Here is a 72,089-nt window from a genome sequence, read left to right on the forward strand (position 1 = left end):
AGTGGCCACAACTTCTCTTTGGAAGAGAAGACTCAGTCATAGTACGACTATGATTTATGTTCATTAGAGATCAGTGATACTTAAAGAGACAGATGTAACTGCAGGGGCATAATGGTTATTGGCCCATATGTACTTACGAGCGATATGTGAAGGGTTGTCGCACTGCTGATTGGTTAAGATGGACATATAATATATATGTAGTAAGGAGAGTTCAGCTGTCGGTCTTTAGTAGAGTGCCTAACAGTTAACGGATGGTAGATCCCGTGACTAAAAAGTTTAGTCAGTTATTCACGTACCGTTGGAGCTTTGGAGCTACAGGTCTATGAGATCCCCTTGGTAGCTTGGATTCTGTTGAGGATCAGTTCTTGGTGTTGATTTGAAATGTTCAAATTGACAATAGGTATTTTGATTATATATGATATAATCGGTATGATGTATGAGATACATCTAATGGAGAATTGATGTAAATGAGATTTACATTAAATACCATGGAATAGAAAAAGAACTATGGTTTATAAGTTTCATGAGATGAAATATTAAAACTATAGGTTATAAATATAGTATGATAAGTTAGTTATCATTTATGTTTATAATGATATTAATTATTGAATAATTAATTATTTTTCTTTTAAATAACCAAAGTAGTGGCCGGTTATTGGATCATGGTAACCGTGAGTTTAAAAGAAAAGTGGTTTCCTATTTTGAAAAGAAATTTTTATAAAAGTTTGAAAAAGTATTTTGAGTTTTCTCTCCGCGCAAAGAAACTCATAAAAGTCGTCAAGTAAATACGAATTTACTGAACGACGACTGGACGAGCTAAACGATCGTGCAGGTGCAAGCTAAACGATCGTGTAGTGTTTACTAAATGATCGCATAGCTTTGCTAGATGATTGCTGGCCCAAGGTAAACGATCGTGTAGAGTCTGTATGCGACAGACCGAGATAAACAATAGAGTTAAACGATCGCATAGCTTTTGCTAGACGATTGCATAGCTTTATCTAAACGATTGGGCATCAACCTATACGATAGGTCTCCGCCATCTCCCATTTGCCCAGTCGTGTACGCGATCGTTGTTTCCTCCATTCGTCTGCCTTATACCAAGTCCGAACAGCGCCCACCCTCTGGATTCTCACACTGAGAATACCAAGGTCGCCTTGTTGGTGGTGTCAGTCTCAACTTGACACCGTCGAGGTTTTCTGGAGGCCGTTCGTGGTGCTGTGGAGGCCGTTCGTGTTGTGGAGGAGTTCATGACTGAGGAGATCGTTGAGGACGAGCGCAAAGTGTTCGCGCGGTGTTCATGTAGATTGAGCACTCGTGGTTGTTGTTGCTCGATCAGCGATCGTGCAACAGAGCGTGGAGACGTTTTTGCCTATGTGTGTAGAGTTTGACTCTCTGTTCCTTTGTATGTTACATGCTGTAATTTCTATATGAATTGCATAACTGTTTGTTTTGAAGTCGACTGTAAGTATATGTTCATTCATGATTGTAATTTGGAATAGTCTTGTTCCGCTGCTCATGAAAATCATCGCTTCCGATTTCCTTCAATAGTGTGTTGGTGTTGAAACTTATAAAAAGGTATGTCGTTGTTGGTTACTCCTTAGTTCAATTTGTTTTATTTTATTTCTAATATAACTATCATTATTTTGTGTTTCTTGTAGGGTCCAAATTAATTGTACAAATCATTTCTAATTAGTTTGAGGAGGTTTGTTATTTTGACGTTTAGAGTATCTCCCTTTTTTTTTTACTAAAGTTGGGGACTTTTTTTATTTTTTTTATTTTTTTATGGAAATATGTTATTTGTTAATTGTTGGTCACGTTTTTTTTGGAATACTAGTTCACAAATTTTTTATTAATTGTTGACGACATTATATTTTTTAATTTGATACTTCTCAAATTTTTGATGAATTATTGGTGAAATAGTACTGTTATATAATTTTTTTTATCTAATAATACATTCATTTTCTTTTTTTTTTTTTTCCAGCTTCAATAAGAACATATTCTATACATTTTTGTGTGTTATTATCAAGCTAGTTTCAGGATTAATTTTAGTACGTCTTACTATCGTTTCACAATCAAAATTGATTTTTTTTTTAAATTATGTAATTGTAATGAAACGATGGTATTAATATTATAACCAATGTTTAATTTTTGAAAAATATAGTTTTTAATCGGTGACACAAGAATTAAAGAAATATTGCACACCAATATTCATACAATCGGTTCACCAATTTTTGAAAGTATGGAAAAATGCAGATTTTTTTCTATATACATCGTTTTAACACATCTTTCGGTGAAAATTTGACATCGTTTGCTATTCTTTCTTAATTATGAAACATAATCTGCCAAATACCTTACCCTTTCAGTAACAACTTGTATATCCCTTTCTCTATAAAGATGGATACGGTTGAAGACCTCTTTTCAATCGTGAGAATTATTTTGCACTCTCAAATATAGTTGTTCATAACACTAACCACACTATTAAACAACTACCGAAGGATAGAGAGACAACCGGCATATGTTAGACACTACATTAGGCAGTTGACCTTCTTTCGCCTCATTTACGAGAGTGACTTGGCATGTCGTGAAAGCACCCGAATGGATAAACGTACCTTTAAGATTCTATGTAATATGCTATGCTCGACTGGTTGTTTGGAACCAATAAGATGTATGGACGTCGAAGAGATGGTTGTGATATTCCTACATATTCTTGCACACAATGTCAAGAATTGAGTGGTACGCAGAAACTTTTCGAGGTCTTGTGAGACAGTTTCGAGATATTTCAACGCAGTTCTTAGGGTAGTCTTACAACTTCACACTGTTTTGTTAAGAAAACCAGAACCGATCACAAATACATGCACCGATAGAAGATGGAAGTGGTTTCAGGTACAAAAAGTACTCAGTTTTTTATATGAATACGTCATAAATATGCATGCAACGATAGATTTTTTTTTTAAATTCATTCTGATCACTTGAGAGAAATAGAATTGTCTAGGTGTGCTAGAAGGCACATACATTAAAGTGAATGTTAGTGTCGTTGATCGACCTCAATATAGAACGAGAAAGGGAGAGATTTCTACAAACGTTATTGCGGTGTGTGATCAAAATGGGGAGTTCATCTTCGTTTTGCCAGGGTAGGAAGGGTCTGCAACCGATTCAAGGGTTCTTAGGGATGCGGTTTTGTGACCATACGGATTGAGGGTTCCAAAGGGTATTATAATAATCGTATACGTTATTTAAACATGCGTACATGCCACAACACATGTACATGACATTTCGAAACGTGTACAGGATACTATTACCTATGTGATGCTGGATACCCCAACGCTGAAGGATTTTTGGCGCTGTACAGAGGGGAACGATACCATATCTTCGATTGGCGTGGAGCAGGAAACGCACCGACAACTGCAAGAGAATTTTTTCAACATGAAACATTCTTTAGCAAGGAACGTTATCGAGCGAACGTTTGGGTTGCTAAAGGGGTGGTGGACTATTCTTAGGGGAAAATCATTCTACCCAATACAAGTCCAATGTCAAACAATAACTGCATGTTGCCTTATTCACAACTTGATCACAAGGGAGATGGGAATCAGTGCAATGCTTGACGTGCCCGATGAGGAGAATTTTGCATCAGTTGGTCTTGATGAGGATCATATTGAATTTGTTGAATTATCAGAGGAATGGACCAAGTTCAGGGATGACTTAGCGGTCGAAATGTTTACTCAATGACAAAGAACCTGATTATTCAATGTTCATTGCTTACTTTTCTTTTACTAATGAATGAAATTTAATTATGGAACATTCCAAGTATGTTGTGAAAATATTTTGTGCCAAGACTCTGTGTGAACAAGTTAAATTGGAACATATAATTTCAGCAGCTGTGCATATGTTTAATTTATAGCATATTTTCATTCAACAAACGTATGCATGCAGCATAATGATAGGTAATGGTAAGAAACGTATGCATGCAGCATAATGGCAGGTAATGGTAAGAGGTCTAAACACGTATGGTCGAAGGTGGAGGACGCTAAGTTGGTGGAAGCCTTATTATATTTGGTGGAGACCGGTTGGAGGTCCGACAATGGGATGTTTCGACCAGGATACCTACAACATTTGGAGCGAATTCTGCATGAGAAAATACATGGGTGCGCACTGAATCAGAACACCATTGAGTGCAAGGTGAGAAGTCTGAAGAAACAATACAACGCAGTATCATAGATGTTAAGTCTGTCGGGATTCGGCTAGAACGAGGAGTTCAAATGTGTCCAGATCGAGAGGGAGATTTTCGATCTTTGGGTTCGGGTAATATTCTAGAAAAAAAAAATGTACGGGTACGTGTTATAATATAAATATTAATAATGTGTATGTGTATCAATGCAGAGTCATCCCAATGCGAAAGGGATGTGGAACAAGCCATTCCCACATTACAATGACCTCTCCCATATTTGGGAAAGACAGAGTAGTAGGACAATCAAGTGAGGACCCATACGTGATGGCGACAAATGCATTCCGAGAGTTTGAAGATGAGATTCGACTTGGATCACAGGACTGTCACACACATGGGGTTCGCCAGACAGAATCACCATTAAATAAAGATGGAATAGATGAAGAGCCAGCAGAGCAATCTACAGGTAGGGTGAGTGTACCTGCTGAGTCATCTCGAGGCAGTAAGAGGAAGAGGCCATCATTCCAAGTTGAAATGATTGACATCATGAGATCAATTGTTGAAATGCTTGCATCGTGGCAAAAGGAGAAGTATGAGCTGGAGTTCAGGCATCGGAAGGAAGTAGTAAATGCCATATACAACATTGATGGCCTGGATAAGGATGATCAAGTCACCCTTATTGACCTCCTTATCACAGGCATTCAGAAGACTGATTGCTTCCTTGTAGTACCAGAACACGCACAGAAGAGGTACTGTCTCTATCTACTAGGAAGAAACATGTAGACTGACCACATCCCTGTATTTTGTTTATAGTTCTCTTGGATAACAACAAATGGACAATGGACTGTCATGTCGAAAAGAATGATAACTTTTGCATACGTCACGACATGTAATTTTTGTGTTTGTATTATGACACATATATTATAAGTATCGAAAAAAACATATATTTTGTGAATTTTTTTTGGAAACGGCCACATGTTCGGTCGGTTCATATTATTTTTGTGATCTTATGAAAAATGTTACTGTACTACATCACATTCTCACCATCATAATCAAATGAAAGACAATTATTCTATGTACAATTCTAAATATACTATCCATATTATATAAAAATAATATGATATGTGAAATAATAATGTTAAATTAGCAAGATTCAATATATATACATACAATATACCAATTAGTAATTGAGATAATTACCTTCAATATATATACATACAATATACCAATTAATTGAGCAAATATATTTTGTTGGTATATTTTACCGATTGAAGAGAATTAAAATCATTACAGTTTTTGAAAAGAATATATGAAAAATAATCTATTATGTTCTACAAATTGAGAAAAAAAATTGAGATTGTCCAGTTTATGTCATAAATGATTTGAGAAAATACGTGTATATTTGAAAATTAATCAACAATAGCAAGACATAAAACTAAAAAAAAATAAAAGAATGAAATAAAAACAAACAGAAAAAAATAGAACTAATCTCATTCACAAATAAACTGCATCAGATCCCAACTCAACTCTGCACACAATAATTATCAACTCAACTCAGCAAACAAACACAAACAATTTAACTCTCCAGATAATAATAATTATCAACTCAACTCAACTCTCTAATTTTATCACACACCAAACACATCCTAATTTTCAAAATTAAAGACTTAAAATCAATAACTCGATTCAACCAAGAATGCCTGTAAATGGAAATCATGGTGACAAAACCCAAGTCGATTCAACAAAATCCTCTTAGAATTCGGATTCATCGCTTGAATTGCTAAATCAAAACGCGAAAAAGGAGAAAACTTGGCGCTCAATCGAAGGGTTTTGGCGCCGACGACTGTTCTTTCCTTGCCGCTTGCCCTTCTTCTCTCCGTTCTTCCACTTCGCTCTTCGAATCCTCCCTCACTTCACTTCCCCAGAAGCCAGTTCAGTTCTGGTTCCCTCAGCTCCATGAATGCGCCAATAATTGGTGAGATCCTGCTTTTTCTCCCCTATTTTTCAAACCCAAATCCCCCCATTGCACTGTTTTTCTGTTATTTATTTCCTATTTTTCCTTTGCGAAGATCCGCTGCAGGGAGATTTCCCGGAGGTTATAGAAGAATTTTTGGAACATGGAGTGATGAAATGCATCGCCTTTAACCGTCGTGGTACTCTTCTAGCAGGTACGTAGAAGACTTTGCTTTTGATTTTGTTGTTCTTTTTTTTTTTTTTTTGGCGGGGGGGGGGGGGGGGGGGTGGGGGTGGGGGGGGAGGAGTTTGCTGCGATTGATCGTCATGTGTGATTAGGGTTCATGTTTTACTTGTTAATAACCGAAGTTGTTGCTCTTGATGGCTTCATATCATAGAATGGAGCTTTTGTTGTTTCTTCTTCTTCTTCTTCTTCTTCTTCTTCTATTTTCCCACAATCACTGCCATTTTTTGAAGCTAGTGACGAAAATGTTAATTTGTTATTTTATTTTATTTTTGTATGATTGCGAGCAAAAATGAGTTCATGTGGGGGTGTGGTTGCGAGCAAGATTCAATTTTTCCTTCTAATCTTCTTAATTTAGTTAGATTTTCATGTTCTTACTTGCGTTTCTTCTCCTTTTAAATGGACAACTAATTTTGTTGAGACCATTAAATGGAACAAAACCAGGGAAAGGAGCCAAAACTACAAAAAGAGGTTTCGATAGTTAAGATTGAAGATTGAAGGACAAATTTCATTTTGTATCGGCGAAAAACTTGTAGAGATGTTTATCTTATTTTATTGTTTTTCCCAAATTCGTTCTGTTAATGGTTTGATATTTTGCACCTCTTTAATGCCAAAACCGCGAAAGCCACAAGACGTAAACAAACCCCTTTAAGAAATATCACTTTCCCTTCTTGAGGTAACATAACCCATCACTCCCATTGAGCGAGTTATTGCTTGTCTCATTGATGGAAACTGCAGTTATGATGGGTGGAGGAAAAACAGGGTGTGAAGTTCTTTTAGAGGCAGTTTGAATATGCTAGATTATGAGGGGTACACTGTATATGTATAGATCCTGTAGTTTTTTCTTCATATCTCAAAGAAAAAAGTCGAATTATATGTTGTTTCTTGGTTAAGCTCAGATAAACATGTGCAGTTTCACTTTGCGTTTCATGTCACATTGACTGACATGGGTGTTGATTACACGTGTTTCTTGCTTTATGGAAGAAGCCATTTAGGTAATACCGGTAAATTAATATTAATGCTTTGATGATATTGTTGACAGCTGGATGCTCTGATGGAAACTGTGTTATATGGGACTTTGAGACCAGAGGCATCGCTAAAGAGCTCAAAGATAAAGATTGTGTTTCTGCCATAACTAGCGTCTGTTGGTCAAAATATGGCCATCAAATTCTCGTATCTGCTGCTGATAGGTCATTAACACTGTGGGATGTTCTCAAGGGAGAGAAGATAAACCGCATAACTCTGCAACAGACCCCTTTACAAGCTCGTCTGCATCCTGGATCATCTAATCCATCTCTCTGCCTGGCATGCCCTCTCTCATCTGCTCCTATGATTGTTGACCTAAAGACGGGAAGCACAACTCTACTTCCAGTTTGTATCTCTGATGCAGATACGGCTTCTGCTCGAGGCAAAGTTTCGGATGGAACTCCTCCTTTTACGCCTACAGCAGCTTGCTTTAACAAGTATGGAAATCTAGTTTATGTAGGAAATTCAAAGGGTGAAATACTTATAATAGATTACGAAAGAGTTCAGATAGAGGCTATGGTTCCAATTTCTGGAGGTGCTGTTGTCAAGAACATAGTATTTAGTAGACATGGTCAATATCTGCTCACTAATTCTAATGACAGAACAATTAGAATCTACGAAAATCTCCTACCCAATAAAGATGGATTGAAAGTCATTGATGAAATCACGAAAGAGTTCGATGGGCTTGATGGTGCCGAGAAGCTGAAGGCTGTTGGAACAAAGTGTTTAACTCTTTTTCGGGAGTTTCAAGATTCGATCACTAGAATGCACTGGAAAGCACCTTGTTTTAGTGGTGATGGTGAGTGGGTTGTTGGTGGTTCTGCAAGCAAAGGCGAACACAAGATTTACATTTGGGATCGGGCTGGTTATCTTGTAAAAATCCTTGAAGGTCCAAAGGAAGCATTGATTGATTTAGGCTGGCACCCCGTTCATCCCATTGTGGTCTCTGTTTCACTTACTGGCTTGATTTATATTTGGGCTAAAGATTATACCGAGAATTGGAGTGCTTTTGCACCTGATTTTAAAGAGCTTGAGGAAAACGAAGAATATGTAGAAAGAGAAGATGAATTTGATCTAAATCCTGAAACTGAAAAGGTGAGATTATAATTGTTATTTTTCCTGAGTTTTTGGTTCCTTGCCTTGTTATGTGACAGATTTGTGGTTTCAGGTGAAGGAACCTGATGTCAATGAAGATGAAGAAGTTGATATCATAAACGTGGAGAAGGATTCAGCTTTCAGTGATTCAGATGCTTCACAAGATGAACTATGCTTCTTGCCAGCTATCCCATGTCCCGATATTATTGAGCAGCAGGATAAGTGCGTAGAGATTTCTTCAAAAATGATCGATAATAACAATTCCGGATCCCCACTTTCAGAGGAGGCTGGTGTAAATGGTCGCACAACCAATCATGCATCAAGTCCAATGGAAGGTAAAATGCTAATATTTCACTTGCTTAGTTGCTGTGTGTTTCCTTGTATGGATGTTGGTGGGTACATACCATTTACTTATCTTCTTTTCTTTGCTACCACCCTACAAAATGAACCCTTCGATACCCTATGAGTTTCCTTAACACCCAAATATTGTAGGGTCAAGCGGGTCGTCCCGTTAGATTAGTGGAGGTGGCGAAAGTTGGACGGAACATTCACGGATATTTAAAGGAAAAAAAAAAACCATCAACTCAGTTCAGTTACTCTAGGAAGCACAAACATATCACAGCTATATTGCATGCCTGTTGCTATTCTTGTAAATGGTATACGTATATTGGATTCTAGAAGCGAACAAAGATGTCATAACATGGGTAAGGGTATATTAGAGAGAGGGGACAGGGAATGGAAGTATCCGAGCGAACTAGATCTTCTTTTTCCTTGGAATATTGTGTTCTGACTTATATGTAAGGAAAAATTGGAGTTGTATCCTAACGACCATCTCTTTGTCACCTGCTCAATTCTATGAACTCATTCTTTTGCTCTTTTGGCTGGCAAAGGGCCCTTTCTACCAAACGTACCTTCGTGAGTTGTTTTGAAAACTTCTGGAGTATTCAACTTTCATCACGTATTGTAAACTTTTCTGTAGCCTTATCGTAATTTATATTGGTTCCAATCAAACTAATTCTTCTCTTTAACCTTACATAAAATGCATAACTTCGAACAAACTGAACCAACAGTTTCACGATATTTTTCAGTGACTGCTTGGTTCAATCGATCTCGCTTCATTATTCAACAAGTGTTTGGTTTAATTTGCAGTGTTGGACAACACCGATGATGCAGGAGGAGCACGGATGAAAAGGAAACGGAAACCGTCGGAGAAAGGACTTGAGTTGCAAGCAGAGAAGGTGAAGAAACCCTCTAAACCTTCAAGTAGATTGTCTAAATTTAAAACTAAGTCCATGGGTCATCAGGATAATAGTAATGGTACGTACGGTGATGACAATTCTGATGAATAATAGTAGAAAAAATCTGGCTTTATTTTTTAAAGTTTCATTGCATTAAGTCAATTGGCATATTGATCTTGATTCCAATTTCCAGCTGCCTTTATTTATTTTTCAGAGTAAACAGTTTTTGACATTTAAAAGAAAAACCCAAAAATCCGACGAATCAAATTGTTCACTGGTAGGTTTTTCGTGTAGGATTGAACCTTAAAACATAGGTTATGGTGGTTTATGGTTCAACCAACCATTAATGTAATCAAGCCTAACAAATAATTGGGTGAGTAGTCTGTATTAAAATTGAAGAGTTTTGGGTTAACCTAACTTGTCGACTGGTTTAGACATTGAATGTTCGATTCAAAGGGGAAGGATTTGTGTTTGATTCTTAAGTCATACATGAATTTAACTTCATATGACGTCTAAAATTGATTGAACCAAATTTATTTCAATGGTTGAAAATTGCTGCTTGTTGATTTTTTTTAGAATAATTTTTGTTGAGATGTTTTTAATTTTTGTCTTAATTATTCAAATATACCATGGTTTGAATCATTATGTATTGTAGTTAATAAGTGCAGAAAAGGAAAGTTATCCCAACTCAGATCGATGAATATTTCTATATAAACAGCAGAAATTTGGCAATGCAAATAATTATTTGGGGATGTTTAAGAACAGAAAAATAAGGGGAACAATTTATACAATATAAATAACAAAATTTTTAATATTTTTTTTATAGAGATTGATAGAAGTCTATTAGTGTTTATAAGTAATAGAAATTATATCATTGGTAGACGACGATAAAAGTCTATCGGTGTTTATTAATATTTTTTTACCATCTTTGTAAATCGTTTGACATTCATTCTATCTGTAAAAAATTTTCTAATTATTTTTAACTTTTAAATATATTGAAATTTTATAATTGATTTTATGTTTACATTAATATTATTTTGTATTTTCTATTCAGTATTCACTTCGAATCCATGAATGTATAGAAATTTTAACTAATTAACTTATTTATAAACTAATTTAATTATTTTAATAAGAAGTTTAAATTAATTTTGCCGGTTAAATTTGAGTTTAAAACATGAGAACTAAATATAATTGGTGGATAGCCTTTTGCGTCATTTTATTCATCCGGTATTTAATATAAGTCTTAATCATTTCCTTATCATCTTAAGATTTAATAAAAAAATTTACATTCTTTTTTTACATATATTGATCGATAATATGATTGGGTACTAAATAAAGGTCTGAAGGCTTAGTCTTATACGATAATATTAGTGATAATAATGACAAAGCAAACACTTAATTATCTCCCATAATTCTAGATGGAAAGAGCAACATGTTCATTAATTAATACCAAGTATTTTTTTTAAAAGTTCAAGAACCATTCACTTTTGCGATGATAATTAACTGATTAACTCATACCAATATATTATTTCATATTCTTTTTAGTTTTATTAATATAAAGTTCATTAATCTTACTTATTTATCATGGACTTTAATTGATATTTCTAAATTAATTCTTCATTGGCGACAATTTAGGCTTCATTTAGTAACTATTTTTGTTTTTCGTTTTTTATTTTTGTAAATTAAGTCTATTTTCTTCCTATTTCTTACTATGATTTTCAATTTTTTAAAGTATAATGGATGAATTCTTAACCAAATTCTAAAAATAAAAATAATTATATAAAAGCTACCTTTTTAGTTTTTATATTTTGGCTTGATTTTTTAAACAATTGGTAAAAAGTTAGATAATAAAAGAAGAAATTTAGAGGTGGAAGTATATCTATAAACTTAATTTTTAAAAATAAAAATAAGAAACCAAATAATTATCAAACGGAACTTTAGTAATAAAATTCAGAAAGTATAAAATTCTCTCAAATCTCCCTATTCGATGTACTAAATTAAGATAGTCTTGCTTATCTTTTGAACAAGAAAAGAAAAGAAAAAGAAAGAAAAGAGTAGGCTTGCATAATGTAAACTTTACTTGTTATTTAATTTCATAACTTTTCTTAAAGATAAATATCAAATCTTCAATTAATTAAACCAAAATTCATTATCGTTGACTAATAAATTTGATAATTAATGATTACTTATTCTAAGTATGGAACTTAGTTATTTTGATTTTTTTTTAGTATAATTTAAAGTAGAGAGTTTGAACTACAAATCTTATAGTTACCAACACATTTATATGTCAATTGAGCAACGTTTGGTTTAGCTACTTTTTTTTTTTTTTCTTTTTTTTTTTTTTAGAAAGAGCTATTTTGATTCTAATAGCTTAGCCAATTAAAGACATACTTATAAATTAATTAATATTAAATATGTTATTTGGTATATATACTTGTGAACTGCTGTACTATTTTAATGAGAACTGCTGTACTATTTTAATGAAAACTGCTATATATATATATTGAAGAAACGATACTAAAATTTGACGATAGTGATTTTCTTAAGAAATAAAATATATGTGATGATCACGTTGTTTCTAAATAAATTATAATAACGTTTAATTGTCGGATATTCTAATTAATTAATCTCAAAAGTTAATTTTTCGGAAGTGATATTCTAATTAAAAGGCTTGCCGTTAAAAACTTAAAATATTAATGAAAAATAACTTATCAGTTAATAATAAAAGTTTTTTTTTTTTTAAATTTATTTATTTAAAGTAAATAAATGACAAGCACCAGCGTTTAATTCTCCTATATTTAATTCACATGTCCAACCACTCACAAATCACATTTAATTCAACTCTCCTTCTTTGACTCTCAAATTTTATTACAATACCCATGCCCATTCATAAATTTTATAGGTTAGAATATCATTTTCATCTTAAAAAAATTTGTTGAATTTTAATTTATGTAACTTCAAATGATGAATTTTAGTTTATGGAACGGAAAAATATATTTTTATTCGCTAAAGTTCCATTTAGTAACCATTTCGTTTTTTTTCTTATTTTTTTTAAAATGAAGTCTATATCCTTCCCATTTCTTACTCTGATTTGCAACTTTCTTATGTACAATAGTTGAATTCTTAGCCAAATTTTCAAAAGTTATTTTTGTTAGTTTTCAAATTTTGGGTTGGTTTTTTAAACTATTGGTAAAAGATAGATAGCAAATGAAGAAATTTGAAGGTGTGAGTAATGTCTATAGGCTTAATTTTAAAAAACAAAAACAAAAAATAAAATAATTATCAAACGGACCTAAGATTTTTTAATCTAGTTTTCATTTGTTATTTAGATTTCAAAGAAATAAGGGGAAAAATTGAGTTAATAAATCACGTTTAAATATGTATACTAGTTTCTCATTGCAAAAATTATGGATTATTGGATAAATTAATTATATTTAAGATTCTTCTTATTTATTATTTTTAACAATATTATGAATAAACTAGTTGTGATTAGACATATATCTCATTGTAAATAAATTAGAGGTTCGAATTCACCAACACTATATTTGAAATGAGACATCTGAACCTCTTACCTCTTAAACGAGGATATACATTATTTAACTAGACATATCTTAGTCGTCTGATAATAATTAAATATGAGTATTAACCGTTCAACAATAGGTTATATGACATTTTGTTGTTAACTCATGGCTATGGCTTGAAAAACGTGTTTTGGTTTTTGGTCATGATATTGATGACAAAAGTCCTTGTCTAGATATAATGATCAATGAGCAATTTCTTCGACTCTATATGCATAACATTACACTTGTCCATTGTAAATAGTCCCCACAAACTCATATAAAAATATTTACTCCAACTTTGGTCATTATTCTATGAACTCATTTTGATTCTATATGTACAAGATTCGATGTCTTTTAAAAGGTTTCAAAACTATCGAGAAATCTTTTAGATTTTCAAATGGAAATTCAGATAAAAAATAGTTATGGTGGTGACTTAGTACAAAAATATAGATTCCCAACACTATTCTACATTTACTAAATATTGATTCATACCCATTATTTTTTCAAATATTCTAAAGATTTTTTACTTCAAAGGTAATTTTGAAACATTTACAACAGTTCAAGGGTGATATTGGTGCAACTCTTCAAACAATAAAGATATTTTTCAAACAAAGGGCAAATTTCAACCCACCAGCTTAAGCACATTTCAACTGATGTGTATATACCCACAAATAAAAGTTCAGAGGATTGAGTTGTCCAAATATATATATGTGTATATATATATATATATTAACCATAAACTAATAATAGAAAATAATGTATATTTTTTCTTAAAAAAAAAAATTAAGGAATATTAAGGTATGTTGAAAAAACATTGAGTAAAAACTATGATCATTTCAAAAAGTTTAATATTTTGATACCATAATATAATAATTTTAACAACAATGAATGATATTTACTTAATTATTATTATTTTATGGGTATGTAGCTATGTCATTCAATAGCATTACTCAAGTATAATTCAACTAACACAAACTTGTATGTTAAAAAATCAATTGTAAATTTGTTTTAAAAAAATTCATTTAAAATCTTATATATATATATATAAAATGAAAAAAATCATCAATAAACAAGTTACTTTACAAAGTTTCAATTTATTATTATTATTTTTTAATATTTTTCTATTTTTCATGAATGACGGTTAGAATCTCTCAATTATAAACTTATATGACATAACAATTACTAAAATGACGTAAATTTATAAAACAAATAAGATGACCTAAAACACAAAAATGTTTGTAATTGATATTCCTCCAAAATTTTTAAAATTTGGTAGAAATTTCAACTTTTCTTCTCATAACTAACCTAATTCCTCAATCACTCACCGATTATATATCATGCTATATAAGCTCACCACAAAAAATATATACAAATTTACCATAAAAAAATAATTAAAAGTTTTTAACAACCAAATTAATATATTAGAAAAAACATTCATGATTCCATGACCAAAAGACATATTTGGGCATCATTTTATTACAACAAAACGCTAAAAAATTATTGTTGTTTTTCATTTATTTATTTTATTTTTAATAAAGGTTTTAAAAAAAAAAAGAAATGATACTCAAAATCAAAATAGGAAAGGCAGCAAAGAGAAGGAATGTGATTGGTAGCATGGCTGCACCTACAGCCAAGTGTTGGGCAGTTTCATAACTCGCCTGGTTAATTTTAACCCTCTTTCTTAACCCTAGTTAACTTCCTTTTTCTCTCTCTCTTCTTCTTCTTTCTTTTAACTCTCTACTTGTTGGTAAACAACTTTAGGTTACCAAAATGCTTCTCCAAAATTCCCCCTCTGTATATTCCAATCCAATTCAAACCCCATTTTATTACTGCATTTCACTTCCACTTCCTTAATTTCCACTTCTGATCTTCCTCATTCCAAATCCGAAATCCCAATCCTCTCCGCCGCGCCGTCCGCCATGAGAATAATCTCTCCGCCTTCTGCTTCTTATTCTTCTTCTTCCTCTTCCTCTTCCTCCTGCGTCGGCTCCGATTCCGGCATTCACAACAACAATCTCGCCGCCGCTCTTCACCGTCCGCAATCCGAGAAAACCAGAGCCAAACGGCGGAGGAGGAATCAAGACGAAACTAAATGCCAGATTCATAATCATAACGCCAATGGAATCAACAACGCTGCCGCCTCTTCCGCTCGCCGGAGCTCCATTTACAGAGGAGTCACTAGGTTTTTCTTTTTTCTTTTTAATTTATTTTTTTGATTTGCATGTTGAATTGAGATTGTGAAATTATTTATTCCGAATCGAAAATCAGGCACCGATGGACCGGCCGGTTCGAAGCTCATCTTTGGGACAAGAGTTCATGGAATAACATTCAGAACAAAAAAGGAAGGCAAGGTTAGGAAATTAAATTAAAGCATCCTCTTAATTACTTAATTACTTAATTAATTAATTGAGGAAGAGATCTAAAAAATTCTTTGTTTATTCGGCTAAACTTTTTATTTTATTATATTATATTATTATATTATAAAATAAAGCTCTGATTTTGTAATGCTGACTGTGTCTTTGGGTTCCCCTGTCATCGCCAACGTTCATTTTCCACCTTTGCCGCTGGCTCAGTTTATTTGGGTAAGCTTTCTATATTTTTATTTTTCCCTAAAAATTAAAAAAAAAAAAAAAATCTCCAGGACACGTGGCGAGATCATGGTTATCTTCTCTCAAATTTTAGTAAATTCATAAATTCTGCAGGAGCTTACGATAACGAGGAAGCCGCTGCCCGAACATATGACCTTGCTGCCCTCAAATACTGGGGACCCGGAACCACTCTCAATTTCCCGGTACTTTTCACCTTTAAGGCTAAAACAGACATTTCACTTTTTATAACGCTTTTCCCCCTTAATTTATTTCATTAAATCTCCATAAAGTGAATTTCATTTTTTTTCTCAATCACAAAGAAAAAAATCCTATATTTCGCCGCTAAATCGACACTTTTCGGCATTTTATTCTGAGGAATATTATTGGTAAAATAAAATTATGGACGGTATATAATATTGAATTAATAATGTGAATCAATAAACAGGTAGAGTCGTACACGAATGAAATGGAAGAAATGCGGAAAGTTTCAAAGGAGGAATATTTGGCGTCGTTAAGGCGGCGGAGCAGTGGCTTTTCAAGAGGCGTTTCTAAGTACCGCGGCGTGGCCCGCCACCACCATAATGGCCGGTGGGAGGCTCGGATTGGCCGTGTTTTTGGAAGCAAATATCTTTATTTGGGAACTTACAGTACGTTTTCTCTTTCTCTATCTCTCTCTATCTTTACTTTACTTTTCTTTTTTAAGATCCACGTGGCACTGCCACGTGGGTTTTCAATGGTAACCGGCGCAAACTTATAACTACGTGGATCAGTCCGTCAGATCTTTTCCCAGTCTGTCAGCTAACGTGGCACCATAGTTCTTACTTGTCTCAGACAGACCAATTCTTTACTATTTTTTATATAAAAATTTATTTTCTTGAAAAATAAATATTTAAAATTATTAGGTTTTGTTTGTTAATTGGTTTAACTACTGGGTCATGACTCATGTCAAATCCCAAGTCATCAACTGTTCCATAGAAAAATGAGGTGCTTAGGTTCACCTTCCCCAATTTTGAGTGGGTAATGTATTCTTTTAAATCTTAATGAAATATTTTTAATTAAATAATGCTTCTTCTTAGATTAAATTACAACTTTAGTTCTAAACTAAAAAGCATGTGATTTAAAATTTTCAAATAGTCTCGATAGTTTCTAAAATTTTATATTTTCAATGAAAATTTGTCATGCGACAGTTTTGTAATTAAAAAAAAAATATTTTTTTGTTACTATGTGTATGAAGATTAAGTTGCACCCAACTATTGTCCTTCTTAGAATTAATTGATCAACTACATAAAAAATTAAATTTTATGTTTGATAAACACTAAATTTTCAATAAAGTAGATTTATGTTCTTTAATTAAAAAAAATTGAAAGGTGGGAGATGAAAGCTCATATACTAAATTAGTAATTAAACCATTTTTTAGTTGAATAATATATGAATAGAGATTAGGACTTCTGACATTTTGGATTTGAGAATATATATGTTAATTAGAAAAATTAGTTTATGTTTGAGAATAGGAGAGGTGTTTGCATCTAGGTTCGGACATTCACATATGTAATTTTATTGTTATTTTTTTTAATAACTAAAAGGGATTTTAATACAAAATTTGAAATTTGAACATGTAAATTTTAAGAACCACGAGTGGTCCTGGGGGTACGGCACGTGATCCTTCTTGAGCGGCAGCTATAAAATAAAATAATAATAAATAAATAAAAGAAAACTTTGCGATCCACAGCTTTCCAAAAGTAATGAAAAAGTAGTATGTGGCCTCACGTGCCACTTCACTAACCTCTGTCGGAGTGGGAACTTTTTAGTTTGTTTTTTCACATCTGTACTTTCATTTTCCGGGAGCACATTTTTTTTTTAAATACAATTTTAATTTACTTATTATATTTAGATAAAATAGTCTTTTTTTTTTTTTGTATTTCTTTATTTTCTGGGTTATATATATATAAATGATTTATTTGGTCAAACCAAAAATCACGGGAAATTCTTACGGTCTTGAGAGACAGCAGAACCAGTTGTTCTGCATTGCTGCTTTCAATATTTTGATTTTTTTTTTTTTTCATTTTTTAAAATTTAATTTTCTTAATAAAATATAAAATTTTCATTTCCTGGAGACTATGAACCATGATTTTATTTTGTAAGGTGAGAAATTAAGAGAGAATATAGATCTGTGTTTTTTGATACGATTATAATTAATTAATTGATTTAGATTTAAAAACTAGCATTATCACGTGATTTCCTATCTTAATTCCAAACCAAACCCCATTTAGAAAGTCAAATCTGCTCAACCCCTATGCTAAATAATCTTGTTTATTGAATCCCATTAAATTTATAGCCTTATTTGATTTTCGATTTTCAGTCTTTGTTTTTCTCATATTTCTCGTAACATTTGAATTCTTTGTCAAATTCTAATTTTTTAAAAATACAATTTTAAAAATTTCACCATTTTCTATAATCATTTTATTCTTAAATTTTCAATTTTAAAGATTAATTTGATAAATACTACTTTGACTGATTGGTTTGAGCAATACTTAGGTACAACTTAGGTTGTGCTAAGTTTCATGCTACTCCTTACTCTACACACCAAAAAATAGTTCTTCATTTATTTAAAAAATGAATTGTCGTGACAATTTTTAATTGAGTACAGCAAAGGTTGCACCTAAGTTTTTTTTCCTTCTTATTGTCTTAGGATAATTTTCAAAATAAACTAGTTTTTAAAACTTTTATTTATTTTTGGAATTTGACTAACGAGTTAAATATTTACCAAATGGTTACTTTTTATAGTTTTAAAAACTTGAGAGGAATTTTAAAAACGAAGCTCATATGTGAAAGTGATGTTTATAAGCTTATTTTTCCAAAAAGACCTAATTATTAAACGAGATCTAAGTAATTAAATTTGATTATGTTGGAGGGCTTTTAGTTAATCTTAGTTTTAATTAAGTTGTTGGTTTTATTTGTTTGATAGACACACAAGAAGAAGCAGCTGCAGCATATGACATGGCTGCAATTGAATACAGAGGAGCCAATGCAGTGACCAACTTTGACATTAGCAATTACATTGGAAGATTAGAGAACAAATCATCAGTTCTTCAAGCAACAGAGCAAACAGAGGAGCCTAATTACTCCCCTGCTTCTTCTGAGGGAGAAGTAGTACAACAACAACAGGATCAACAACAGCAGCAGCAACAACAACAACAAACGACATTCTCGGGTCCACCGGACCTTCAGTTCTCGATCGAGAACAACCCAGGGCTGGTTGTCATGGACGAACCACCGACACAAGACGATCATGATCTCCATTGGTCTTTTTTAGACACAGGATTATTCGTGCAGGTCCCTGACCTCCCACTTGAGAAATCGAATGAATTGGCCGACCTCTACTTCGATGAGATCGAGTTCGAGGACGACATTGGATTGATATTCGAAGCGAGCTTAGAGAACAAGAACTGTGAGGGCAATAATAATAATAATAAAGAAGATGATCATAATAATAATAATAATAAGAATAATGTTGGGAAGATGGAGGTGAACTGCAGTGAGAAAATCAGATTGTTCTCAACAACAACTTCACCATCTTCTTCTTCATCAATAACCACCTCGGTTTCGTGTGAATTTAGGGTTTGACAATTTAGATTTTGAGGGTTTGTTGTTGTTGTTGAAGAGTGGATGGGAAATGGGGAAAAAAAAATCAAAATTCTAGAATATCATATGTTTAGTTTTTTTTTTTTTTTTTTTTTTTTTTATGGGTTGGTTCATGGGAGAGGGGAGAAGGGACAAAAAAAAAAAAAAAAAAATGAGGGGGGGAAAAGGTTGGAGATTTGCTTAGGTGTTTTTGTTTTTAATTTGTTTTAAATTTTCAGCTAGAAAGACCTTTCTCTATTGTCAAGGATTTTTGTGCAAGGAAAAAGCCAAACTAACATACCTAAAACATATCATTGGTTAACTCAAACATTATTTTAAAACAAAACTATAACAGCAAGCAAAAGTTGTCCCCCTCTTTCTAATTTCTTGACCTTCGGAGACATTCTAGGAAAAAAAAAAAAATGTACTTTGCATTTGTAAAAGGTAAATAATAAGTGAAAGTAGTGTTTAGAACGGTGTTGCCACAAGTAAATCTTAGGAGTAAAAGACTCTTTAGTAATCGTTTAGGTTTCATTTGATAGTCATTTTGTTTTTTATTTTTTAGTTTTGAAAATTAAGCCTATTTTCTAACAACGTTTTACATATTTATTAAGTAGAATGGTTGAATTTTTAGTCAAATTTAAAAAATAAAATAATTTTTTAAATGCTATTTTGTTTTAGTTTTCAAAAATTGACTAAGCTTTTTAAACTATTCATAATAGATAACAAATGAAGAAATTTAGAGATGGAATTAGTATTTATAAGCTTAATTTTTAAAACAAAAACAAAAAACCAAATGGTTAACGAATTGGATCTTAGTTTTTGGTTTTTGGTTTTCAAAATTAAGTCCATAGACACCACCTCCACCTCCAAATTTCTTCATTTGTTATCTACTTTTATCAATGGTTTAAAAAAGCTTAGTCAAATTTTGCAAACTTAAAAAAGTAACTTTTATTTATTTATTTATTTATTTTGAATTTGGTCAAGAATTTAGCCATTGCAATATTTAAGAAAAATGTAAATCATTGTAAGAAATAGTGAAAAAATAGGCTTAATTTTCAAAAACCAAAAACAAAAAAACAAAACGGTTACTGAATGGAGTCAAAATTGTTATGTTTGGAAAATTCATATATTCAAAATGTAGCCTATGGACAAAAAAAATTTGGTTTGAGTCAATAGCATTGTCTTTGCAATTTACAACTATTTATAGACAAAACAACAAACAAACATGTAAAACTCAAACAAAAACTTGCCTCATTTTATATTCACCCACCTCCAAAAACTTGCTCAACTGTGGTTTTCATAGATTTAAATTTTTGAAACTTGTGCTAAAAAATAGTCTCCAAAACCTGCATTTTAAACATAGGTTTTTTCAAATATGAACGAACTATATTGAATTTAGTTTTTAGATCCAATCAAATTATTTAGATTATAATTTGTTCAACTCAATCATTCATTGATAAACAAATGAATTCAATCTTGAAAAAGTGAAAATTGAGTTGGATAATACAGATAATTTATTTAAGATTTTTGTAATGGAAAGTAGAGTGAATTTCTCTAATATCTACTGGCTTGTTTTAAAAGCATATATTCCAAATAGTTGAAAAAATATTTTATAAAGTTCATGTATACAAAATATAGAAAAAAATATATTAGATATATATTTTCTAAAATTAACAATAAATTTGGGTTGTGTCATTTTAGTCCAAATTAATTTAAAATGAAATTCACAAACTAATCCAACCTACACAAATTTAAAACTCAACCAAAAATTCTGCAAATTAGGATAAACTCAACCATCGTTTTTTTCCCCTAAAGAAAATATTGTATTATATTGCAATTTATATGAAGATAATATATATATATATTGAACTTTGCCTTTGAGATTATTTTAAGTATTTTACTTTTTTTTTGTTGGTGGGGCCTTAATTTTAGCCTATACAATGGGCTGAATGGGCTCACAGAAACTGAAAGCCATCTCTCACCAATTGGCAGTGGGTGAGGCTCAAAGTCCAATTACCATTCTTTTCCTCACATTCCCTCAAAAAAAAAAAAAAAAAAAAAAAAAACATCCAAATGTGTTGCCCTTTTTAGCCCACATCTTTTAACTTATATTTTAAAAGACCGATAAAGAGAAATAACAAATTTTAAGGTTTCATCTCAAAAAATAGTAAAAAAATTTTAACGTAAGAATAACAAAACGATTTTTAAAATAAGAAACTACTAATTGGCAAACATCTAAACTATCCTTACACACTTAAATTGATAATACAAACATTACAAACTAAAACAAATCCAGAAAAGTGCAAATACACTATATTGTTACATTACATTAAATTAAATATTGTCAAACACTCCTTTTCTGATAGCAGCTGAAATTTCCATCAAACTCCAGAACAGTCCTTAATATAATTGAAGTCAACCATATCACAGAAAACTAAAACTTCAACAAAAACTCACAAACAACCCTGATACTCACCTAAATACTGTTGGCCGATTACTCTTACAACTACACAACAATAGAAGCGATGGTATATGATGATGGAATACACAAGTATGTAATGGAAGCAAACAGATTCAATAAGTACTCTAATTACATTTAGTTTGAGTTCTAAAAGCATGCTTCAACAAAAAAACTGAAGAGGGTTTCAAGTTCAACGTACCTTTGATGATATATCCCAAATCCAAGCTGCTCTTCACTCCAAATAAGCTCCAAATTGACAGTGAACCACCAAGAGATCTTCTCTACTATTCTTAGCCTTGAATTTGAGTGGTGGAACTTGAATTTGAGTGAATTTCTGAAGTGAAATTCTGGATTTTGAGAGCAAGAAGAAGATGAACTGAAAACTTATTTTCCAGCTGGAATATATATCTCACTCTTTAAAATTCAGTGTTTTTTAATCACTGAATACATGCAAGCATTTGCTCTTCAACTCAATAACCAAACACTGCTTGAAGATTTAATGGGATGTGTGTGTTTGTAAGGAGAACACCTCCTACTTGGAGGAAAAATGGAAAATCCCTACTTAGTTCCTTTTTTCAATTTTCCAATTTCTTAATTTCCAAACTTTTCAATTAATTATAAATCAATTAAAACTTCATAAATTTCAAAAATCAATTTCTCAAATTGAATTCTAAAATTGGAAATTAATTTGATTTTTAATTAGTTAAATACATTTAATTAATTAATTAATTTAATATCAAATAATAAATTAATCACACATCTAATATTAAACATAAATTCTATTCATGTAATTAATATTTAAATCAATATTTAAATATTATAAACTCTTCAATTTTGTTTAATTTCGATAAATTAAACGTTAAATAATTATATCAAATATAATTGTACAAACCCTAATTTGAATTTGAACTTATCTAAATTCAAACCTTAATTTTAATTTGAACAATTCAAATTGATATTATTTCAAATTCACTCAATTTAATAATTCAAGGTGTTCATGTTTTACGAGCTAGTAGAGGGATCTTATGAACCTAGAGATCATGAGCTCCAACGATTAAGATTTACTGGCTAAAACTCTTTAGACCAAATTAATCAGTATTCGTTAACTATCAAGTCACACCACTATAGCTCAATAGTTGCACTCTTCTCACTGTCGATATATTTATGTCCACATGATTTAACCATAACCAATAAGTCGACTCTTCATAGGTTGTTCGTAATAACGACTAGGTTAATATGTTGTTTTACACCCGATATTACGTCTTGTTTCTTAAGTTCGATCTTCTAATGAACAATTGATTTATGATCTAATCACTAAACCAGATTCCTCTCAAGCCAGTGAGAGGGTGGGACCCCTTGTTCAAGACCTGGATTTAGTTATTTAAGAGAACAATCTTTTTCCTAACCCTAAATCGGGTAAGTGTGAATTCCATCTTGCACCTATGTCCCCAGCTATCTACCTGGTCTCACCCCTGAAATAGGAGGCTTATTGAGTCGGCGCTGTTGGGCCAACCTTCACCCATGCAAATCTAAGGATAATCCCGAATAGACAGGAGTTCATAGTTAGCTCAGGATAAAGATCGAGTTACCTAGGTCATCTAAGCGAAATAGTCCGCTTTAAACAGTAAACAATGTTATAAAGTAAGAGTGACTTATTTCTTGGCCCGATCTTATGCAAACTCATTGTATAGGACGCCCCACTCCTCATGTCAATACATGAGTGAATCTGGATCACTTCGTTTGTAGTATCTTTACAACAACTTATAACAGTTACAGAGTAGGCCAGATCCAATAGTGTTACCAGAATAAAGTACCCAACCTCCTTAATCATATACTATAGACCATTTTGGCTATTTACTCAAACTTGTTCCATCTCTATGTCTTCACATAAAGTTCAAGTATTCATATAATAGCCATAAATCTTAGTTTATTGGATTTAGACTTTATGAATTCAATTAATAGATTCAATACCTTTATTGAAGAAATGTTGAATATATTTTTATTGATAATAGAATATGTTCAATTTTTACAAACTACGAATTTTAGGACATAAAACCCAACATATGATAAATAGCAGCAAAAAAAATCAAGACAAAAAAAGAGAGTGAATGAGAGAGGAAGATCCATGGCACTTACACTACCCTTCGCCATGGAGGCAGTCTCGACACAAATGGTAGCGTGAGGTAGTCAATGGGTGTGGCGAAATGGCTCGTGGTAAACTACAGTTGAGTGGAATGACATAGATGGCGGCGTCGCTTTTTAGGCAAAGGAGGAAGCTCGCAAAAGAAGAGAGGTGACTTTTTGAGGCAGTAGAAACTTAGGTTTCTTTATTTTTCTTTTTTTTTTTTTAATGTTTTTTAACTTACAAAATATTAATTTATATATAAAGTGAAAACTTTCTTTTTCATCTTAAATTCCAAATATCCAGATATACTTTTTATATCTCTCATAATATAATTTTCTTCTTCAATCAATTTAAGTTTCACCCTAAAAATTCGAAAACAAAATAAACACATTAAAACTTCCAAAATTATGAAACTTATATTCAAAATCTCTAATTAAAAAAGAGATCTTTTAAAAATATTTACATTTTATAACAAAATGTTCCAAAAATATCAAACACTTTTAGAACTTTTGCAATAAAATGTAAATGTTTTTGGAATTTTTCTATTGATAAGATTTTTTCATTAAAAAATTTGAAAACAAAAATATGTTAATTTAGTCTATTGTAAATCTAATTTATTAGATCACAAATATTCATTAAATCCAAAACAAGCCAAGTTTTGATTTTATCCGACCCATAACTTATAAAACAAGTTACAAAGACAAAGTCCATAACCAAAATTTGAATGGATGAAAAATAACTATTTAACTTTACATTACAATTACGTTGTATGTGTAAATATAGGTTAATTAAATTCCATACCTAATTTGAATCAATTAGGGGAGAAAAATAAGGAAGAGATTGATTTATTTTAAATCAATTCGTGGAGTAGTTATTGAAATTTAATTTGAATAATAAAAATAAATTCAATTTAGAAGAGGGTGAAAATTACGGAATGACACTCACTTTCAATTTTTAAATTGGATCATTATAATATGATTAATTTGGTTATTAATCAAACTCTCCAATTACATAGTATTTGTATCCCGATTATTAATCAAGCACTCAATTTACATTGTATTTATATCTTGGTTATTAATAAAGCTCCACACTTATACTGTATTTAATATTTTCATTTCGGACATATGAACTAACTAAGAGCAAATAAGGTATTAACAAAATGTCAGCTAAAATAGTGACTAAATATGAAATATGCACAATTGAATCTAATAAAATATACAAAACTGTTTAAACCTTAAAAAACATGGAAAATATTCAGTTAATTTATTTAGAATATGTATAAAATAATGACATTTGAATAAATTTAAAATTTGATAATATATGAATATTTAAAATATAATTTGGTCGAAAAATTTGGATATTTAATTCAAATGAGATTAGTCAATTCGAAAAGTGGTTAAACATAATCTAAATTAATAATAAAATATGCATTGAAATGTGAATTAGGAAAATCAGAATGATGGTTCTTTTTAGTTTTTAAAACATCAGGAAGGGCGATTCTTTTGAGGAAGTGATTTTTATTTATTTTTATTTTTTTTCAAATGAATTAATTAGAGGAAAAGTGGAGAATGAAGTCATCAACAATTACCCTCCATCATTGTTTACGATTCTACACTTACCATGTATTTGTAGTTTCATCAATAACAAAGTTACGTACTAGACAAGGGTAAAACAGAAATTTAAAAATTTGCCGCCATATGCATGTCATTTGAGTTGCTATAAATCTTATTATTTGTTGGGTTTGCCATTTTTCAAAACCAAACTCTAAAATGTGTCATACACTCCGATTTTCCTATTTTAAATGTTGCCCTTCATAAACTATTTCAATGTAAGAGTGATTTCAACATGTTGGTGATAAAATTTCTAATAGGTCTCTCAATATAAGATGTCTCCAAACAAAATACTATAGTTGAGCTACCCAAAAGAAAGGTACATTTTGTTCATATACATAGTAATTATCCAATTTTTTTTTTTTTTTAACTTATATGAAATATGCTTTTATAACTTCAAGATCCCATCTTATTTGAATGGGATTTTGATTCATTCATATATTCTTTTGAACTTGACTGTTGTACTTTATATAGGTTGAATTATGCTCAGTTTAGTAGTTTCAATTTTTAGTTAAAAATAGTTTTTCTTTTTGGAAAAATGTTGAATTATGAATTGTGCTATATATTGTATTTTATAATATGCATTTGAAAATTTTTAACAACATTAAGACTTTTTTTTCTTTCAAGAATTGCCTCCACCTAACTTGTTAGGAATTTGTCTCTACCACTCAGAATTAATCATACACCAACATTCATAGAATTAAGAAATAGTTCTCAACATGTCTAAAGCTTTTACTACGTTTGGATAGTTTTTTTTTCCCTTCCTTTGAGTCCATTTAAATTGTAGGCTCCATTCTTGGTCGTATCATTTTCTAGTACAACAAAGATAGGAGATTCTGACCACAAAATTCTAAGTCACTAAAAAATTCGTAATAATAATCGTATATATGGAGCGAGAGAGAAACCTAGGGAGGTCCATGAATGATGAGCCTATAATTCAACCCATTTTGTCTAATCAATTATTTAGTTTCACATTATTGTCTCTATAATTTGAGCCAAAAGTACTAAATAATGAAAGATCTTTTAGGCCATCAATTTAATGTAAGAAATTATTTCTTCTCTTGGTTGAACTACACATATTTATTATTCCAATGAAACTAGGTTACCTTAAAAACATATATCAAAGTCAAGCCACTCTGGCAAATTTATTTACTCTAAAACAAAAACTATACATATTGTATTGTATTCTCAGCAAATTGTTAATACTAAATTGTCAAAGCAAGTATAAATAATAGCACATATTAATACTAAATTGTCAAAGCCGAATATACGTAATATGTGCTAGTGATAACAATCTATAGTTTAAATCTCTACTCTTATTGTATTTGAAAGTTAAATTTTTTCTTTTATTTATTTTGAAGCAAAAAAAACTATTTTTTTTATTTGATAAATATATCTTTTTAAGAAACATGTGGGATAGAAGATCTAACCTTTGATCTCGAAGTTGATAAAACAAATTTATTGTTCGAAATGATTTTGGGACAAGACTCATAAAAAAGCAAAAAGTAGCTTTCAAATTATGGTTGTAGTCGAAGTAGGAACTTTTCTCACAAGTGTGCACCATCATCGTCTGATTGGACAGGCGCGTTTAGGTTCGGATAACCGTGCTCATAGGAAAAAAATAGCTAATTTTTTACTACCTTTCTAGTTTACCGTTTTATTAAAACGTTTTTATTAAATTCAGATCCATAATTTTTTTTTATCTCATTTAATTTTACCTAGTCATTTTTCATCTATTAATCTTACCGTTTTCTTCTACTTCATCTTTATATACAAAGAGTTTTTCCAAATCTAATAGTGGTTTTCTTTTATCAAGCTTTTCTTCTTCACTATTATGAGCAAACCTTTCATTCGATTTCATACCTTTCTCAGACGAGTACATGCATAAGTTTGGAGATTGTGCAAACCTTGGAAAGCAACCAACAATTGCGATTTAGCATAATGTCGTGCTGAATTTTATTTTTAAGACAGTGAATATTCTACAATATAACAGCGATCTTCATTTGAAATTACGTATACGTCAGTTGAAATATGTTTATGTTGGCAAAATATAAAGATTATAAAAATCAACATTTTTTAGGCCAAATTATACATATGTTTCTTAAAGAATGAAGGCATATTTTAAACAAGTAATAAAGTAGAAAGATATTTGTGTAATTAATTATCAAATTGGGCGTTAAAAAGTTATTGCCTTAAAAATGTGTCATGTCAACGTTACCAATAAAGTTTGTTATAAATGTCGGGGCCTGCAAATATTTATTATTAAGTATAATTATAAAAATAAATAGTTAAGATAATATAAAGTTCTTCCAAAACCATGAAACAATTTGTTCATAAGTTGATGAAAACTATCCTAAGGAAAATATGAGTAGACATATATATATATATAAAGAGAAAAAAGAAAAAATAAGTGTGTAATTCATCCAATTAAAATTAAAAACTACATAATAGGTAGATTGAAGGGTAGCGTCGGTGGATAATTGTGGTAAGTTTTGTTCTTTACTTGACCCATTAACACAACTTTTAAATACTTTGGAATATATATAATATATAATTAAAATAATTTAATTCCCATTCCCTTCTTTTTCTTACCACAATTTTAATGTATTTCGAAATTTCTCGATTTCTATGGATTTAACATCGAAAAATTCAGAAAAGTTATTTAAAATATTTTTAAATATAATATTGATAGACATTAATGATAAATGATAGTAGTCTATGAAGCACATATGTTTCATATGAGGCAAAGAGTCCGTATCAGATACCGATACTTTCCATATACGTATTTGATTTGACCTGTCTATTTCTACGCGTACCTTAAAGAAAAAAGACAAGCAACTCATAATCTTTCCCAATCTAAAACTAGACAACCTATTTAAAAAGCCCACTACTCGAGTCCAAAACTAAAAGGAAAAAAATAAATAAAAGACCAAACCCTAGAATCATCTAATTTTCATCTTTACATTTGAGTCCATCAAAATATAAACCACTTGGATATCTTCAACAATTCAATGAAGAAATTTTTTTGTTTATCTTCATACTTTTCCCTCTAATCTTCTTATTCTTTGTAATATGAGCCACTTTTCTATTGCATTTTATTAACTATTGTACTTCAACATCTTAGATGTTGTTGTTGTTGTTTTTTTTTTTTTTTTTTTTTTTTATATATTATATTTCTGTGTTTGTATTTTATTTTGTGCTATTGTTATTAACTTATATGCTAAATTTATCTATATCCTAAATTTTTTTAAGAAAAAAGAAAATGTAGTTTCAATATATCAGTATTCTTGTTTTTTAGAAATATATATACTCAAAATATGTATAAAAAAATGATGTATCCTTAGACGTATCCGTATCTTAGTTTTTTAGAAATTGACGAATCGCCATATCCAATCGTATCCGTATCGTGTATACTGATAGACAGTGATATTTTGTTATATTTATAAATATTTTGATTCATTTTATTATATTTGAAAACAATCATTTAAGATAAATCAATATTTTTATTTTATCTTTAAAAAATTTATAAAATATAAACAACAAACCACCAAAGCCACCGATATAAATAATAAGTCATCTAGTTATTTAAAAAAGTATAGAATGTTTATTTATCAGTATAAATATTCTTTTAAATTTAATTTTTCTTAATTTTTTGGACACTGATTAAATGTAATGCAACCTATATATCACGGTCATTATTTTTTGTAAGATAGTTTAAAATAATATTAATTTAATGTAAAAAAAAATATTACCACATGGCAATTTCTTGAGTAACTGGCACTATACAAAAATAGTTATAACCCAACAAATAGGAGCCAAAAAATAAAAAGACCAAATCAAACCAAACTGATCCAATGGTTTGATTTGGTTTTTAGTATAAAATTGGACATATTAGTTTGTATTTGAAAAAAACAAAAAAATATTGGTTGAATCGATTTTTTATTTGAAAAACCAATCAAAACCGAACCGAATCGAACCTAGGGTATAATACCCTTAAAATAATTCTAACATTAGGTTTATTTTATTATTTTAATTATTATGGTGCATATATATTTATTTAGAAAAAACCGGTTATCATGGCATTTGTATTTTTTTTATTTAAAAAAAGTGAAAAAAAAATCAAATTTTGGTCTAAAAAATAAATAAAGCCAATTTTAATATGAAATTAAAAAAAAAATCAAAATAAAAGAAGAAGTAAAAATAAAAATTTGGAAGAAAAAAAAAGAAAATACAAAAAAAAACAAAAAATCAAACCGATAATAAACCGAACAAAATAAAACTCAATCGAATTATCACTTCTACCAACCAAATACTAATGTCTAATTGGGTAATCATTTGAATTTTTTGTCTTTATTTTTGAAAATTAAGCCTATATCATTCACATAATTATCTTTATTAAGTACAATGATTGAATTATTAGTCAAATTTCAAAAACAAAACAAATTTTTGAAAAGCTAAGAAATTGGGAGATGAAAATAGTGTTCATAAACTTCATTTTCAAAATTAAAAAATAAAAAAAATATTATCAAACGGCCTTAGCTTATTTTCTATTTTTTAAAAATCGACATAGACATTTTATTAAAATTTCGTTAAATTAGTCCTCAACGTTTAATTTGGACTAATTTTTGATTATCCACACTTCTTCTCCCGCCCTCTATATAAACCCTCTCTCCTTCTTCACTCGCCGAGTCACTTCCGAGTTTACAAAATTATGAACTCAGTTCCGTTCATTTTCCTTTTCCTTCTCTTTCTCGGCTTCGCCGGAGCATACGATTCTCCTCCGCCGTCTACTGCCCTCTGCAAATCCACTCTCTACCCTAAGCTCTGCCGCTCCATTCTCTCCACCATCCGATTCTCCCCCTCCGATCCATACGGCTACGGAAAATTCTCCGTCAAGCAATGTCTCAAACAAGCGATCAAAATGTCGAGCGTAATCGGCCACTATCTCGACCGCGGGCGCGATTCGAGGTTGAATCGGCGAGAGGCCGGCGCTCTGAGCGACTGCAAAGAGCTTTCCGATTCGAATGTGGAGTTTCTTCGGTCGATCGAAGGCGTATTGGATGCGGCGGAGGGCGTCGATGAGGAACGGGTGGAGCGAGTTGAGAGTATTTTGAGCGCGATCGTGACGAACGGCCAGACTTGTATCGACGGATTGGTGGAATCGGGGAGTAGTTTCGGGAATGTGCTATCGGCGCCGCTGTCGATAGCCGGAGAGCTGTATAGTGTGTCTTTGGGATTGGTTTCGAACTCGCTGTCGCGGCGGTGGAAGAAGCGGCGGCAGAAGGGAAATGGCGACGGAGGGAATTTTCCGGCGGGTCCGCGGAACAGAGAGCCATTGAACACGCTGATCAAGGTACGATTGATTGAATATGGGGTGCCGTTGCTGTTTGGTTTCTGTTTGTCTGTTCGTTCGGTTACACGAACCATTGCATTTGCTTTATTCAATGCATAAAATAATTGGGGAAAAGAAAGTTTTTGTTTGGTTGCAGCCATTAATTTAGATTTTTTTTTTAAAATTACATGTTTAATCCTTTGATTTTAAAATTTGGGAAATAATATATATATATATATATATATATATATTTTGACCTTTAATTAATTTCTATTTGGTTTATAAATTTTAATATATTACACATTTAATTCTTAAATTCTATGTTTTGTTTCAATTTAGTTCTCAGTTTACTGTTGAGATTTAAGTTTTATTTCAATTTGGTCTTTAGATTTTAAGATTTTATATTTTTAATATCAATTTTTCATTATATACTCACTTCTAATATTCTCACCAATTTCTATTAATTAATTAAATTAAATTTAAATAGTGAAACTTAATTAATTATATTTTTTTAAACGATTTTTAATTTATGTTTAATTTATTAATATAAATTAACTCTAAAATGAAAAGTGAGTATTTAGTGAAAAATTGATGTTAAAAGTGTAAATCTTGAAACATAAGAACCAAATTGAAACAAAACTCAAATGTCAAAGCAAAAAGTAGTATTTTGAAACTTAAGGATTAAATTGAAACCAAACTCAAAAGTAAAACTTAAGGATTAGATGCATAATATTTTAAAATAGTAAATAGAAACTAGACACAAAACCTAGAGATAAAAAATGTATTCCCCTAAATTTATGTCTATTTGGTCATTTTTTAATATTACAAATTTAGTTTATATATTTATATAGTGTTTAAGGAGCAACTATTTTAACTCCAAACATGAAGTGGGCCATAATAATTAATCACTCCACTCACTTGAAATTGGGTACAAAACAACCTATAAAATTTCATTTAGACATAAAATTTTAAACTAAATTTAAAATTTTCAAATTTGTTAAATACTTCAAGAAACTTAGTTATATATTTTGAAAACCTATGACCAGATAGACACAAATTTAAATTTATATGGACTAAATTGTAATTTATTATTATTATTTTTTTAAAAAATAACAAAGCATAATATTTAATTGTAAGTGGTTTAAACATTACATTTAAAAATGTTGGCCATTTGACCTTACCCTTCTGTAATTGCTGAATTAGAAAAAAAATTATTATCTTAAAGTTAAAATTTGGTCAATAATTTTTTTTTTCTAATAGATGATTTAATTTAAAAAGTATTTAATAAAATTTTAAAACCTTCAATATTGCATTTAATATGAAGTTCTTAAATTTTCAATATACATTTAATAGAGCTTTAATCATTAAAAAAAAAATATAATAGGAATTAAATTTTTAATTTTGTATCTAATATTATTTGATTTGTGAAATATTTTTTGAAATTTAAAGACTTATTAGATACAAAATCACAAATTTAGAAATTTATTAAACATTTTAAAAGTTAGTGCGTTTATTAAATACAATAATAAAAGTTCATGGATCCATTAAATAAATTTTTTATATATAAAAAAGATAATTTGTTAGATATCAAATAACTTATAAAGTTTATAGACTCAACTTTTTCATTTGACATAATTATTAATGTTACAAAATAAAAGTTAGATACTTTCCTTGTGAAGCTCAACCAAATTCTATTTTACAGCCTTACAAGTTTTTTTTTTTCTTTCAACTGTTAATTTTTTAGCAAGTAATTAGTGACTCATTGAAAGTGGGTTGCATCAAAAACATTATTTCTTTAATACAAAGTACATTTTCATTGAAACGATTTTATTTTATCCATTTCTAAAATAAATTATTGCATTTAATGCCAAAATGTCAGACCAGACCTCAGGATAAAAGAAATTCTGAAACAAATTATTGAAAGAAAATAGAAATAATAGTTGTTTGTAAATCTAATTTTTAAAGTATTTTAATATTTGAATTCTTTTTTTAAGCAAAATTTAGTATTTGAATTCTTGCCAATATTCTAAATAATTTTAAATAAATACAGGCTATATTTAATGTTAAAATGACAAATTAGACCTCGGGCTCATAATAAATGAAATCCTCAAATAACAAAAGGACATGAGGGGTCAAAGAAAGTATATGATCAAAGTTGAACACGAAATTAAAATAAATCACAAAAATGTTTTTTTTTTAAAACTGAAACATAAATTCTTTTATTATAATGCATTCTTTAATATTTATATATTTAGACTAATTTCTACTTTGTTGGTATACAAATTTCTATAACCAAGAATCAACGCGATAACTATTATTTTTTTATTTTTTATTTTGTCTTTTAAGGAGAAAGACAAGCTTGTTTATCAATTCTTGTGATCACCTTACAAAATACTTTTAAATTATTTTCAAAATTTAAACAATAAATACAATTATTGTAAAAGATCTTTAAAATATACCAAAAAAGAATATAATAATATTTTTGATCTCCCAACTTTCCTCGAACAAATAATTCAGTTCTTTTAATTTATAACAATTTAATCTTTATAGTTTTAAATTTAAAACAATTTAATCTATAAACTTTTAGTAAATAGTTTATAATTTCTAACGATTAAGTTTTTGTCTCGAAAACTATTACTAAGATTTAATAAAAATTTCTTAAAGTGTAACCTCCTGAAATTTTCAGGTATTTTTATTAAAGTATCTCGAAATATTTGGACGTTATTTTGATAAACGGGGACTAGTCATATGCTTCCGCTCATGTTTTCAGGATTTATGTTTTAAAATTTTTAGTCTTGATGTTTGAATTCAAAGTTTTGGTATTTGTGCTTTATTTTTTTTAAAAAAGAATTTTCTAATTTTATTTTATGGTTTAAGAGGACCCTCCTACTTGAATTTTAGTTATTTAGTTTTAATGAAATTAATTATTTTACATTATTTATTTGGTTTTACTAAGTTATGAAAAATTGTTAATTTGAATTGTATGTATGCATGTCTATAGTAACGGTTTGATTTAAGTTCTAGGAAATCGGATCGTTATATAAACATATAGATATAAATTGAATAAGGATCAAATTTATTTATAAATTATAAAAACCAAATCGCCATAAATCAAAGTTTAAAGACCAAATTATTACTCTATAAAGTTTTAAGGAACAAAAGTATTTTAAAAATACTCTGTGAAACTAAAATTCAAATGGTTTCTAAATGATTTTTTTTTTTAATACTTTTAATTATATTGTGAAATTAGGGGAAAACAGTTAGACAATTGCAAATATTAGTGGAATGAAATATCCTCCAACCAAAATAATTTACACGTGGAGGAATTTTATTTTCTTTTTTCTTTTTTAGATGTGGAGGAAAATTATCACAAGTGGTGTGGAGTATAATATAAAAATTATGAACAATTTCAAGTTAATCAGCACTTAATTAATTGATGATCTCTGTTAATTGGAATATTAGGATAAATAAGCATGGGAAAGTTCCTGTGGACTGCAGAGGGCATCTGCAACCCTATCCTTAATACTACAAAATTCCAATTTAAAAAGATAATACTTATTTTATTAACATAATAATAATTGTTTTGTTTTGTTTTGTTTTTTTTTGTTTATTAAATTATGTTAAATATGTCAATAAGATTCTTGGCATCACGAGAGAGATTTTAGTGGGGACGGTAGAGTAGGATTCCCATAGAGAGAATTCATTAAATGCATGTTACAAATTGAGATGTGGATTCTCTTCACAATTTTAAATTACCTCATTCTAATTACTTTATTCCTATATCATTTGCCTTTTAATATGTTTAAATATATTTATATCCTTTGATTTCAACCATGCTGATAAAAGCCTATCAATATCTCTTAGTGGTAGATACTGATAGAAATCTATAATCGATATTATCAATGATAAACATGGATAGAAGTGTCTATCAATATTTTTTTTACTATTTCTATAAATAGTTTGACTTTTTTCTATTTGTGAGAATTTATCAGTTTGATCAAATATTATTCTTTGACAAACTAAGTTAGTCAGCAATAAGTTTTATTCTATTAGATATAAATTAGAGAGACACATTAAGCCTATTTGATAACAATTTGTGGCTCCTTTGATAAGTATTTGATGTTTAGGTTTTGTTTTGTTTTTTTAATTTTTAAAATTTATAAGTACCACTTTCACATATTAATTTCTTTACTTTGTTACTTATTTTTGTGGTAGGTTTTGAGTGAAAAAGAACTTCTGTCTTCGGAATTTAAGTGTTTCTTTAAAAAATGTAAAAACGGTAGTACGAAAATAGACAGAAAAGTAATATAAATTTCAACAACATAAAACTAAAAGCAAAATCGTTATCCAATCTTGTGCTAGCTTATGATTTTTAAAAATTAAACTTAAAAAACATCGTTTACATCTATATGTCTATTTGTTTAGTTATCTACATTGCTAAGAATTCAAAGCCTTTTTAAAAAAGATTAAAACTATGGTAAAAAATCGTCAAGATGCAACTAAAGTTTTCGAGAACTAAAAACGAATGGTTATCAAACTAAATACACTTAAAATCTCGATTCTTTTATATATAATTTTTTAATTGAAAAATTACCGGGGGTGGGGGGTGGGGGGTGGGGAATGTTCTTAATTTCTTCATTAATGACCGTGACCCAGTTCTTTTGAGAATAAATTAGTTGCTGAATGAGTTAATTTCGTTTTTTTTCCTATGAACTTCTTTGAAGAAACAATTATCTTAAAAGTTTAAGTTGAATCAGGGACTACATAAAATGGGATCGTGCAACAACCAATCCAGAAAGTGCTCAGGAAGGAAGCGTTTGTTAACTAATTTAGGCAGCACAGGAATTTTAATCAACAACACTGTGGTTGTTAGCTCAACTGGTGGTGACAACTTCACATCAATTGGAGATGCAATTGCATTTGCTCCCAACAATTCAATGCCTCAAGATGGCTACTTCGTTATCTATGTTAGGGAAGGATACTATGAAGAATATGTTGTCATCCCCAAATTCAAAACCAATGTAATGCTCATCGGAGACGGCATTAACCGAACCGTCATCACTGGGAACCGTAACGTCATCGATGGTTGGACGACTTATAATTCTTCTACCTTCAGTAAGTAGTTCACAAATTTACTACTCGTCTAATCTTAACTTCACTCCCTCCCTCTCCTCCTAAAGACATACAAATCATGTGATCATAACTATTAAAAAGTACCCATGAACTTTGTTCTTTATTCTCTCAAAAGTTCACTCTTGAAATGATGTGCAGATGACCTGAAACGATATGACGTGCCAATTTTCGCTTCAGTTGCTCACTGCCACACCATTTTCAAGTCGTAGTTTCTGTCCAACATTCTAACGAATTTCAACTTTGATGATAGTTCTGAAACGTTTATGAAATGTCAAGAGATAATAAAATATTGTAACTTTTGAACAAATATGAATATTTTTGAAACAAACTAGAAGAGTACGAATTGGTAGTTTGAATGTTTTGGACATATTTTGTCAGATCATTTTATCACAATTCTTCAAAAGTTAAATACAAAAAGTACCTTCCATTAACTTGTTCTTTGTTCTTTCAAAAATTACGATATTGTCTTTGGAGTAAAAATCCGTTAGAATGCCATCTGACATAGAATCACATACTCAATTTCTATTCCAAGTCACTGCCACATTCTTCCGATGAATGTTTTTGATATACATTTTGCAGCTGTTTGTGGAGATGGATTTGTTGCAATAGATATGACATTTAGGAACACAGCAGGGCCAGAAAAGCACCAAGCAGTAGCAGTAAGAAACAGCGCAGATCTGTCAACATTTTACCGCTGTAGTTTTGAGGGATATCAAGACACTCTTTATGTACATTCCCTAAGGCAATTCTATAGAGAATGTGACATTTATGGCACTGTAGATTTCATTTTTGGCAATGCAGCTGCTGTTTTCCAGCAATGCAATCTCTATGCAAGAAAGCCACTCCCCAACCAGAAAAACGCTTTCACTGCACAGGGCCGAACCGATCCGAACCAAAACACAGGCATCTCGATCCACAACTGCACCATCATGGCTGCGCCCGACTGGGTGATGGATTCAAATACGACGACGAACTATCTCGGACGGCCGTGGAAACAGTACTCAAGGACAGTGTATATGCAGTCTTATATTGGGGATTTGATAAGCCCAGTGGGGTGGTTGGAGTGGAATGGAACAGTAGGATTGGAGACATTGTATTATGGGGAGTTTGAGAATTATGGACCAGGAGCTAACACAAGTTTGAGGGTGAATTGGCCTGGATATAGCTTGATGAATCTTACACAAGCTATGAATTTTACTGTCTATAATTTCACTATGGGAGATACTTGGCTGCCTTATACTGATATCCCTTTCTCTGGAGGTTTGTTAATTAAGTGAAATTCTCTCTTCAATTTATCTTTCTGTTTCAAGCTTTTGATCATTTATTCAGAGAGAGATAGAGAGATTATATATATATTTTTGCTTCAGTGTATTATTCATCAGTTGAGTTGCTATGGATATACTGTGTAGAAATGATCTGTGTTTGGAAACTTTTAGAAACTGAAAATTAAACTTATTTTCTCTTCATTTCTTATTATGATTTGCATCTTTCTTAGATATCATAGTGGAATTCTTAGTTAAATTCCTAAAATAAATTTTTTAAAAACTGCTTTTTTAGGTCCCGCTTGGTAAACATTTGATTTTTTATTTTGGTCTTTAAAAATTAAACTTATTTCATCCACATTTGTTACAATAATTTGCATCTTTCTTAGGTGCAATAGTTGAATTCTTAGGCAAATTCAAAAAACAAAAATAACTTTTTGAAAGCTACTTTTTTAGTTCTCAAAATTTGGTTTTATTTTTTACATAATTGGTGAAAAGTAGATAACAAATGAATGTGGTGTACATAGACTTAATTTTCAAAAACAAAAAATAAAATGGTACTAAATGAAGCCTTAGTTTTCAAAATTTGACTTGATTTTTTAAAATATTAGTAAAAAATAAATAACAAATAGATAATAAGTTTTTGAAAACTACTTTTTTTAGGTCCCATTTGGTAACTATTCCACTTTTTGTTTTTGTTTTTGTTTGAAAATTGAGCGAATTTCCTCCCTATTTCTTAAATGATTTGATTTTTTAACTACAATGGTTGAATTCTTAGTTAAATTCTAGAAACAAAACAAATTATTACAAGCTTCTTTTTTTAGTTTGCAAATTTTAGCTTGATTTTTTAAACCATTAGTAAAAGTTGATAACAAAGAAAGAAATTTGAAGGTGAAAGTAATGTTTATAAGCTTAATTTAAAAAAATAAAAACAAAAAACCAAATGGTTACCAAATGGGATTTGAGTTTTCAAAATTTGATTTGATTTTTTAAAACATTAATAAAAAAAAATAGATAACAAATTTAAAAATTTAGATGTGGAAGGAGTGTTTTTAAGCTTAATTTTAAAAAACAAAAAAAGAAAAACTAAATGGATATCAAACATGTCTAAATATTTAGTTTTTAAAAACTAAGCATATAATTATTATGATGTAGCCTAAGAATGACTAGGGAGAGAGATCCAATGATTAAACACTAGAATCAATATTAGAATAAGGGGCAATTGCAACTTTAATAAAAAATAAATTGAAAATTGGGCACGTGAAAACATTACAAAAACCTTCCGCCTGAAAATTTGATTGCTATCTGATTTCTATGTGATTGTTATGTGATTGCTATTTGATTTGTATGTGATTGCTATGTGATTGTCACACCTGCAACTATAAAAAGGTTAAAGTCATGACTTTAGTTTCTTAAAATGTATTTGCCATACAATGTAATTTTTCTTAGAATAATAATGTTAAAAAACTACATAAATCTCCGTATTCATAATGGATTAATACAGATTAATACAAATGAGGATAAAAGTTATTAATCTACAAATTTTCCCAAATTACCCTAATATATTATATTATTAACGATATTGTAAATAAGATCAACATGAGCATGATTCAATAGGTATAAGATATTTTTTTTTCACGATATATAAGGTGTGAGAATCGATTCTCGGACTTCAAAATTGATAGATGAAAAAGAAGTAGATACCCATACATTTCTCTTCACTCTTACCGTTACTCCTTTCCTTCTCTATTCATTATGAAATAGTTTTTGTTTTTTTGGAAGAAGAATATGAGATAGTTAAGGCTTTTCTTCTTCTTCTTCTTCTTCTTCCTTCTCCTCCTCCTCCTAACTGTTATGGTTTTGGTGGTTATTCCTTATCTTTTGTGGATTGTATTTAGAGGTGTTCGTCTCTGGGGTTTAAGGCTGATAGATAAAACTAACATGCAATGGAAGAAATCAGAATCAATAAACACTCTGATTACATTAATTTGAGTTTAAATCATGCATTGAAACAAAATTTCAGAGAAAGAGTTTCAAGAACTACAACCCACGAAACACTTAACAGTTAAACGCATTGCAGAAAGTTAAAACCCACTAAAACTGTAAACGGCATTCAATACAATAATGGAATTTGGAAATCAAAACACAACCTGACTCTGATATCAATTGAAGGAACTCTTATTACAGAGGACCTTTGAGTAGAAGCGAATCGTCCAAATCCCATTGTGAATGATCTCATACATTTATAGTCACACAAAACAGATTATTCACAAAATTTAAATTACAACATGCTTCTGAAATAAAAACAGAGGATAAGAGATTATACTTTTGAAGAACTTTTCTTCAAGTAAATCCCTCGATCGTTCATGAACGCGTGGAACAATACGATCTACCTCGAACAGCAATAAGCAGCAACTCGATCCTCGAACTAACTAGACACAACCACTAGGTTACCTTGTATTCTCGGTGTGAGAATCTAGGAGTGGCGAGCTCTGGCTTATTTTGGTTTGATGGAAGATTTAGTGTGGAGGAGGAAAAGATCGAGTAAACAAACAGCACTACAGCACTATCGTGTAAATGAGAAAGTCTATCACATAGACAAGTTACTCGATCGTTTAGTATCTCAAGTGATCGTATAGTAAGAGTTTCTTACTCGATTACTTATCACGTCTGTCTCTCACTTGTCTCATGGAATAATAAAAACAATTTCATTTATCCCACTTTTTTCATAAAACTTAATAACTACCCACTAAGGGTGGTTATTGAGAAAAAATAATTTAATTATCAAATAATCAATAAATATTTAAGCATTCAATTTGGTTTAATTTTGGTGTGGTGGGTGTTTTTTCATGAGTTATATGAAAATGGTGCATTGATATGGTTTTCTGAGTTTTGGCATTTAATTTCTCTTTGATTCCTTGATTAAATTTGTAATTGGCTCTTGTTTAATGAGCTTGTATATGTGCTCAAGAGTTTGTAATTTATTTGGAGTCATTAGCATTGAAATTAAGTTATAATTGAAGAAAGAAGTGAAAAAGACCAAGCTGCAGTTTCCAGATCGTGAGCTTCTGCCTAGGCAGTAAGGCAGCGTTGCGACGCTGCTAAAAAAATCCAACGAGAGTGAGATTTTCATCCGAAGTTCAAGCTAGATTTTTTCAACTCCAGCGAGATTTGGTGTACGAGCAACGAGATTTCACCAAGTTTCAAGCGAGATTTCGTTTCGAGCGAGATTTCAAGTTCAAACGAGGTTTTGAATCGAGTTTGAGCGAGATTCTAATGGAATTTTGAGTGAGGATTCGAGTTCGAGCGTGATTTCGAATCAAGTTTGTGCGAGATTTCGAGCGAAGAGTGAGAGATCGTGTTTGAACGAGATTTTTGAATCGATATCAGCAAGAGATCTAGCTGGAGTGAGATTTCGATGGTTCAACGAGATTGAACCAACCGAACGAGCGAGAAGCATGCAACGAGCGGCCAACAACGAGATTGAACCGGTTCAACAAGCGAGATCCAGTGAGATTAGTCGGTTTGATCGTTTTTTCTTTAGTTTCTGTCCGGTTTAGCCTTGAATGGTTTTTGGCTGGTTTGGTTTAGGCAATTCTAGTCCGGTTCAAGTTGTTTGGGTTTGATTTGGAGCGGTTTGAGCGGTCCAGAAGTGGTTTGGAACTATTTCTTGCTGTTTTTTTTAATTCTTAGGCCTTTATTTGCTTGTTTATGCCAAAAATAAAACCATATCAGTATGTGTTTAATTATTTATGCATATGTGTATATTATAATTAAATAAATCTTGTATGTGCATACAATATGTCATATAAATTTAAAATCCCACCATAAGAAGCATGTTACATGTATTGAAAGTATATTATAAAATATTATAACATATAGTATGCATGTTTAGGGTTTCTATTATTTAATATAAATATTGTATTAAATATCGAATGCCTTTGATGTATGTTGTGGATGTTTAGCATGTCTAAAATTTTGTAAGCTATTATAAAATTGGGTTAGACATTTAAAATCCATAACAAAGAACAACTGCATGCTTACGTAGGTTAATCACTCGTTTTAATAGTTAAAATAGGTCATTAAAACTTATAAAATTCGGGTTACAAACTCAACCGATATATAATCCTGTCGAAGGCTGGAGGTATAAAAGTTGACGGTCACGTAACACCTCCTACCTAGGGATTATGGCCGAATTATTGAGCATTGTTAACCGGTTTTATGAGTAATACGTGAGCGATGTGAGGTTTTAAAACTAGTTTATCATCTATACATCGTAAGTTAAATCCAATTATAAACGTTATACTTGGATAAACACCTAGACTTAGGTTGTTTAATTAGCCTAAACAAACCTAAGAAACGAATACCCCGTTTAATTGTTAGAACACTTCAATGGAAGTTTAATAACATATATGATATGCTATTAGAAAACTTCAGTGAAAATAAAATAACGTATATGATATGTTAGTATGCTTTAATGGAAGATTAATAAACATATATGATATGATTATTTCTAGCTCTCATGTCCTTAAGAGCTCACGATCAAAATTCATGTGGCACTTCGTGTCACCTTGGAAGTGACCTCCATTCAGAAAGTGTTTACATGAATCGAGATTTTTGTGAATGGGGGAAGTTGTTCACTTTAAAATCAAATGTGATGTTTTGATTTTAAAATTTTCACGTTCTCAAGATGTTCACACCGAAAGGTTCATGCGGCACTTCGTGTCACCCTAGTGACCTCCATTTGGAAAGTATTTGCGTGAATTGATCATGGTGAATGAGGGGAAGTTGTCCACTGGAAAATCAAATATATGATATATTGATTTCAATTCTCACATCCCTATATAATTCCCATTATGAGATCCATGCAGCACTTTGTGTCACCCTGGAAGTGACTTCCATTCGGAAAGTGTTCGTCATAGATCAAGACCAAAGTGAATGGAGGAGGTAGTTCATAGTAAGTGGGTGAAGGATATGTATCAACATACCTTACGATCTCTTCTGTTGGTTTAAACTGTGAGATTCCTATGTTGCACCTGCTTGTCATCTTTAAGTCGGCCTCATTAGTCATTTAACGATGGCTATCCCCTCAGAGGGTTTTAACATAAGATTCTGAATAACTCAAACTCCAGAAATGGATAGGATTTATAAAGTCGGTTTCTACTTTGACTTTCCAACTTCGGGAGCATCGTTGGGATCAGACTTTTGAGGTCTGAAAATAGAGGGTTACACTTATAGGATTACTAAAGAGTTAGTAATTTTTGACAAAAAACGGTAACTAAATGACTATCAGAATATGAGTTTTTCCTGGAGATAGTATTTAGTCAAGAATGTCTTACTGTAGTATCGTTGCAAAAATAATCTTGGGTATATTATTACTTTGCTAAAACTTGATTGGGTTTAAAAGCAATTCACTTATAAAATTTGTTTATATTTTTCAAAATGACAAGTTCACTAGTACAATTTTCGACATCTGACAAACTGATTAGGGATAATTATGCAACTTGGAAATCAAATTTGAATACTATACTGGTGATAGACGATTTACGGTTTGTCTTAACAGATAATTGTCCTCCCATTCCAAGCTCTAATGCAAACCGAACTATTTGGGATGTGTACGATAAATGGATCAGGGCGAATGACAAAACCCGTGCCTATATCCTTGCCAACATATCTGATGTCTTGGCGATGAAACATGAGGATATAGGTACTACCAAAGAGATTATGAAATCTCTACGAGGGATGTTTGGACAACCGTCCTTCTTCCTAAGGCATGATGCTATTAACTACGTTTACAACTGCCGCATGAAAGAGGGGGCCTATGTTCGCGAACATGTCCAGAACATGATGGTCCACTTCAATGTGGCAGAAGTAAATAAAGCTGTCATTTACGAGGGAAGTTAAGTCAGTTTTATTTTAGAATCTCTTCCGAAGAGTTTTCTGCAGTTCTGCACGAACGCGCTTATGAATAAAATTGAATACAGTTTGACTACTTTTTTGAATGAGCTATAAGCTTACCAGACAATAGTGAGAGCTAAAGGTCTGGAATCGTAAGTACACGTTACTACCGCTGAGAAGAAAGAAACATCGTCTAAAAAGCCTGATGTTGCTTCTTCTTCACAGAGTAAGAGTATTCCTGCTAATAAGAACATGGGAAAAGAGAAGAAGAAAATCGCTGGTAGAAAAGGCAAGACTAATGCTGCATATGAAGGAAAGTGTTTCCACTACAATGAGGAAGGATACTAAAAGAGGAACTGCCTTCAATACCTTACTGAGAAGAGAGTAGAGAAAGTAAAACAGGCAAACTAGTTTCTGAATATTACTAGCTGTCCTCAGATTGACTAGTGGAGGATGTTGCTATTTGAAGATAATCTTATATGCTTTTGTTATCTTGTAAAGAACAAATTGTATATATTTTTGTTGTAAATGAAATGTTCATTTTCGAAAATTATGTTTGTTCTATTGTATAGCAACTTCTGTTAAAAACCAAACTAGTTAAAAGCCATTTGTAAATATTCAAATATTTAAAACGACTAGAAAATGATTAAGGCAAGTAGTTATTTAACCTAAATGATAATTTCGGAACACTTAAAACGTTCAGAGTATACAAAACTTGTTAGGTAAAATAAGATAGAAATACTTCGATTGGATCAAAATATAGAAAGTTTAAAATTTCTAGGTCTATTTGATAGAACATGAAATCCAATGACAAAGATTCTAATTGCCTTAAATTGGGTTCTCAACATCATTAGAATATTGTTCCAGATCACCTTGTATTATTTGTTTCCATAAAAGCTTGCATTGAATTAACACTGTTAACAATAGTTGTTTAGATAGGTCAGATACGTCTTACTCAAAGAGTTGAGAGTACCTTGAAGTAGTGGGAGGAATGTATAACTTCCGAGCCATTATTGAGAAACAAGTGTTGTGAGAATAAGATGCATTCCCCATATAGTTTTATAAGAAGTCTATTATACACTAACATGTTTACAAAGATTCTCTTGGCTAAAGTGTTTGAGAATCACCTAGTAAGACTATGAATACCAGATTAATAACCTAGGGCAAGTGGGAGAAAAAATGGGTATGGGATATCGTATCGTAAACCATAGGTATGTGGTGCCCTAGTTTATTGTATTTCTCTGTAAAACTCAAAAAATCAGTTTTATATATTTGAATATATAAGTTACTACTGGAGTTTTAGTCCAAGTGGGAGTTTGTTGGGTTTTATGTCCTAAAACTCGTAGTTTGTAAACAATAAAACTTATTATGAAAATTCGATAAGTTGTTATTGAATATATGTATTGCTTATTTTGTTTTAAAAAGAAATCCAATAAACTAAAAAGATCCATGACTATTACATGAGTACTTGAACTTTATGTGGAGACATAAAAGTGGATCAGGTTTAATTAAATAGTCAAAATGATTTATAGTATATGAATAAGGTTGAGTGCCTTATTCTGGTAACACTATCAGATGCAGCCCACTCTGTAGTTGTTACAAGGAGTTGTAAAGTGTTACAGACGATGTAATCCTAATTCGTACATGTTATGACATGATGAGTGGGGCGTCCTGTACAATGGGTTTGTAAAAGATCGGACCACGAAATCAGTCACTCTTACTTTATAACGCTGTTTACTGTTTAAGACTGACTATTTCAAAGTGATGACCTAGGTAACTTGACCTTAATCCCAAGCTAACTATGAACTTCTGTTTATTTGGGATTATCCTTAGATTTGCATAGGTGAGGGTTGGCTCAACAGCGCCGGCTCAATAAACCTCTATTTCAGGGGTAAGACCGGGTAGATAGCTGGGGACATAGGGTGCAAGATGGAATTCTCTCCTACCCACTTTCAGGGATAGTAGAGAGGTTGTTCCCTTAAGTGCTTACTTTGGGTCTTGAACAAGGGCCCCACCCTCTTATTGGCCTAAAAGGGACTCGGTTTGTTGATCGGATCACAAACCAATTGTTCATTAGAGGGTCAGTGAGACTTAAGAAACAAGAGATAATCTCAGGGGTAAAACAAACATTTAACCCAATCGTTATTACGAACAACCTGTGAAAGGTTAACTTACTAACCATGGTTATATCGAGTGAACATAATATATCTACAGTGAGGGGAGTGCAACTATGGGCTTCAGTGGAGTGACCCATTAGTTAACGAATGTGGGTTAATTCGTTGTAAAGAGTTTAGCCAATTAATCTCGAATTGTTGAAGCCCATGATCTGTAGGTCCGCAAGGTCCCATACTAGCTGGTAAATGGATTAGCTTTAGAGTAGCGTGATAAGTTAATTTAAAACGTTCAAATTAGAATTAAGGGAATTAGTAATTATATGAGATATAATTACGCGTTTAATGTTGGAATTAAACGGAATTAGAGAATTAATTAATATTTAAGTATGATTTAAATATTAAATTCATGAAGATGGAATTTGTGTAAAATTAATTTAATTTTGGTATTAAATTAATTAGAATTAATTAAATTGTTTGATTAATTATTTATTAATTTTATTTAGAAAATTAATTTTTGAAATTAATTTTTTTTATAATTTTAAATTCTGAAATCAAAATTGATTCTGGAAATCAATTTGTAAATTAGAAAATTGGAAAACACAAATTTGGAAATGGGATTTCTCCACTACATTTACCAAGTAGCTCACTCAAAGTCCACTTGATTTTGCTTCAATCTTCCAAGCATGAGTCGCATCTCATGTAGCCTTCTTCTATGCATGAATGTTCTGCAATAAATAGAGAAGATGAAAGTGGAAATCGAGCATGCAATAGCTGATGAACTTGCTGAAGTTTTGTTGAAAACTTGTAACTGTTCTTCAAGTTGCATCCGTGAGCTTCTTTTTCAAATTCCCTTCATTCAAGCTTATTTTGAGTCTCATAACTCAATCTAAAGCTCCAAGAGAATAGTAGGAAAGATCTTGAGGTAGTTCACAAGAAGATTTGGAGAAGATTTGCATCTGAATTTGAGTTTCAAGAAATTTTACAAAGGTATGACTTGAAACCCTCTTATTATTGTATGAGCATGCTTTATTTATAGCCAAAATTAATGAATTAGAATGCTTATTGATCCTTGTTTCTTCCATTGCATGTTGATATACTCCTTCACGTAAGAGCTAAGAACAACATATCGTATATGTTATTTATCTCTCACTGAAGTGTTCTAACAACATATCATATATGTTATTAATCTCCCACTGAAGTGTTCTACTTGTTTGAGTATACTTTTACTTAGGTTTATTCCGGCTAAACAAACAACCTAAGCCTAAGAGGTTTATCCAAGTATAACATTTATAATTAGATTTAACCTACGATGTCTAGGTGATAAACCAATTTTAACACCTCACACCGCTCACGTGTGCTCATAAAACTGGTTAACAATGCTCAATTATTCGGCCATAATCCCTAGGTAGGAGGTATTTCATAGATGATCAACTTAAGTACCCCCAGCCTTAGACAGGATTATATATCGGTTTAGTTTGTAACCCAGGTTTTATAAGATAACGACCTATTTTAACTATTAAAACAAGTGGTTAACCTACGTGAGCATGCAACTTATCTTTGTTATAGATTTTAAAGTCTCTCTTTTTATAACATTTATGAAAAGACAATAAACCTATAACAAACATCTAACATGCTTTATATAACAAATGTAAACATTCATTCCATGCATTAATATAACAACTTATATAAAAAACATAGAATCCTACACATGCATACTATACATTATAACACTTATAATATACTTGCAATGCATGCTACATGCTTATCCTATGGTGGGATTTTAAATCTACATGACATATAATATGCACACAATAGATAAATTATTTAATTCATACATTCACAATGCATAATTAATAAACACACTAAAATAGACCGGTTTTGGCATCTTAAGCTCGCTAATAGCTAAAATTATTACAATAATAAATAGAAAACAACCTCGAATCGCCTCTGAACATTTCAAACCAGCTTGAATCGCTTGAAAAACGCTCGAACCAACTTCAAAAAATAAAAAACCGACAAAAATCGGTCAAAACTGGTCAAACTAGTCGAACCAGACCGGTCCAGACCATCTGGACCGACTGAGTCACCAAACTGAGTCGGACAGAGCAAGCACGGGTTGTGCTTGGGTTGGCTGGAGCTCCAAACGGGGTGTGGGTCGTGCAAACTGGACTGGGCCGTCACGAGTTGGGCCTCAACATGGAGCGAACTTGGGCCGGGATCGTCGAAAGGGTCAGGTTTGGAGCGGCTTTCGAGTCTTAGACTAGGTCTGGGACAGCTATACGTGTCAGCCAGTCACATAATTAATATTTGAATCATATTACTATTTAATATTTAATTAATATTAAAATTTCATTAGAATCTAGTTCACATAATTAATATTTGAATTAATCATATTCAAGTGGAATTCTAAGGTGTTTAATTTGGAAAAACCCACTATGTATTTTTCATTCATCATCATTTTTTTTATTTAATTGATTTTACCAATTTTCAATTGGGAAATTATTTCAAATGGTAAAATTGTTGAAAATATCTACAAAATATAACAAAATTTTAGAACTATGAATGATAAACGTTGATAAATACTGATAGACTTCTATCAATGTCTAACAATGTCACTGATAGACACTGATAGACACTGATAGAAGTCTATCAGTATCTATGATTGATAGTTCTAAATTTTTGCTATGTTTTGTAAATATTTTGATTCATTTTTCTATATTTAAAAACAACCCTTTCCAATTTTTGAAATCTAATTTCAAGAAATTTAAAAATGAAAAACCAATTTTATAAAATATTAATTCTATTATTAATGTTAAATAAAATTAATTGAATAATTAATTCTAAATAAAATTAATCCTTTAATAATCAATTAAAGAATTTAATTAATTATATTAATTTAATATCAAATATTAAAATAATTTAAACACCAATTCCTAGCATGAATCCCTATTGATGTAATTACTATTTAAATCAAATTTAAATATTATCCAATTCTCCAATTACGTTTAATTATATCATATATAATTACTGATTCCCTTGATTCGAATTTGAGCGTTTCAAATTTATTCATCACGTTATTCTAAGGTTAATCCATCTATGAGCTAGTAAGGGGACCTAATGGACCTATATATCATGGGCTCCAACGATCTTAGATTAATTAGCTAAACTCTTTAAACCTAATTAACCAACATTCGTTAACTACCGGGTCACTACACTAAAGCCTAGTAGTTGCGCTCCCCTCACCATAGATATATTTTTGTCCACTCGATATAACCATAATTATAAGTCAGCCTATCATACGTTGTTCATAATAACGGTTGGGTTAAAAGTTATTTTACCCCCGAGATTACATCTTGTTCTTTAAGTCTTATAGATCCTCTAATGAAAAATTGGTTTGTGATCCAATCACCAAACAGAGTCCTTCTCGAGCCAATGAGAGGGTGGGACCCCTTGTTTAAGACCTAGAGTCAGCACTTAAGGGAACAATCTCTCTACTATCCCTAAAAGCAGGTAGGAATGAATTCCGTCTTGCACCCTATGTCTCTAGCTATCTATCCGGTCTTATCCCTGAAATGTGAGGCTTTTGAGCCAATCCTCACCTAAAAATCTAAGGATAATCCCGAATAAATATGAGTTCATATTTAGCTCATGATTAAGGTCAAGTTACCTAGGTAATCACTTTGAAATATCTAGTATTAAACAGTGAACAACGTTATAAAATAAGAGTGACTTATTTCTTTGTCTGGTCTTATACAATCTCTTTACATAGGATGCCTCCACTCGTATGTCTCCACATGAGCAAATCAGAATCACATCGTTTGTAGCACTTTATAACATCTACAAAGTGGGCCGCATCAAATAGTGTCCCCATAATAAAGTTCCCAGCTTTATCCGTATACTATAGACCATTTTGGCTATCTACTCGAACTTGATCTACTCTTATGTCTCCACATAAAGTTCAAGTAGTCATGTAATAGCCATGAATCTTAGTTTATATGATTTAGGTTCTTTCTAAAACGAAATGAGCAATTTATACATTCAATAACAACTTTATTGAATCATCTAAAAAAACATCTATATTAATTAACATAATAGGTTTATTGTTTACAAACTACAAGTTTTAGGACATAAGACCCAACAATCCCTTCATTAGCATCATACATATATGAGATTCTCTTATGTAGGTTAGCTCAGAAAGTGAGCCAGATCACGAGAATGAGCCAAAGGTCAAAGCCCACAAGAGGCCCATAACAACCATGAATGCAAACGAGATTTGAGCACTAACATATTTATTCTTCCATTAAGTAAGCTATTAAAATTATATAAAATTGTCTTTTAATATATATATAAAATTGTCATAATTAATATCATAAATCAAATACAAACATTACTTGTGTTTATAAAATTATGACAAGTCTTTATTCACACCAATGCATGGTAATCTTATGGATATTTTATTATCAGGCATTCTTAATTCTTGAATTTCTATAAAACAATAAACGGAATGCTTACATGGGGAGTTTCATAGAAAATATTTTAATTTAGACAACAACGTTCCAAATTTAGAGTAAAATTAAAATTCTTTAATGTCAAAAGCAGATTATTGGAATTTTAACTAATGAATTCAACTGCTTTTTTTTTTTTTTTTTTCTCTTCTCTTCAAGTAAAGTTAGACCAAATAGAGATTTTTAGAACAAAATGCATTTTTGGTTTCTAAAATATTAGATTGATATGTATTTAATCTCTGAGATTTGATAAATAATTTTAATGGTAGTTAATTTGGTCGATGGTTGACTAACAAAAAAAAATGATAGTCATTTTATGGTAAGATGTAGATAATGATTCCGATGTGGTAATGTACAAATAAGAAGAGGAAGAAGATAAGAGGAAAGAATGGAAGAGGGGTAAGAAAGTATGAGAGAAGATAGAGCATAGAGTAAAAACATCATCTAATCAAAACAAATATTATAAAGTTAGTGAAAACTATCCACCTTATTTAAAATTTGTTGCATCAACGTACCATATTATGCCACATTGTTTCTTCGTTAGTTAACTAATTGTCAAATTAACTCAATGACCATTTAGAATATCTTTCAACCTCATGTTCAAAATGTAACTTTTGAAACCCTATGAACTAAATAGTGCATATCCGACGAGATTCCAAATAAATTTAATTTGTTGAATGAACTTTTTATTAGAACTGATTTAAGTATTGTGAGTACAATTCCTAATACATAATCCTTTAATACTTTCTGTCGAATATTAAATGATATTTTTTTCTTCTTCCAATTCTTATTAAAATTTCAGCTTCCAAATCTTAAGAAATTCTTCAAGAACTTAGGAGAAGTTTGGTCTCCTAAGTTTTCGGTCTTCAAATATTCAAGAGAGTTACCTCAAAGCTTTTAATCTTTTGATCTTCAAAGCTTCGAAGAGTTATGTTCTTCATATATTCGGAGCTTGAAAACTTTTAAGCTTTGGTCTTTAGAGGTTTTAGACCTTTAGACCTTTAGAGCTTGAGAACTATAGAGCTTTAGTATTCAATTTTTCCTCTCTCCCCCAAAATGGTATGACATCTATTCATAGAGTTTTGATAGGTCTTAGATGGGCTTAGGCCTAACTGCTTTTAGACTCAAAAATTAGACTTAGGCTTGAGCTATTGGGTCCAATCTTTTCTTTAGCTCAAATTTCTACTATAGGTTTAAATTGGGTTTGAATTTTTAATCGAAAGACTTTAATTACTCGATTTGACCTAATTTATAATTTCAGGTCTAATTTCACATTTAGCCAAATTTATAAATTGTGATTTAGGCTTAATATCGTTGAATCAAATAAATCTATCGTTTTGATCGGATGACCAAAAAGAAGACACGTATCATTTTTATTTGTCATTTATTTGTCTCCAAAATTTTAATTTAAGACACAATTGACTCTAAATTTAACAAAATTGGTTGTGATGATTTAGCAAAATTGCCTTTTGTCCAATTTTTTATATTTTCTTGTATTTTTTTTTCTTGAATAGAGAAATTTATATTTCATTTTTCTAGTCTTTAGTTTTTTTTAATATATATTTAAAAATATATTTAAAGGAAATTTTTAATATACTTTTGTCTCCAAATTGTTTTGTTGTTTTGGAACTTTTTGTTATAAATGATAAATATTTTAAAATATTTTTTATATTTTAAAAGTCCCTATATTTAACCATATTATTAGCTATATTATAAATTAGAATAATGGCGCAACGTTAGAAAATTATTAAAAGGCTTTATTTATTTTTTTTATGGTATAAATTGGAGAAATCGTTGCGAATTTCAGCTTCATTCCATCGCGAACGAAAATCCGTAATAAGCGTAGGCAAAATATGCCGCCACCGCAATCGCAACCGTCGCCGACAGACTCACCGTCGCCCGTAACGGCAACCTTCGAACCGTGAAGCCGCCGGCAAGTTTCCCTACTTTGGTCGCTCTCGGTGATGGAGTTCCGGTGCCGATCTTGGCGGTTTCTTCATTCTTATCCACCTCCTCTGATTTAGAATCCTTTCCCTTCTTGGGGTCTTGGTTTTCAATTTCTCTATTCTGATCTGGGCTGCTAATTTTCTGATCCGATGTCGTTTCCGCCTTGCCGGAATCCCCTTGTACCGGATCCTTTTCAGCCGCCGCAGGCTGTGGCGCCACCAACGGCGCCGGCGTCGGAGCTTCCTCCTTGGCCGCCTTCACCGAGTCCTGCTTTTGGAGTTCTGCAGATTTTCCGTTATTTTTCTCCGTTGGCTTAACTGAATATGAATCATCTTTCGGAAGAGCCGCCGCCTTTGGTTCCTTACTTTCAGCCATGGTCTCCGGCGGAGCTGCGATTTCCGGCGAAATTTCTTCCTTCCCCTTCTCTGGGCTGGAATCATCTTTCGGAAGAGCCGCCGCGTCCGGTTCCTTTATTTCAGCCTTCTTCTCCGGCAGAGCTACGTTTTCCGGCGAATTTTCTTCTCTTCCCTTCTCTGGGGTTGAATCAGCTTTCGGAAGAGCCGCCGCATCTGGTTCATTAATTTCAGCCATCGTCTCCGGCGGAGCTGCGTTTTCCGGCGCTGCCATCGACTCCGCCGCTTGCAACGGCGGTGCCGTCACCGGTTCAGTGATTTGTTTGGGGATTGTAATGGTGAGAATCCCGTCTTGCAATTTATGTTCAATTTTATCGATTTGGGAATTTTGCGGAATTGAATAAGTTTTATCCAAAATGAGTAATCGATTATTTCCCATATTCCGATCTCCGGTGACCACCACCGTTCCTGCCTCTTTTTCAACCTTAACCTTAACATGATGCTCATTGAACTCTGCAAAAATATATTCAATCAAAAATAGAAGAATCAAACCAGTAGTTTTAATTTTAATTTTTTTTTTTTTTTTAAAAAAACATAACGATCAAATTATAAAAAAAATGCTCATGAAAAGTTAGTTTTAATTATACATTTTTAGTTAAATTATACCTTCTATATTTTTTTAGTTCAATAATATGTACTCTAACTTTTGGTTGATAACTTCATAATTTACCTCAGTTAAGATATATTCACATTAGTAGTTAATTATACATTTTAAAAGTTACATTTAAATCCTGAAAATGTGAAGTTTTATTCAAAATAATTCTAGCAACCTATGTTTTTTGTCCTTAATTTTCACATACATGACACATTGGTAGGCCATATCGATTATATTTTCTACTTTTCGACTCTACACTATCTAAATTTCTGGGTTTTAGGGTAATGCTTAAGTTGATATAAACTTTTTCGTCCATAAATTTTAAAAAAACCAAAAGTGTTAAAGTTTTGAAAAAAAATTAAACTTCAAATATTAAAATAAAAAATTTGATTACACTAAAATATTTGATATTATGTATAAAAAGCATGGCATGACCTAATCATTGCCCATAAAAGGGTGAAATCAATTTAAGGTTTTAGAGGTGTATTTAATAGTTTTAAGGAATCAAATGGAAATTAAAAAAACAATAAAGAAAAAAGGCAAAATTTGGACCGGGAAGTTGGAGGCGTAGAATGTGGGCTTCCTTTTCATCGCTTTCTTCAACATTGGGAGTGAAGGGCTCATTATAAACCCGCATGGATTGACGGCGGAGGGCGCCGAGTCCGCCGATTCTTGGCCTTGCTGTTGCCATTCTGGTCGCCGGAAAAAATGGGGGCGGATTAGTTGTTGAGTGGGTCGGGTTGGCCGGACCGGATTTATTGGCGGGTCGGGTTGTTTTTGTTTGGGGATGGGTTAGGAATAAGGCGTGTTTGAATGGTTATTTATGGGGTTTGAAAAATGGTTTTCTTGGAGTTGAGATTATACCTTTTTTGAATTGTTTGATTAAGGGGACATATATTTCCCCTTTTATGTACTAAAGTATAACTTTCCTGTTTCATTTTGCTTACATTCTGCTTCAATTGTTTTCCTTTCTAATTAATTACAAAGTTTTTTTTTTTTGGTGACATTAGGGTTATGCCTTACATTCTCAAGAAGCTCAAGTTCGGATCTGTGTTTATAGTGTAATGATGAGTTTAATCACGTTTTATTTTTGAATGTTTGAGTTGTGACAGAATAAATGTATAGATTAAAAGTATATGGGGTTGAAGAGATTCAAACTATTGATCTCTTAGGTCGAGGGTATACAATATAACAGTTGACATTACGGTGGTCATATGTTAGGTTGGGTTGGAATGATTTTTCAACCCTATATGAAATTTCAAGTTCAGTGCAAAAGCAACATTGAGCAATCCAAAATCTTCTTATAGACCAACCTTCAAAAAGTTGGTTGGGACATTGATTTTATTGTCATTTGGAGAGTGGAGTGATGTAAAAATGATGGAACTTTGAAGCTGAAAGAATCTAATCCTTGTGGTGTTAACACTAGTGAAGAAAAAAAGGAACTAAAATACAAGAAGAAAGATAGGCTAAAGTTTTTAGAACAAATTTGCATCAATTAAAGAAGTAATTAAACATTATGTTTATAACAAACACATCTTAGTAAACCATCATGTCAACAAAGTGAGAGTTGTGGTTGAGAATTTGATTTTGAATTGAAAAATAAATATTTAGTCTTAAGATGTATTGAAATTACATAAGTTAGGATTGTTCAAGAAATTGACTTAATTTGATTTGGTCCAAAGTTCAGAGTCTTAAAAATTTAAAACAAATTGAACCAAACTATATACAAAGTTTCTAGCCTATATTTAATTGAGATAGGCTCAAATGACAGTCACTTCCAATTCTCAACCTCTTTTTCCTTTATAAGATCGGTATGACAATCTTAGAGAAAGTGAATATGGTTTATTAAAACTAATTAAAACTTTTTTCATAAAGTTCATCTAATTAAACAAATTAATATACTTTTAGTTAATAAGTAATTTAAACTTCTCATACAAATACATTCATTTCAAAAAGATCAAGAAATTGTCATAAACAAATTCAAGAACAAGTTGTAGCAATTAATTTTAAGAATAAATATTGCAATTAATTTCATGCATTAAACTACAATAACAAATTAATTGCAAAATTAAACAAGTATAGGGTGAAAATTTTTATAGTGGTTTGGTCAAACTCGACCTATGTCCATTTTCCCAAGCTCCTCTTGGGATTTTAAATAAGGATCTCACCAACTATTCCATGGATTAGAGCCCAACCGATACACGCTCTTTTTGCGAGTTCAAGAGAAAATCCAATACTTTTCACGAATTAGGATCTCATTTTACGGATCAAGAGCAGTCCTTACAAAATGTTTGGAAAAATTAAAAAATATACTTGAGAAACTCTCTAAAAGAGTGGATTTACAAATTTTGAGCTCACAACAAATCAATCCTCGCCATACGTAGATCTCTCTTAAGACTAAGATGAAAAAGTAGAAAATTGAAGCTTGGAGAGAGCAACAAGGGAGGTTTAATGAATTATGACGGATTAAAAATAATGTGTAATTGTTACTTTAATTTTGGAGAAGATAAAGAGTTTAAAAAGATAGGAAAAAGATGAAAACCAAATTCAATTTGGACCATTGGATGTTGGTAAAAAAAAAATAATTGAATGCTGGAGATTTAAGCTCAACCAACTATTAGATATAAATAAAAAATAAGATAATAATACATATCTTTTAAAATTCAACAAAAAAAAAATACCTACGATATGTCCAAAACTAGCCATTACACATAAACTTATATAATATTAATTTTTTTTAAATTTAATTTATTTTTAAAATCGATCCAAAAATCAAAAGATCACCATTTCAACTGGGTCCATTTTAATGAAATAAGTCGCCACATCACCACTTGGGATATTTTTTGTTGAGCTTGTTTTGGCCATAACTTTTTGTTTTGAGCTGCAATATAAGTGATTCAAAATGCGTTGAATTTGTTATCCTAAGGTCTATGTAATGGAGACTTCAAAACACTAAAATTATTAGTGAATAAGAGTAGGATTGTTATCATCAAAATATTAATTAATTAATTAAAATCAATCAATTTGAGATTAAGGGTAAAAAAGCCAACAATCTCCCCTTCATAATCTCTCCATTTTTATGATGACAAATTCTCAATAAAAATGAATTCCAAAGAGGTGTTTGATATAAAATATGAACTTGAATCACAATCAATACACATATATAATTTCAATTCACTTAAGAACAAATGAATATTTCAATAGCAACAAAGACATTCAATAACAACAAACTTTCATTTTTCTTAATACCTCTTCCTCTTTTGAAATCAATTAAAAAAGATAATAAAAATAATATAAAAACATAAATGTTTGCCCTATAATCACAAGCACATATTTTGTATTTCTTCTCCTATCAATACATCTTCTAAAAATAACGAACATTGTAAATTCAAGAGGCATCATAAGAAATCACTAAGCTTAAGCTAAATTTTTTTAAAGATCAAATGTCACAAAATTCTCCCCTCTTGAAATCAATTAGACACTCCTCTAAAAGACATTTAGCACATATCAATTTAAGGGTAGAAATATCAAACTAATTTTCAAACAAAATTTTACTCCAAAGACATTTACTCCCCCTAAAAGTATAAACAATAATATACATAGAAGGGGTACAAAACCAAAGGAACCGGTGAAGGTTTGCAGTGGAAGTGGATCGTGCCAATTTTATAATTTTCACAAAATCACAAATTTATAGAAACAATCAAATTTTGCAATATAATAAAATTACAGCATGCTTTTAAGAATAATTAGGGAAGAAGCAAACATACCCTTGAACACTATAAAAAAAATCATCATGAATTTCCTCAAACTGGTCATGAATACTTCATACCAAAAAAATAACTATCCAAAATGGCCAACACCATAAACGAAACTGCCTGTATTCTCTTGGGATTGAGAATTCAGCGGGACTAGTGGGTTTTGCTTCTTTTGAAGAGGGAAAAATTGAGAGGAGAAAGAAGAAGAACATTTCTTCTTTGTGAATTGCAACAAGAAAAACCATTTTTTTTTTTCAAAAACCAAAGGAAGAAGATGATTGAGTGTTCTGAAAAACTAAACCCCAGACATTTTGGTTGAGAGAGAATGAAGAGGAGGGAGTTACCCTACTTTTAATTAAATTAAAATTAAAATAATTTAATTTAATTAATAATTATATTTATATAATAACTAACTTATTATATATATATATATATGTTATATCAAATATAATACATAATTCATAGGTTTTATATTGTATTAAATACAATATAACCTATAGTTTTATTTTCTCTCAACAATGCATGGTATTTAATATAAATCACATTTATACTAAATTCAATTATATGAATCTCATCCATATAATTAATATTTGAACCATATTCAAATATTTAATTCATTTCTAAGTAAAGTTTATGGTATAATGTATCGAATACATTATATTAATTATATCACATATAATTACTTTAATTAATTATATCATATATAATTAATTCCCTCAATTAATTTGAACAATTCAAATTAATCCAAAATGAATTATCAATAATCCTTGTTGAACTACAGAGTGGCCTTATGGACCTGTAATTTGAAGCTCTAATGGTACATGGATAATTAATTAAACTCTTTAATTAAATTATCCAACATCCGTTAACTGCCGGTCACTCCACTAAAGACCGACAACTGTACTCTTTGCACTACAGATATATTTCTGTGTCCATTGGATAAAATAGTCAACAATGTGATGACCCTTCAAAATTACTCGTAAATACAATTGGGTCAAAATTACTATTTTGCCTCTGTAGCTACATCTAACTCCTTAAGTACCACTTATCTCTTTAATGAAGAATAAGTCATAGTCCAATTATGACCAAATCTCTCTCAGGCCAAGAGAATGTGTGGTCACATTGTTCGAGCCGTGGAATTAGCCCTTAAGGTTGCAATTTATCTACTTACCCTGACATCAGGGAAGAAGTGAATTCTATCTTGTGTAGCTATGTTCCCAGCTCCCCTATTAGACGAATCCTCAAAATGGTAGAAATATTGAGTCGAAAATCTGACCACTCTCACCCATACAAATCAAAGGACTGCCTTTATAGGCAACAGTTCATAACTCACTCAGGATTCAGGTCATGTCACCTATGGTCATTCTGGTGAAATGTAAGTCTCTACTATTAACGACGTTATATAATGAGACTGTCATTTCATGGTCTGGTCTTATACAAACTATTTGTATAAGATATTCCTCTCACATGTCTCTACATGAATGATTGGGATCAGATCATTTGTATAACTTTACAACACTTGTAACATCTACAAAAAGGTCGTATCCATAGTGTCACAAGGACAAAATACCTGGCCTTATCCAGCTACTACAAACCGTTTAGGTTATCATTTATGCATGATCCACCTGTATGTCTCTATATACATGTTTAAATTACATAAAATAACCTAGGATCTTAGTTTATTGGATTGAGTATATGCTCATAAAATAACATTATTTTATTAATAACAATTTGTTTATATAATGTTTACAAACTACGAGAATATAAGAGAGATTTAGGATACCAATCCCAATAATCTACCACTTGTCCTAAAGGTTAGGGAGTCAAATGTACAACACAAATAAAGTACAAAATACAATAAACTAGGGTATACATTATACCCCAATAACATCTCCCACTTGCCCTAGACAATATGTCGCCTGTCCCGTAAACCCAGACTTTTTAGATAACCCTCAAACGCTTTAGTCATGAGAGCTTTTGTAAATGGATGAATAACGTTATGCTCCAAAGTAATCTTCATGAAAATCACGTCACCTCGGTGCACAATTTCCCGAATCAAGCGATATTTCCACTCTATGTGTTTGCATCTTCGATGACTTCTAGGTTCCTTAGAATTTTCCATAGCACCACTGTTATCACAATAAATTATGATGGGCAGAGACATATTTGGAATAACTTCCACATCAGTAAGGAACTACTTAAGCCAAATAGCCTCTTTAGCAGCTTCACAAGCAACTTCATATTAGGCTTCCATAGTGGAGTCTTTGATGCATTCTTGTTTGATGTTTCGCCAAACTATAGCTCCTCCATTCAGAGTAAACACTGACCTTGATATGGATTTTCAAGAATCCTAATCAGTCTGAAAGTCAGAGTCCGTGTATCCTATAAGGATCAAATCTTTATCTCCACACACAAGCATATAGTTTCTCGTTCTCTGAAGGTACTTGAGGATTGTTTTGACCGCTTCCAGTGATCTAATCCTAGATTGGATTGATATTGGCTGACAATCCCTACTGCATAGCAAATGTCAAGTTTGGTACATAACATTGCATACATAAGGCTACCAACAGCTGATGCATAGGAAAATCGTCTCATTGCCTCAACCTTTTGAGAAGCCTTAGAACACCGTTTCTTAGACAATACAATTCCATGCCTAAAAGGTAATAAACCCTTCTTAGAATTGTGCATAGAATATTTGACAAGCATATTGGCAATATACGATGCCTGAGATAAGACCAACCTTTTATTCTTACTACCCTTGATGATCTGGATCCCTGGAACACTTTGCGCCTCTCCCAAATCTTTCATTTGGAATTGGGCGGCCAACCATTTCTTTAGATCAGTCAGAAAACCTACATCATTCCCAATGAGTAGATGGTACGGTGTGAACCACGCGCTAGGTTGTATCGTGCCCAAATTAAATTTCATGACTTACTCATTAAATATAGAAAGAGAAGTATGAAGTCGATCCACAGAGAGATGATTTGGATTTCTCAATTTTGAAACTTATATGATGTAACTGGGTGGGGGCGGGGGGGGGGAGGGTTGTGAAAATCATAAACATAAATTGCACGAAAATTGAAATATACGGAGTAAATTGAGTGAGATTATGTGTAAAGATATCAATTGAAACAAAATACTTAGTTTAGGTTGTTCTAATTTATTCCATTCCCTTTTTAGTTCTATCATAGACTAACTTATAAAATTAATATGAGATTTTAAAATTGAAACTTAGCCTACTCGTTTAGAATCCTAACCGGTAGTCTGTAAAATCAAGTTAAATTAAAGAAAAGTGAGAATCCTCCACTAATCTATAAAACAACAAGCATTAAGATTAAGGGGAATGCTAAGCCAACCAATCCATTTCCATCTTTTAGTCAATTATTTAAGCGAGAATTATCTACGTTAGAAAGTAATGTTTATTAAATAGAATCCCAATTTAACTTCACAAACTTACTTAACCCTTGCTTCTAGGTGATTACTATCTAACAATTATAAATTAGGGCTAATCAAAGCAATAAATCACAGAAACATAGCCAATTTGTCAGATTATCCCATGCAAGACAGAATGAAGATTAAATTCAAGAGAAACTCATACAAAACAGAATAATCTCAGTGGAATTACAAACCGAGTCTAAAGAACGAAAACGGAATGGAATTAAACTATGAAACCTAAGCTAAGTACTTACCTTTTAGTCACAAATCATCTTCTAAATTGAATTCTCAAGAAGAAAGTTCAATATTCTATTCAGAGGAGAGGGAAAAATCTAAGTACTTACCTTTTAGTCACAAATCATCTTCTAAATTAAATTTTCAAGAAGAAATTCAATATTCTATTCAGAGGAGAGGGAAAAATCGAGTTAAATTAGAATGGCGGCTGTCTGTCCAACCCTCGGACTGGCAACTTATTTATAGTAGTCGCCGCAACATTGCAACGCTGTACACAGTGTCGCAACGCTGCCCTGTCTTTAGCACTTTCGAATCAAAGTTCGTAGCGTTGTACGCTACATGTAGTATTGCAACGTTGCCTTGTTCTTCCCGGAATAGGTAGCTACTGTCTTGTAGCGTTGCAACGCTCCGGCTGGGTAGAATCTTCAATTTTCTTGTCCTTTTTCTCCATTTGTGCAATTTAGCTCCTATCTTGCCCGTTTTAATGTCTTTTCGTCTCAAACGCTTCGTTCAACCTCTTGTACACTCGATTCCTACAAAATCATCAATTTAACCATATTAAATAGCTTAACGATCTCGAATTAAGTAGAGGAAGATAACACATTTTCGATGCTATCAAACACCCCCAACTTAGCTCTTGATCGTCCTCAAGCAAGGTTGAACAAGAAATCATACAAAAATGATTAGTTTGTCAAACCATAATATTCCCTACTCAAGCCTCAACAGTCAACCAAAATCATACACACAATTGATTAGGCATTCAAAAAGCATTCCACCATTTCAAGACAAGTTTGAAAATTTGTTACAAGTTTTGTCATGCATGTACAAGTACAAAGTTATTTATTTTGAATAGGAGCAAGCCTGGAATAGCCTTATGAATCCTTAGTTTTTTTCCCCTACACTGGCTCGAAGGATCCAGAATTAAGTTTTCTAAGTTCAAAGTGGCAATGACATTAAATTAGAGTAGTCAAAATCTATTCATTCATCGCCTTTTGTTACATGATTTTCTTTTCTCTCTCTCTCTCTCTATTTTTTTCAAATGAAGGAAAAACCTTATCTAGGAAGATGACTTTTGTTTTGGCTTTCCCACACGGGTTACGTGGAAGACATCCAACTATAGGTCGATTTCCCTTCAAAAGTGCCTAAGCGTACTCATTCTTTTGGGGTACTTTAGCTCAGAGGGAAATCACGGGTGTCATAACTGCTCCAGGTTAATCATACCCTTGAAGAAGAGGAGTAAACCCCTATTTTTTTAAAAACAAATTTTGTAGAGCAAATTGTGATATCAATTGACTACATCTCAAAGCATGCATTATTAAATTAAACCGTGGAAAGACTAATCTATTACCAAGGCCTTTTGGAGTGATAATAAACCTATGGTCCCATAATTCAATTCTAAGCAAGCAGACAAGGTCAAAATAGATATACAAAGTGCTTGTAGATGTATGGAAAAAATTAAGCAAAATTTTCAAAAATTCCATGAAAATCATGAATCCTTTTATCCGACCTATTCTCATGCAAGAACAATTCACACGATTGCGTCATAGACTGGTCATGGCAAGGAACAAAGCAGCAAGATAGACCACAATCAAGCATAATCCAAACAAATCCAAATACCCCAACCCAACTTTTAAAGCACACGTTATCCCCAATGTGATTAAACATAAAGCATGAGGGATTAGAAAACTTCCCTGAACAACGGAGTGATGGAAGGATTTAGCGGACTCTAATCAACTTTTCTCCACCAACAATGCTAGCAATTCAAGAATGATAGAAAGAATTAGACTCAATGATAAAAAAAAAATTACAACGAGTATCTTAGGATGACCTAAGGTCGAACATGGGGATTTAATGCGTTAGTGTTGAAAGATAGTAAATCGTGCAATGGTGTCAAAAGATGCATTGTTTTGATGATGCGATAATTGAATTGTGTTAATAAAACGTTGAGTCTCGGAAAGCTTAATAAATACAGGAGGTAAATGGATGAGTGATGTGGCAAACTAATGAACAGAATCTATGAAGATGGACGGGCTAGGGAGAAGGCTATTTATAAATCAATAATCCGTACTAAAGAGACTATCATGGTTCCTACTTCCAATTGGAGCACACCTCTCGGTGGTTATGTCACTGGTCATATTTCTATGATGTAAAAAAAGAAGTGTTGTGGAACGTAAGGTTATTTCTACCTTTAGAAATACTTCTTGCTTTGCTTAACAGGTTATATCACCTTTCTCTTTCGAGAAGTTGATCTTCATACTCATCCTTGCTTTCGTAGGTGAGTATACTTTACCGAACATATTAAGAAAACACGATAGCGTCTTATTATGTGGATTAAATCATGGGATTAACCTTCCCCCTTACCCAAAGGGTTTAGTGACTCATGTGTGAAGAAATGAAAGATGGATGAACATGGATAAGAATAGAGATGAACATGGTAATAATATTAAGATAGTAAATAGTTCAGATACAAATTGGCTAATGTCTTAGCTAATGATGTTCTACAACACGATAATAAAAATAAAATAGAATAGATGCATGATCAGTGTCAATCTATTGACACAAAATATTGATGGTGAGAAGTTTCCAGCTTGATATGGCGAGTGGAATGGAGTGATGAACTTCCTTTTCAGGTTGGTTCTCCGGTGGCCTCCTATATGGGGATTGGGAATTTTGGAATAGAAGGTTCCCTGCAAAGTTAGGTTTTTTTCGATCTTGTCCGCTATCTCTACTTTGAAGGGCCGATGCTCTATTTATAGAGCTATGCACTTGTATGCCTTGAATCTCCTGCTCTGATTAGTTGCTATCATTTTTCGAGGTAGGTGAGAATGTCAGCACTGCATCATGGTCAATGATCAGGACGTACGTCAGAATATCTGCTGTACGATTTCAGAAATCCTGAGGCATGCGTTGTTTGAGTATTTCTTTTGAAGGATTGGCACATGTGATGATCCCAGTTTTCCTACAAGACACAAACTTTGGCACACTTTGCCCATGAATGCGGTCAGCAGGTGTGTTTGAAGTATCTTAGCGTAACTTTGGTTTTTCTTCATAAATTTAATAAAGACTGGTACATTTTCTTCCTTTTGTTTCTGCATAGCCTAAAAATGGAGCAGAAATAACTTGTATTTCTACAAGTTATCAACTTCAATCTTTCCTTTTTAGGTTGACCACTTTCTCCAAAATAACCTTCACCTCCCTATTGGACAATTCTGCCTGCCCATTCTTTTGAGGGTGGTTGTACATGCTCGAATCGATGTTGTTAATTTGACTCTAACTGAAACAAAAATATCTATAAATCACTAAAACCTACATCTTATACTAACAAGTAGCATAAGCGGCAAGTACGAGGTCGATCCATAGGGAAACTTAAGTTTAATCTTCTCGTAAGCTAAATTCAACTATGAAAATGATAAAAACGGGGATTTTTATAAAGCAAGAAACATATTTGAAATTAAAAGAAAGAGAATAAATGTAAACAAAATTTGGTCAATCTTATTTCTAGTTCAAGTTAGACATTCTTTGCAAATTCTATCATTGATTTCTATGAATTAATTATGCAAACAACTACTTGCTTGGCTCGATCAGGCTAATATCTACAAAAGCAGGTAGCTAGCGAAAATCTAATAAAAAAAGCGTTCTAAACATTGATTAAAGTTGGAAAGGCCTAACTCTAATCAACTTATATTCCTCTAATTATATTGGGTTCGATAGTGGCCATATAGAATAGAAAACATATGCATTAAGTTCGAGAATTCAATTGTGTCGATTAAGTGTCAAGATAGCCATATTCAATTAATCGAAATTATCATTGAATCTAGCAATTAATGTATTCTAGTAATAGCCATCAAATACATAATTAACTATTGCCACTTAGTAGATCTTAGATAGACATTCTATTATATGAATACATTCAAGCAACATACTCAATCAAGATTGTAGCAAAACTAAGAATCTTGGTTATACATGCTTAAAAGATAAAGATCCCTAAACATGCTTTTAGAAGTTCAAATTGATTCAAGGAAGCATATATTCAGATTGCAATGAACTAAAGTAGAAAACTCAAGAAATGTACAAAGAATTCTTGAACTAGAAATAAGAATGAAGAAATTACTTCAAAAATTCATGGACAAATCTGTGAACAAAGTCAATACATTGTTTACAAATCAAAGAAAGAAATGAAAATCTAACCTAAATGGAGCAAAATTACACAGGATATGAACTGATATTAAGCGAAACTCTAAACTCCATGAGAAAGTTTTGCCCCCCTTTGCCAAAAATGAAAGAAAAGTTTTTTTTATTCGCAGGTGTAGCGTTGCGACGCTATGCCTAGTGTTGCAATGCTAAATCGTAAAAAAGCCAAGAAGCATTGGGTGAGGTTTGAGACGCTTGGTTGACGCTGGGTTGCGCAAGGCGCGTGCGTGAACGTGGGCAATTTTATCAATCTCCAGAGCATTGTGACGCTCTTTGGCAGCATTGCAACGCTGCCCTAATGTGCAGCAATATGATGTGTCATCTTCCACCCAAATTAAATTCCGTGACTTATTCACTAAATATAGCAAGGGAAATATAGAATCAATCCACAGAGAGCCGATTTGGATTTCTTAAGTTTGAAACTTATAGGATGTAACAGGGGGGTGGCATAAACGTAAATTGCACAAAAATTGAAATGCACGAAGTAAATTGAGTGAGATTATGCGTAAAAATATCAATTGAAACAAAACACTTAGCTTAAGTCGTTCTAGTTTATTCCATTCCCTTTTTAATTCTATCATAGACTAACTCATACAATTAATGTGAGATTTTTCGATTGAAACTTAGCCTACTCGTTTAGAATCCTAACCGATAGTCCATAAAATTAAGTTAAATTAAAGAAAAGCGGGAATCCTCCACTAATCTATAAATCAACAAGCATTAAGATTAAAGGAAATGCTAAGCCAAACAATGGATTTCCATCGTCTAATCCATTATTTGAGCGAGAATTATCTACGTTAGAAAGTAATGCTTATTAGATGGAATACCAATTTAACTTCACAAACTTATTAACCCCTTCTTCTAAGTGATTACTACCTAATGATTGCAAATTAGGGTCAATCAAAGCAATCAATCACACAAACATAGCCAAATTGTCAGATTACTCATGCAAGACAGATTAAAGATTAAATTCAAGATAAATTCTCATACAAAACCGAATAATCTCATCGAAATTACAAAACTAAGTCTCAAGAACGAAAACGAATGGAAATAAACTAAGAAACCTAAATTAAGTACTTACCCTTTAGCCACAAATCATCTTCTAAATTGAATTCTCAAGTTCTATGGTGCTTAAAAGGACAAGAAATATCAATACTCTTTTCAAAGGGGAGGGAAAAATTGAGTCAAATCAGAATGGTGGTTGTCTGTCTAACCCTCAGACTAACAACTTATTTCTAGCAGTCGCTGCAGTGTTGCAATACTGCGCATAATGTCACAACACTGCCCTATCTCTAACGCTTTCGTCTCAAATTCATAGCATTGTAACTCTATGTGTAGTGTTACAACACTGCCCTTTTCTTCACAGAATGGGTAGCTAGTGCCTTGTAGTGTGCACAACGCTCAATTCGAGCATTGCGACACTTCAACTAGGAAGAATCTTAAATTTTCTAGGCATTTTTCTCCATTTGTGCAATTTAGTTCCTATGTTTGCCATTTTAATGTCTTTTTGTCTCAAATGCTTCGTTCAACCATTTGTACACTCGTGTCCTAGAAAACCATCAATTTAACCACATTAAATAGCATAACGATCCTGAAATAAGTGGAGGAAGATAGCAAATTTTTGGTGTTATCAGTAGGATATCATCCACATATTGTTGGGATTGGTGTTTAGTTTCTCCTGGAGTCTTGTTGTTTTGTAAAGATACACATTGTTTAATGATTAAAATAAGTGTTATTTAATTCTGGCATTTACTCATATCCAATAAACAAAGCTCTTTGGTTATCTTATGTGAACTTAAGCATGTATATGTGATATACAAGTGGATCATGGCTTAAGTGATAACCTAAATAGGTCCGCAGTATAAGGATTAAGGTGGAATACCTGATCCTTGTAAAGGTTTGCAAGTGTTGTAAACTCCTACAGATGGTAGATCCTGACCATTCATGTAGAGACGCGCGAGTGGGGGTGTCCTATACAAAGAGTTTATATAAGACCTAGACCACGAGATGACTAGACTCTATATATAACGCCGTTGATACTAGAGACTTACATCTCACCTAAACGATCATAGGTGACACGACCTCAATCCTGAGTGTTTTGGGAACTCCTGCCTTTGAGGGCAGTCTTTTGATTAGTATGGGTGAGAGTGGCCAGATTGCCAACTCAACATGCTTACCTTTTTGAGGACTTGTCTGATTTGGGAGCTGGGAACTCAATCCACAATATGGAATTTACTTCTTTCCCGAAGCACGGATAAATAGAGAGATTACTCTCTTAAGGGCTAATTTTGGGGCTTGAACATAGTGACCATAGCTTCTCTTTGGAAGAGAAGACTTAGTCATAGTAGGACTATGCCTTATGTTCATTAGAGGGATCAGTGGTACTTAAGGAGATAGATGTAACTACAGGGGAATAACGGTTATTGGCCCAGCTGTACTTACGAGCGATCTGTGAAGGGTTGTCGCATTGCTGATTGGTTAAGATGGACACATAATATATCTGTGGTAAGAAGAGTTCAGCTGTCGGTTTGTAGTGGAGTGCCTGGCAGTTAATGGATGGTGGATCCCGTGACTAAAGAGTTTAGTCAGTTATTCACGTACCGTTGAAGCTTTGAGCTACAGGTCTATGAGGTCCCCTTGGTAGCTCAATGGATTCAGTTGAGGATCAGTTCTTGGTGTTGATTTGAAATGTTCAAATTGACAAGAGGTATTTTGATTATATATGATATAATCGGTATGATGTATGAGATACATCTAGTGGAGGATTGATGTAGATGAGATTTACATTAAGTACTATAGAATAGAAAAAGAACTATGGTTTATATGTTTCATGTGATGAAATATTAAAACTATAGGTTATAAATATAGTATGATAAGTTGGTTAACATTTATGTTTATAATAATATTAATTATTGGATAATTAATTCCTTTTCTTTTAAATAACCAAAGTAGTGGGTGGTTATTGAATCATGGTAACCGTGAGTTTAAAAGGAAAATGGTTTTCCTATTTTGAAAGAGAAGGTTTTTACAAAAGATTGAAAAAGTTTTGAGTTTTCTCTCCCAGCAAAAGAAACTCACGTAGTCGTCAAGTAAATGCGGATTTACTAAATGACAGCTGGGTGAGCTAAGCAATCATGTAGTGGCGAGCTAATTGGTCGTGCAGTATTTACTAAATGATCGCATAGTTTTACTAGATGATCGCTTGCCCTAAGTAAACGAACGTGTAGTGTCTATAGGCGACAAACCGAGCTAAACGATGAACTAAACGATCACATAGCTTTTGCTAGACGATCACTTAGCTTTATCTAAACGATTGGGCATCGACCTATACGTTAGGTCTTTGCCATCTCCCACTTGCCCAGTCGTGTACGCGATTGGTGTTTCCTCCTTCGTCTAGCTCATATCAAGTCCAAACAGAGCCCACCCTCTGGATTCTCACACCGAGAATACCAAGGCAGCCTTGTTGGTGGTGTTAAACTCAACTCGACACTGTTGAGGTTTTCTGGAGGTCGTTCGTGGTGCTATGGAGGCTGTTCGTGTTGCGGAGGAGTTTGTGACCGAGGTGATCGTTGAGAACGAGCGTGAAGTGTTTGTGCTGTGTTCGCTGCGGTGTTGCAGTCGTGTAGTTTGAGTGTTCGTGCACAACGGACCGTGGAGATGCTTCTGCCATTGTTCGTACAGTTTTTCTTCTATGCATTTGTAATGTTCATGCTATAATTTCTGCATTTGAATTGTATAACCATTTGTTTGAAGTCGATTGTTAATATATGTTCTTTCATGATTGTAATTTGGAATTATCGTTCTTCCGCTGCTCATTGAAATCTTGCTTCCAATTTTCTTCAATTGGTATTAGAGCCAGGTTCTCTGATATTCTAAATTACAGATCTGAATTGAATGAATTTTTCAGTCGCGGTGGGTTTCTGCATTTATGGATGAATTTGATGAACTTTTTGGGTTTAAATTGCCTTTTCGTTAAAGCTTTCAGTGTTACAAAGTTTTAATTATTTGAGCCCCTGTGTTTTTAAGCAAAATTAACTTTACAATTGAGTCTGTAATTCGAAAAGTTTGAGTTCGTCGAGTCGTTCGTGATGAAGCTTCAGCGCATGGCGATGCATTTCTCAACGAAGAAGAAGAATAAGCATTGGTCGGATCGTGTTGGCTCAGGTAAACGATCGTTGGGATTTAACTAAGTGAGCATTTAGATATTTTTTTTTCTAGACGATCGTGTAGTATTTTCTAATCGATCATTTAGTTAATGCTAAGCGATGGGGTAAATCGTTTACCATATTGCGTAGTGTTGGTTGCGCGATTGCATAGGCACTGGAGGTAGACGATCGTAGAGGGAGCCTGCGATGCTCGTCGTTTAGTAGAAGGCACGCACTTGACGACCGTGTAATTAGAAAGCTTCATCGTTTAGTTATTACCTATGTGATCGTGTGTATGCGATATGGAGACGCTAGCTAAGCGATCTCTTAAGCGATGGTGCTTCGCGGCATCGTAGATGCTCAGACGATCGTGGAAGGCGGGCGCTGTGCGAAGCGCGCTAAGAGATCGTGTACTTCAGGCTTCATCGCTTAGTAAAGGTACACGATCGTGTAGTAATAACTAAACGATCTTTTGGATTTTTCTAGATGATCTTATAGTAAATGATAAACGATCGTTTAACTCTGGAGTGCTGGTAAGTGATAGAACGAAGTGTTTGTTTTATCGTGTAGACGATCATAGGGTGCTTAGTACACGATGGTAGAAGAAGCGATGCTTTGTTGAGAGGTTCAAGACTCGGTTCGCCTATTTGAATCGAACACTCCTTGTCTTTTTAATAGTTACCTTTCCTTTTTGTGTTTTAAGGAAATTTCACCCGGTTCATCAACTTCGATTGCTTATACATGTGATGTATGGTACTTATATGTCAAAGTGGTTGTCATATAGTTAAAGACTCACCTTAGGTTGTGCAATTATTCATGCATCATGTATTATAAATGTTATAATATTGCATGAAGAAATTACTTGAAAACATGAGCATGTATCATGAAATATAAGAGTTATATGTTGCATGCAGTGAGCATTATCATGCATCATCCTTTTATTATAAATGTTATAGTCTAAGAGTGAATGGAAGCATGTTTTGCTTATTTCAATATCATGCATCATCTTTTTATTATAAATGTTATATTTTGCATGCACTGAGCATTATCATGCATCATCCTTTCAATGCGTCCCAACTCTCGGCCCCGGGTATACCTCAGTAGAATGGTGTATCAGAAAGGAGAAACAGGACCTTGTTGGACATGGTTCAGTCTATGTGAGTTATGCTTATCTTCCAGACTCATTTTGAGGTTATGCAGTGCAGACTGCATGTTATATCCTGTACAACGTTCCCTCAAAAAGTGTTTCTGTAACACCTTTTGAGTTATAGAGAGGTCGTAAAGTAGTTTACGCCACTTCAGAATTTGGGGCTGTCCGGCATATGTGCTAGCGACTAATCCAAAGAAGTTGGAACCGCATTCGAAGGTTTGCATCTTTGTAGGTGATAACGGACAGAAATGCACGTTATTACAGCGCAAAGTTATAAAACAATGCAGGATTGCGATGGGAAAAATACATAATATTGCGTCCAAAAGCATTAAGTTCACAACATTGCGATCGCATGCGTCCATCGCAATAAAACAACTAACTTATGTATTTTTGTGCAGAAAATCCGTTGGCACAAGCCGAAAATGCGATCCGAAGAAATTAACGTCCAGGCGCATTAAGAGATTGTGATCGCAAGGCTATGTGATCATTTGCGCTCACAAAAATCTGCTCAAGAAGGTGGCCGCATAGAGCCGGTGTATCAAGGTGGACACATATGGGTGAAAGCTTAATAAATCACGATGGGACAGAAAGCTGGTGACGGTCGATTCCGAATTAAGTTGAAGAGCCGTTAACGACCTATTGTAGCAAGTACACTCAACTTTTCGGTATTAATTATCCAGCGCATCAGACAGAGAATTAATGCTATCCCATTTGTGCAATCATAAGAGAGAAGAAGCTTTTCGCCGTAAAGCTCTATAAATACCGAAGGCCACCTTCATTGAAGGAGTTCGATGAGTTAGTTAGCCCAGTTTTAGAGTTCGGATAGTTAGCCTTGTTCTTAGTTTTCTTATACTTAGAAGGCGGAAGCGAGAGAAGGGAAAAGACGTCGGAAGATCGTCCTAATCAGCTCAAGAGAGTGCCAGGGAGCGTAAAAAAATAGAGAGAGGGTTGACTCTTGCGAGAGCAAGAATGTCTTTTGAGCAGAGTAGAGAAGAATAGTGTAAAAGCCTTGGGAAGCAAGAGATTGCTACCAGGCTCTTTATTCTTATTTCGCATTGTCATTCTGTACTTCGATTATATATATATATATATATGAAACTTGCTTTTCTACATTTGTTCACTCTCTGTAAAATATGCATGAGTAGCTAAATTTGTCGAATGGGTTGAGGAGTTACTTAGCTAACATGACCTAGTATCTTCATTGCATGCGATCATTTTATCTTATGTTGCACCCATCACCCTTTAGAGCTACTCGAGAGAGAGTCTAAAGAAAGAGCCTAAGACTTGAGAGAGCTAGGTTAGAATCTAGACTCGAGAGAGAGCAATATTAGATCTGCATAAGAGAGATAGAGACTTAGAGATAAGCTCTGTTTGCTAGCATGCATCGCATGTACCCTAGAGATAGGTTAGGATAGTATGCGGTTTCCTGGTGTATTTGTGTGTCATTCGTCATTGCATAGACAAGAATAGAGGCTTAAACATAGGTCCTATAGACACCGTTGCATACATCACATGCGTTTTAAAACTAGTAGCAGTAGCATTTGCATTGAGAGATGATTTGCTATTGTATGTATGAAGCATGATCGCATAACATGAACGCATTCCTAGGAAGTGTTAGTTGAATCCCTTCTCAACCCGTTCCCCTGCATACTCATAGCATCTTTTGTATTATTAACTTTTTTCTCAAATCCGCCGCATAGCTTTTATATTTCAAACAACCAACCAACCAATGCATTATTTTATTTGTTACCGCAAAGTGACCTAAAAAAATTACCATCGCATATTGTTTTCCTTAGTCCCTGAGTTCGACCCTGGGCTTACCAGGCAACTTGATATGATTTATACTTGGATCTTACTGAGAAAACTTTTAGCACAACGCATTTCTACCATGCCATTCTTACCATTATTTCATCGCATAACAACAACACATTAGTAGGTTACCCCAAGGAAATGAGAGGAGGATACTTCTATGATCCGAGTGAGATCAAAGTGTTTGTTTCCACTAATGCTATCTTCTTGGAAGAAGATCACATAAGGGATCATAAGCCTCGAAGTAAGCTCGTTTTATGTGAGATCTCAAGTGAGACTGAGACTGCTGAGGGTTCAACAAGAGTTGTTGAACAGCCCAACAGATCAACAAGAGTAGTTGAGGTCGAAATGTCTAGTCAACGAGCTCAAGAGTTGAGACTGCCTCGACGTAGTGGAAGGGTTATAAACCCACCGGATCAGTACATGGGTTTGACTGAAACCCAAAACATCATTACGAATGATGGGATCGAGGATCCATTGTCTTT

At 32.2% G+C, this 72,089-nt stretch overlaps 4 protein-coding genes across 4 annotated transcripts; 3 read left to right on the forward strand and 1 right to left on the reverse strand.

The window, feature by feature from the left end:
- The first annotated feature begins 5,823 nt into the window (after window positions 1-5,823).
- On the forward strand, window positions 5,824-9,860 carry LOC120082216 (Transducin/WD40 repeat-like superfamily protein). Its single transcript, XM_039037495.2, has 5 exons — window positions 5,824-6,137; window positions 6,232-6,330; window positions 7,402-8,480; window positions 8,554-8,815; window positions 9,630-9,860. Exons 1-5 carry the CDS (start codon window positions 6,119-6,121, stop codon window positions 9,827-9,829), a joined length of 1,659 nt encoding a protein of 552 aa, XP_038893423.1. The 5' UTR covers window positions 5,824-6,118; the 3' UTR covers window positions 9,830-9,860.
- A 5,857-nt stretch (window positions 9,861-15,717) lies between these two features.
- On the forward strand, window positions 15,718-19,568 carry LOC120081785 (ethylene-responsive transcription factor WRI1-like). The gene is made up of 4 exons (XM_039036947.2): window positions 15,718-15,860; window positions 15,981-16,069; window positions 16,312-16,513; window positions 18,832-19,568. The coding sequence occupies exons 3-4, from the start codon at window positions 16,333-16,335 to the stop codon at window positions 19,488-19,490; spliced, it is 840 nt and encodes a 279-aa protein (XP_038892875.2). The 5' UTR covers window positions 15,718-15,860; window positions 15,981-16,069; window positions 16,312-16,332; the 3' UTR covers window positions 19,491-19,568.
- A 10,738-nt stretch (window positions 19,569-30,306) lies between these two features.
- LOC120080871 (putative pectinesterase/pectinesterase inhibitor 25) lies at window positions 30,307-37,617 on the forward strand. Its single transcript, XM_039035533.2, has 3 exons — window positions 30,307-31,039; window positions 35,776-36,133; window positions 36,731-37,617. The coding sequence occupies exons 1-3, from the start codon at window positions 30,398-30,400 to the stop codon at window positions 37,426-37,428; spliced, it is 1,698 nt and encodes a 565-aa protein (XP_038891461.1). The 5' UTR covers window positions 30,307-30,397; the 3' UTR covers window positions 37,429-37,617.
- A 14,049-nt stretch (window positions 37,618-51,666) lies between these two features.
- LOC120081145 (uncharacterized) lies at window positions 51,667-53,883 on the reverse strand. The gene is made up of 2 exons (XM_039035820.2): window positions 53,438-53,883; window positions 51,667-52,743 (listed from the first exon to the last, which is right to left on the reverse strand). The coding sequence occupies exons 1-2, from the start codon at window positions 53,574-53,576 to the stop codon at window positions 51,740-51,742; spliced, it is 1,143 nt and encodes a 380-aa protein (XP_038891748.1). The 5' UTR covers window positions 53,577-53,883; the 3' UTR covers window positions 51,667-51,739.
- Between the last annotated feature and the right edge of the window lie 18,206 nt (window positions 53,884-72,089).

This window comes from Benincasa hispida, chromosome 7, assembly GCF_027475165.1.
Source record: "Benincasa hispida cultivar pf3 chromosome 7, pf3_genome.v1.1, whole genome shotgun sequence".
Taxonomy (NCBI): Eukaryota; Viridiplantae; Streptophyta; class Magnoliopsida; order Cucurbitales; family Cucurbitaceae; genus Benincasa; species Benincasa hispida.

Excerpts from the sequence above, each read along its gene's own strand:
- LOC120081785 (XM_039036947.2), top strand. The coding sequence starts at position 16,333 with ATGGAAGAAATGCGGAAAGTTTCAAAGGAGGAATATTTGGCGTCGTTA. Across the intron at positions 16,514-18,831 it reads TCTTTATTTGGGAACTTACA|ACACACAAGAAGAAGCAGCT; the intron begins GTACGTTTTCTC and ends TTTGTTTGATAG.
- LOC120081145 (XM_039035820.2), bottom strand. The coding sequence starts at position 53,576 with ATGGCAACAGCAAGGCCAAGAATCGGCGGACTCGGCGCCCTCCGCCGT. Across the intron at positions 52,744-53,437 it reads TCTACGCCTCCAACTTCCCG|AGTTCAATGAGCATCATGTT; the intron begins GTCCAAATTTTG and ends ATATTTTTGCAG.
- LOC120080871 (XM_039035533.2), top strand. The coding sequence starts at position 30,398 with ATGAACTCAGTTCCGTTCATTTTCCTTTTCCTTCTCTTTCTCGGCTTC. Across the intron at positions 31,040-35,775 it reads CATTGAACACGCTGATCAAG|GGACTACATAAAATGGGATC; the intron begins GTACGATTGATT and ends AAGTTGAATCAG. Across the intron at positions 36,134-36,730 it reads TTATAATTCTTCTACCTTCA|CTGTTTGTGGAGATGGATTT; the intron begins GTAAGTAGTTCA and ends TACATTTTGCAG.
- LOC120082216 (XM_039037495.2), top strand. Across the intron at positions 6,331-7,401 it reads TCGTGGTACTCTTCTAGCAG|CTGGATGCTCTGATGGAAAC; the intron begins GTACGTAGAAGA and ends TATTGTTGACAG. Across the intron at positions 8,816-9,629 it reads TGCATCAAGTCCAATGGAAG|TGTTGGACAACACCGATGAT; the intron begins GTAAAATGCTAA and ends TTTAATTTGCAG.